Genomic DNA, 60,948 nt, shown 5'->3' with positions numbered 1-60,948 from the left:
CCAGCTACGGCAGTCTAGTGTCAGGCGACGGAGGCTGTCGTCTGGTGCTAATGTTCATCGATTGGCACTAAAAATTTTTTCATGACGCCGATATTTCGTCGATCTTCTGTTGAATTTTTTATTAGGTCTGGGATGCGAGATTTTAAAAGAATAAAGTGGCCGCACCCGTAAAGGGTTGCCTACGTATCCTTTCTTAAGGAATCAGGCCAAACGTAGCTCTCTTGAATATTCTACTCAAGTAATTATGGGTAGTATTTCTTAAGTTGGACAAGATTTGTCATGTTTGAAAACTCATTGCCATCCATGTCAGTTAATTTTGCTGCACCTCCTGACAGGATTGTTTTGACAATGTAGGGTCCAGACCAATTAGGTCTGAATTTTCCCCTTAGATCTAAAACATTTTTCCTTAATGCTTTTAACACCAAGTCTCCTACTTTGATGTTTCGTGTCTTGACCTTCTTATTAAAATGCCTAGCCATACGAGTTTGGTAACATTGAGTATGATGTAGAGCTTCTAGTCATTTTTCATCAAGTAGAATTAGCTCTTCATATCTTGCCCTAGTCCATTCAACTTCATCGAGTTTTCTTTCTAATGCGATGCGTAGAGATGGAATCTCTAGTTCAACAGGCTGTACGGCATCCATTCCATAAACCAAGGAAAATGGCGTATTTCCTGTTGATGTGCGAATTGACGTGCGATAACCGCACAATGCAAAGTGAAGTCTGTTAGGCCAATCCTTGTAATTTTCCGTCATTTTCTCGATGATAGTCTTTAGATTTTTATTAGCTGCTTCGACTGCTCCATTTGCCTGAGGTCTATAGGGGGAAGAATGATGATGTTGAATGCCATATTTTTATAGCAATTCTTCACATTCGGCTTGAAAGTGAGTTCCATTGTCACTTATCGCTTCATGTGGGACTCCGTATCGACAAATAATATTTCTTTCGATAAAGAGTGCTACATGTTTTACGGTGAGTTTAGCGTATGATTGTGCTTCGACCCACTTTTTGAAGTAATCGATTGCCACTAGGATATATTCGTGACCTCCTGTTCCTGGGGGAGTGATTTTGCTGATGATGTCAATTCCCCATGTAGAGAACGGCCATGGCGACGTGTAGGTGTAGAGTAAAGATGGAGGAACGTGTTTTAAATTAGCATAGATTTGGCACTTAGGGCATCTTTTTATGTATTGATGGCAATCCCTATTCATTGTAGTCCAATAGTATCCTTCTCGCATAATCTTTTGGACTAACATTTTGCCATTTACGTGAGTTCCACAAATTCCTTCGTGGACTATCCTCATTGCTCTTTGGGCATCTTTTTTTCCTACACATAAGAGAGCTCGACCCTTAGGTACCCTTTTATGCAGCTCGTTGTCTATGAATACATATTGGGAAGCCAAGAGTCTTAATGCTCTTTTTGCTCTTTTGTCATTATGGGGAGGGTATTCTCCTTTGGTGACATAATTGAGTAAATCTGTATACCACGGTTCTTCTTCTTCTTCTTCGTCCTGGATTACTTCATCATCTTCTATAGCTTGAATATATGCTGGTTTGTGCCTTTTTTCTATATTTAGAGGCATTTGCTCGATTTCCGTAGGAATCCTAACCATAAAGGCTAGTCTGGCCAAGGCATCAACAAATTGATTTTCTTCCATGGGTAGATATGTGTATTCAACCTTCTCTAATTGATTAGTAAAGTTTTCCAGATAGGTTTGGTAAGGAGCCAGACTTTCGCTTCTTACTTTCCACCTTTTGGAGATTTGATTGATGATTAATGAAGAGTCTCCGAATATCCGTAACTTTTTTACTCCCAATGCCAAAGCTATTTCAAGGCCTACCACGCATGCTTTATATTCAGCCGCGTTGTTGGTAACGTCGAAATCAAGCTTTATGGAGATTGGAACATGCTCTTCTTTAGGTGATACTAGTAATACTCCAACGCCACATCCCTTTTGGTTTGAGGCTCCGTCGAAGTACAAGGTCCAAGTATCATCTTCAGTGACCATTAAGTATTCATCTGGAAATTCATTGTCGTGTATTGGCGTCGAGTCTTCTATCGGAAAGTCTGCTAGAAAATATGACACCACAGATCCTTTGATAGCTTTTTGTTGCATGAACCTTACATCAAACTGGGCTAAATTGACTATCCATCTCGATATGCGCCCATTGAGTGTGGATTTCTCGAATAGATACTTGAGTGGATCTAATCGGGAGACTACGAAGACTGTATGCACGAGCATGTAATATCTTAACTTGGTTGTGGCCCACACCAAGGCGAGGCACAATTTCTCAAGTGGCGTATAGTGTGCTTCATATTCGAGCATTTTCTTGCTTAGATAGTAGATCGCATTTTCTTTGCCTTCTACTTCTTGTGCTAGCATAGCTCCCATTGTCTCTTTGGTAACTGTTAAGTACAGCCTGAGAGGTATTCCTGGAAGTGCTGGTGCCAATACGGGAGGATTTGCGAGATAGGCTTTGATCTTTTCAAAGGCTTTTTGACACTCATCATCCCATATTACTCGTACATTCTTCTTAAGCTTTTTAAAGATTGGTTCACATATTGTCATTGTAGGGAATATTTCAAGTGCTAACCCCCTAGCTTGAACCCCACTGTGATCATACACTAAAGTACGGTGGCATCTAAAAGGAAAGAAGATAGAGCAAAAGAGTCGCCAACAAGTTTTAGGAACTTGTAAACCGTTCACAGGGTGAAGGTTACACCCCTTAACGATCCAAGAGATCATCAACTCCATAAGGTCTTGAACCAAATAAGGGTTCGGGGATGAAGGTACAAATCCAACCTAAAAGAGATTGAACCTGCCCTAATAATAGGCCTCTACTTTATTCTGATCGTATCCATATGCGCTTTCTGACTAACATGCAATCAATAGGATTAACCCTAAACCTGTTTATCTATGTTGGTTGAATATTAATGCACAAATAAACTATTATTGGCGATCACTTGAATTATAATCATATTAACCCCAACAAGATTATTAATTATCTTATTAAGCGTGATTACAAGTACAAATTCCCTTTAAACATGCATAAAAGGGTGTGATCAAGCAATAACAATAAATATATATCAAGCAACATAATAATAATAATAATAATAATAATAATAATAATAATAATAATAATAATAAAAAATAATTATAATCATAAAATTATAATCATAATAAAAACAAATATAATTAAAATAATCATAATAATAATCAAAACAATAAACATCATAATACCAATTATAATAATCATAATCATAATAATCATGTTAAAGCATAGCAAGATCCTAGGCATGATACTAACAAGATTAATAACAAACCCTAGCATGTCACTAAGCAATAAAATTCAAATCTTTAACCCTAACATGATACTAACGGTCATAAATATTAGGAAGAACATAGAAGACATCGTACTTTTAATCATACTTGATATTAAAGTTACCCTAGACATGATACTAGGAATATCGTAATAACAACCTAAGCATGAACTCTATATCATAACATCAATGAAAACCATTAAAGTACTTACTTTGATGCCACGTACCTCTTTCTAATAACAAAATACACACGTTAATAACTTCAAGGAAAATAATAAACAAACAATTAAATTAAATAATAAAAAGAGAGATTTGGGACCAAACCCTCATAAATTAAACCTTTCACATCTAGGGCGAAGACAACTTCAAATATGGCTAGGTGTTTCTGGATCTAATGAATGCGGAATTTTGTATGAGAAAGCTAGTTTAGAAAAAGAGAGAAAGGGAGAGAGAGCAATCAAGAGAATATTGATGAGAGTTGGTAGATTGTAGATGAATATTGATGAAAACTGGTTATAGGTGAATATTGATGATTCAAGATGAAAACTGGTTATTGATGAAAACTGGTTATCGAAAACGGAGTTTTTAATACGTTATTTATAGAGAAAATCAGCCAAAAAGATAAAATATCCAAAACAGAGTCTGGCGCACGTAAAACAGAGTTGGCGCCAACGCTGGCTGTTGTCGCCAGGCCCCTACACTAGCGCCAAGCGCCAAAGATGGCGCCAGGCGCCAAGCGTAGCGCTAGGCGGCTTACAGCTGGCGTTTGGCGCTGATCTGGAAAATTACGTGTTTTTTTTAAAATCAGATAAAAATTGCCGTACAGGAGGATAAAATCGTATTTTTACTCAAAATGCTCTTTGATTTTAATTAAAACTCCGAAAAGTCAACAAAAGTCAATTTATCAATGCTAATTGAATTAGGAATGAAAAGAACCTTATAGAAGAATCTAGAAAACTAAAACCATTCCTAATTGTATTAGGAATGATAAATCTATATTAGGCCCTCCCCTAGATCATTGGGCCGCACATAAGGCTCAAACCGGGCCCAGTTTAGTAAATTGACCATAACTTCCTCAATATTCATCGGAATTGGGCTTATAATATATCGTTGGAAAGCTCTTGTCAAGCCCCATCCAAATACACTACTATTGGACCCATATCATGGAACAACCAAACTGTATTGGCTATTTTCTTAAAATAAGCTTTCAAAAATAGAGAGAAGAGAAAAGAAATTAAAACTATCCGCAACACTAGACTTTCCACACTTTCACTTCATTCGATTATGATTCGACGTGAAAGGTACTCATCACTGGGTTTGGTTTTGGGGAGACACAAATGGGTGCCTACAGCTGTACATTCCTTTTATTATTATTATGCGCAGGAATTCCGCCACTTACAAGTGGTTATTGATGCTGGCACGATTAGCTCCCGTGTCAGTAACTTCAATTTATTGGGGGAAGTTAGTGGGGAAACCCGTTCGATGCGTAGTCAATATTAAATAAATTATGTAGTGGTCTAGTGAGAAGTTTAATTGAATGTTGTATGCTTGAAAAACAGGAGTAACAAGGTAAGTTGTATGTTGATAGGAAGTTATATGTTAGTATGTTAATTACGCTTATGTACTCAGCTTTGCCGATTGTGTGTTTTGTGTGTTTATTGGTCTTGTCTTTATCTTGGCCCTATGATGACCCATTTTTAATGGAGAGCAGTAGAAACAAGTAGAGAGAAGTTTTTCAGGTGATGAAGCATATTCATGAATGGACATGAGTGAAGAGAGAATCATGCTAATTTCTATAAGTATATGATGTGGTTATCGCTTTAATTATTTATGATATCATTATTATGCATGACCAACGCAAAATGTTTTGAATTTGGTTTGGTTTTAATAAGGGCATATAATGGTTCCAAATTGTAGGTTGATTTTATTTTACTTCGTTTAACTTTGGTTTGACTTTACTTTCGTTGATTAACTTTTTAAGTTGACTTGTTTTGAATGGTTTTTAAATTAGTCTTCCGCTGTGTGTCTTTGATAGTTGCCTTAATTAGCCGTTTTCACGGTGGCGGTAATGTTTTAGATATTCCTATTTAAAGTTTTAAACAGGGCAAAACATGTATTTTAAAAAGGAAGGAATTTCTAGGGTGTTACAAAGTATGTCACGCGTAGAGTTGTGTTGATGCAGGTGCACAATACTAGTAGAAAAATACAAAAAGGCAACCCCCAAAAGGCACCAGTTCAGGCCAAACCGGTGCCAAAAACCTGCGTAAAAATGGGCGGAATTTCAGACCAAGAGCAATGGCACCGGTTCAGCTCAAATCGGTGCCAAAAATACAAAGGGCACCGGTTTGAACCGGTGCCACTAAACCGGTTCATCTATATAATTAAAAAAAAACCCGCCCCATATAAACCCAAATAAAACCCTAAATCTCCCTCACTTCCTCAGCCGCTCCTCCTCTCTTTCTCTATCCTCCTTCTCTTTCTCTCTCCTCCTTCTATCTCTCTTCTCTGTTCGCCTTCTTTCTCCTTCTTGGCCATCAGTTTCCTTCGATCTCATCTCCTTCTCTTTCTCTTTCGTTCTTCCCAGATTATCCTCCCCTTCTCACTCGTTTCCACCACCAAAGGCCACCATCGAAGAGGCGAAGACCACCACCAAGACCAACACCCAAGACCACCAAGAACACCGATTCTAGGTACATGCATGTGTTTTTTGGGTTTTTTTTTCTTTATTTTGAGATTTATAGGTTTAATTAATCGAGTTTTGGGTTTAATTGGATTTTTCTGGGTTTAATTAATCGATTATAAATCGATTTTTGGACTTTAATTCTATTGATCTGGGTTTCATTAATCGATTTAAATCTATTTTCGGATTTTATTTCGATTTTTCTTGGGTTAATTTTTTATTAAAATAATCGTTTTTTGGGCTAATTAATCGAGTTCTGGGTTAATTTTCGATTTTTGTTGGTTAATTAATCGAGTTGTGGGTTATGGCTAGCATTTCAATTTTTCTTGGTTAATTTTCGATTAAAATAATCGTTTTTTGGGTTCATGCATACGTTTTTGGGGTTGTTTTCTGGGTTTTGTTTTTAGATTTTGAATTTTTTTTCGATTTCAAGTTTTTTTTTTCTGTGTTTTTTTGATTTCAATTTTTTCTGGGTTTGAATTTTTTTTCAATTTTTGGGATTAAATTCTGGGTTTTTTGTTCAAAGCTTAATTATATTAATGGATTTTTTTAAATTGGTGCAGGTATGTTATTTAGATCTGAAATCGAAGAAGCAAGATACAAGAATGAATGGGGTTTTTGTTTTTGTTTTTTTTTTATTTATATTGTAATTTTTTTTTAAATTTATATTGTAATTTTTTTTGTATTTATATGTTGTAATCGAAGTATTTATATGTTGTAATTTTTTTTTGATTATGTATTGCAAATTTTCGATGATATTGATGTTGTTTTAATCGATATTCGCTTTATGTTATGTTTTGATGTTTTTATGTATTTTAGTCTATTTAATTTTTAAGTGGAAGAAACAAAAAAAAAATTATATATTGTTTGGCACTTTTGGCACCGGTTAACCGGTGCCAAAAAATGAATCATAAAATTTTTGGCACTTTTTGGCACCGGTTTGAACCGGTGCCTTTTTAAACCCCTTTTTGGCACCCCCCACATTGGAACCGGTTCAAACCGGTGCCTTAAGCCGGGTTTGAACCGGTGCCAAATTCGTTTTTTTCACGTAGTGCAAGTACCATTTTTTTTTTACAAAACTGTGACTACTACTCGAATTTTATTTACTTTATGTTTGATTATTACTGTATATAATTGGATTGGATTTTATTTTGGTTTTTCTCAAATTCAATTGTTTACCATAATTGTTTACTTTATTGTGTTTTTTTATGACCTATCGTATGTTTTTGTTTCGAACACTGCCCATTTATCAGGTCACCCACATCGCCACTAGTTGAATCGTGCATTTTATGCTATAGTATTTTGGATTATGAGTTTAGTACAAATACAATCATGAATCACTACTTTTGGGATGTTCTTAGCTTATTGTGTTATCGATCAAGAAATACAAGACTCTTTGTCTTAATCATTGCTTATGCTCCAAATTTGCCAAAATTGACTAAGGATCAATGTCATCAGTTAAGCCGTTAGAGCAAAGCGGCTCTACTATTTGTAATTTATTTCAGTTGCTAAATATATAGTATTTACTGATTCATTGCTCTAAAAAGTGTACACTGGATTCTTTTAGTTCAATCTCACCATCTCCTAGAAATGCAGGGGACTATTGTGCTAATTAAAAGAAAACACTTAACAACCATAACAACAATTCTGATTTTAGAACTTTTAATTGCCATTTTCACTAATAAGTACTACAGCAAAAAGATGATTCACAACCGGCTGTAAAGAGTCGGAATCTTAAACACAAAGGCAGTTAAATACAAGCAGAAATAAAAGTACAACTACTGAACTTTGATTTTAAAAGCACCAAGGTAGAGGAGAGGGTCAATTGTACAAAGCTTTACCCTTACGGCAGAGAAATTCTATTAAATTCTATAACTTCCATTCTTTAAATACAGCAGAAAGGGTCTTACAAAATAACTAAAAGCATCTAATCTTTGCAATGGCAACTAGACCACGGCTAATTCTGCCTCTTTTAGGAGAAGAGAAAACGAATAATCCAAATGGATCCAGCTCCTAATTTTGCTGATACTAGTAATTTCTTTCTTAGAAGCCTTTTGCAAGGAAAAAACAACAGGAGCCTTCTCCAAGCAATGAAGCTAAGAAGTGTTCCACAGAATAAAAGAAATCATTAGAATAGCTTATTCGTGCAAGCCGCAATGGGGTGAAAGGAAGGGGGTAGAAATATCAACGACAATTAATCACAAGAAGGCAAGGTAGTAAGCTGATAAGTGGTTTATTTGACCACTTATTATGGTGATTTTAACTTGGTTTTGCTATCCTTTCCCCTCTTTATAACCCGTTTTTAATTATAAAAGTTGTGTCTCGGCCTCGCGCCCTCTTTGTTTGTGTTTGTCCATGTTTTGCGGGTGCTATGACTCACTTTGACAAGAAATCAAAGCTCGGAATGGAGTTTAAGACATGATGGAAAAGAAAGGAGAGCCCGCTCCTAGTGAAGCGGGCGTACACCTCTCCAGGAGTGGGCGCTCCATTGTGATCAAGACATTCTGCCCAAATCCAAATCTGTGAGGAGCGAGCGTCCATCCTAGCTGGAGCGGGCGCTCCTAGCTGCTTCGCTATAATCTACCTTAAGGTGAAGCAGGGAGGAGCGGGCGTGCACCCTCCATGGAGCGGGCGCTCCTCCCCTTCAAGCTTGATTCTGCTATATGCTGAGGAACAGATGAGCGGGCGCACATCACTCAGGAGCGGGCGCTCCTCACTGGAAATCCGTTTTATTTTGACGGATTAACCTATGTAATTTGGGGAGTATAAATACTTCCCCTTTAGTTCATTTGTGAATTAGACAACAATAGCATAGTTTTTAGCAACTCCTCTTTGTTTGAAACAATCCACTTTGGTAATTTAGTTTAGTTTTCATCAAATTAATCATTGTAATAGTGAATTTCAAGAGATATTCTCAAGGTTTGGCACTTTGTTATCAACATTTGAAGCTTCACCTTCTTCTACTTAATTTCTGATTTTATTTGGTATTTTGCATGTTACTTGAATCCTTTTAGTTCTTGATGATTTGTTGTTGGATGATAGTTTATTCAATTGTTAACCAATTTCCCTAATTATTGAAGTAGTTAGAACCCTAATACTTGTTTGCATGTTGATTAATATGAGTTGTGAGCAGTCTTCTTGCTAGGGGTTGGGTGAAGCTCAACCTTTTGGGTTAGTTATGCAAATGTGGGAGAAGTATTGATGTTTGTATTGCAATTAAATTGATTGTATGAGATTGCTTGTTAGTTTTTCATGATAAGATTAGCTACTCTTGACTTGGGAGCTTGATAGCATGATATGCTTAGTTTGACATGGAAATGTGAATTGAGTATGTTATTACTTATTGCAATTTGATTATGTATCTTCTATTGCAAAACTGATGAAGAATCTAATTTTGGTAGTGTGAGTTGTTTTCTAATTGCATGAGGTTGATTTTACATATAGTCCTTGCTATACCTTGTCTATTTTACTCCTTGTTTGCCTAATTGTCTTGGTTGAGTGGATTCCATTCCCTAGTGTTTTTAATCCATTGAATTAGAACCATAATTTGTTTGTCTACTTGACGAACCCCAATTCACCATAGACTTCGAATTAGCTAAGTGTTAATATCTTTAGCAACCATATCCCGTTCCTTATGGACTGAACTCTTACTTATCATTGAGTGTGGAATGTGCGACCGTTCTAACGCCCATCATAAGCCTAAGTAATAAAATCATAAAATAACTGAATTACTATTAGACGACAAAATATTACTTAAGGTGACATTGTTAATGACCATGTCACATACTCTTATATTTTCAATTGTTATTAATTCCTCATCCCTAATTACCTTCAAATTTTAATTTATTATTGTTTTTTTTATTACGATGGATAGACACCATCGGTAATACTTTACCGATAGTTCAGCCATCGGTAAAACAAATAAGTTCCGACAGTTACTTTAGCCATCGGAAATTATCAATAATACCGATGAATTGTGGTGGCCGTCGGTGATTGCCATCGGTGAATAGCGTTTTTCTAGTAGTGAAACCACAAATTCAAACTACCACACCAAAACACCTACAGTGTCACCTCCAGGTTGACCACTAATACCCTGACCACCATCACCACCACCACTCTACCGCCACCACCACCGCCACGTTTTTTTATTCTAATCAATGTGCGACATAATGCATTTATTATGGAAGCATTGGGCAGTAAAAGAAGAAGCATTATTACAAATAGTTATATTAGTGTCGGAAATAGCTATTAGTAATTTATCACCAAAAAATTTTATAGACCATTTGTTGTAGATGTCTTTTCCATGGTACGAACATTTGTGAGAGATGTCCTATAGCCACCCAACCACCACCACCCCCCGCATCCCCACCCACACACTCAGCTTCAACATGCCGGCACCGTAACCCACCACCACCCCAAACCAGCCTCAACCCCGACCACCGGAACCCACCTTCCTCCCTAGCCCCAACCACCAGAACCCATCCCCCTCCCATTCTCGCACCCTTAAACTGTCCAAAAAAAACCCTAAATTCTAAAACGACCACAAAATTGGTCGCAATCGGCGGTTTTTGGGGTTGAGAGGCATAAACAAGCCGACTTCAACTATTAGAGGCTCAAATCATGCTCATTTTTTGGGGAAGGGGCTACAATTTGGCGCAGGTTGGTCGTTAAGGTTGCGGGAAAGGGAGAGGGTGGGTTTCAGTGGGGCTGGGTTAGGTTGGGGGAGGAGTACCGGCGATGGGGAGAAGGCCAGCGCTGCGCTAGGTGAGGACGCAGAGCAGGGAGGCGATGGTGGCGCTGGGTAGTTTTAGGTCTTTTTATTTAATTTTTGTTTTACCATACACAAAGCGACACGTGGCATGCATTGTGGACCCAATTAACAGATTCTTGGACGAAAATTGTTAAGTGGTGGTAAAATCAATTTTTTTTAAAAAAAAATTTGGTGTTATTTTATTATTTTTTTTTTTGGGGGGGGGGGGGTTAAGGTGTTAAAAACCATTTTCAAGTTTTTTGGGGCGTTAAACTACACAAAAGCCTATTTTCAACAATGATAATCTGCATGGAATTACAAGTGTGGAAGGATGGAACTACTCTTTTTTTTTTTTTGAACGGGAACTACTCATATTTATAGTTCTTGCTCACATCTTTTCTTTTTTAATTAGTTATTTGCATCACTTACCTTTTATGTGTTTTTTTTTATATATATTTTTATTTGCATCACTTATACGTAGTATATAGTAACTTTATAGTGTATTTTATCATGTCTCTTTCTTACTTTAAACGCCACTCAAATTAATTTATCATTTCTCTCACACATACTTTCACTTTTATGGTCCCTATATTACTTTTATTATGATAAATTATTCATCCACTCACGTCAATACATCAATATCAATATCAATCAATCAATATATATTATTAAAACTCATGGCAAGACATGCTGTTTTGCCACGTGTCACCAAGTTTTCCATTTGGCATATGACGTGTCGCCAACTCATACCATATCATTAATGATTGAAAAACGTCATGCATTAATTAACCTTCATGTATTTATGTTTAGTTTAATTGATAAACTCTTCATATGCATATAACAATTTCCCTTAACATGTAACTCCTTAATAATTACACAATAATAAAGTTTGTACAAAAATTAAACATTACACTATTTTTATTTTGTGCATTAATTCATAAAATTGTAATTATAGAGTAAAAGATTTTTGTGCATTATGGAGTAGTATATATTTTGACATCAAATTTATATAATGACGCGGGGCATCGCCCGGGCCAATAGCTAATTATTATAGTACTTCGCATAACAAGTTCACCCTCCTTAAAATCTGTGCATTCTTAATTGATGCAAAAAAAAGAAGAAAAAAAAACAGAGTAGTGATATATATATATTTTATATATTTTAGTGTTCCATCCAGTTCACTCTTTAGGCTAATTCGGATTCGGGGATCAATTATGGGTGGTTAGGTTCCACTCCCCTCCCAATTGTTATTGCGGGGGATCGAACACGTTCCAATTCTCTCCCAATTATTGTTACAGGGGATCAAACACGAGTTCTCCTTACCAAATGTAGTCTCATATATCACTACACCAGTAGCCTATTAGTACTAGTATTGATAATATGCATGGAAGTAAAAGCGTAGTATTGAGATTCCATTACTAAAAACATTTCCAAATGATCGGCTAATCGAGAACTTAAAACTTTACTCCGTAGATAAGTAACATTATAAAGTACTCGCCCTCCTTTCCGTAATAGTCAAAACTTTGGCGGGAGACCCTTACTTCTCAAAGTCCACAAACCCAGGAACCTGAATGCTCATCGCCGCCGTCTTCACCACCACCACCATATCCTTTCTCTCTCCTCGCCGTCTACTTCTCTCTCATCAACCTCTTCTCCTCCTCAATAACCCTACCTCTAAACTCTCCTTCCTCCACCTCCAAGCTCGGCCTCCAATGGCGTCCTCCTTCGTCGCCGAGTACGCTAAATCGAATCGCTCCGCTTGCAAAACATGCTCTGACAAAATTGCTGCTAATGCATTGAGGTTGGGTGTTGTCACCAAAGACAAACAAAGAGGGTTTGACGCCACTAAATGGCACCATTTCCACTGCTTCTCCTTTAAGTCTAACTCCGTTTCGTCTCTCTCGGCTATTCGAGGGTTTGATTCTCTTAAGGTGTTTTAATTACTCCCTCCGTCTCTAAAAGCTACATTATCGTTGGTCAATTTTATTTTAATGGTGTGTTAATTGATTGATTGTTTCTTGAGGAGAATTTCACCAATGTTGTTTTATATCTGTTGAATTTAGTACGTCATATACTCATATTTATAATGTTTTTCTTATGGTTTACTTGGTCTTGAATCAATTATTTAATTGCAATAAGTCAAATGTGGCCGGTCTCAAGAGAGACGGAGGTTAATAGTAATAATTTTGACATTTTGTTGTTTGTTTGAATTTAATGTAGAGTGACGATCAAGAGGCTATGAAGAAATTGGTGGAGGAACTTGGCAAGGTTTGAGTTTAATTGTTATTGTTGATTGTAAAATTTGTATTTTGGTTTCATTGGTTTGGATATAGTTAGCCGACGCCAAATCATTTTGGGACTAAGGCGTTGTTGTTGTTGTTGTTGTTGTTGTTGTTGTTGTTGTTGTTGTTGTTGTTGTGGTGGTGGTGGTGGTGGTGGTGGTCTTGATTTAGTTGGAGCCCTTGGAGGCTGATTATGATTATTTAACCACGAATTTATGAGTTCAAACTCGATATATTACTCATTTTAAATTTATGTTTGGGTTTGTTGACCAAAATTTGAATTTAATGGAACTTCGGGCTGGATGATGCTCGAAGTTCCTGCTCCTCTCCTGTTTCCATTTTGACTCGTTTAGTGGATGATGTTTGAGTTTTATGTGTTTGAGTTTCTTGGTTTCGTATACTAGGAGAATTTAGGTACACCAGTTACTCAATACTCATTACTGCTTCTGTAGGAGAAGGATATCGATGATGACGCAGCTGCTGGACAGGAACAAAACATTTCCAAGAAAAAGAAGGTAAAAAGATAGTTGTGTTATTTCCTTAATCCTGTTTAAGGGAGAGAATATTGTCAATGAAAATTGATGAGCAAAGTAGTCAGAATCTGAGATGGGGGAAAAAAAAAATCAGATTGAAAATTGGAACAAATTCAGTTTTGCATGCAATTAATGAAATGAATTCTTCTCCTATGAGTCTATGACATAAGTTAAGATGTCTCTCTGCTAATTTCTCCAAATCACTGTGCCTTGTTGATTTTGAGCAATTCATTGCAATGCCCACGGCACGCACACAGTTAAGTTTTGTCAGGTAGCAAATGTGTACAATTAGCTGTGAAGGCTTGTTTACACCAACACAAATATATGACCCCTTTTTAGGTTTTTAGAGTTATATGACTTAATAGCTAAGAAATCATTTCAAGCAACTCTTTGCAATCTCATGCTTTATTAATATTGAATTATATGTATATAACTGATAAGTGGTAACTAAAATGAGGGAATTCAAAAACAGAATGGTTGCTTACATAAATGCATAATTTTGGACACCTAAAAGCGCATTTCATATTTAGGTGTTCCCTTTAAGGCCATGCTTGGATTGAGGGTAATATGTTAAGGGGTTAATAAAAGTCAAACTTGAAAAGACATTAGTAATAAAAGGTGTTGTTGTAGGAGTATTAAGGGGTTAATAAAAGTCAAACTTGAAAAGACATTAGTAATAAGAGGTGTTGTTGTAGGAGGTAAGGTTTTTACAAATGAAATAAGGTAGTTATTCCATGAGAAAAAGAGGGAGATGGAGGAATATTACTCTCATTTTGAGGGTAATAGTTACACACCCTCTTCCTAGTGTAACTATTTTCCCCAAAATGGGTCTCTTTCTTCACCTCATACCTCACCATCACAACACAATTTTTCTTACAAGAACACCATCACTATCTCCTTCCCTATTTACTTTCATTTTGTTTAGTTTGACTTTTATTACCCTAATAATATATTTCCCTCAATCCAAGAATGTCCAAGATGTTTTATTGCATGTTATGTGTATTTAATGGCTAATCCATTCAATGTAGTACTGTAAACAAGTTTATGTTACAATGGTAGTACAATTTACATCACATTTGTTTTACTTTGTACAGCGCGGAGATAGTGATGATGCTGTAGAGAAGCAAGAAAGTTCGAAGAAATTGCAGGTAAGGAAAATGCCTTTTGTTTCCAAGGGTCTCACCGTTGCTTGGTGAACTTTCTAGGACGTGACTTAGGTAAGCATGTCTGGAAAGTTGTATGATATATAAGTGTTGATGTTTTGGGGATACAAAGGCAGCAAAGAGTCTAAGCATATTTCAATTGTCCATTTTTTTTCCTCTCTTTTTTGACACGACTACTTCTAGCTTTCTGTGAGCGAGGAGGCAAATGTCAAGATTACACTTGCAACATCTGATATAAAGGATATATACCAGGTACAAAATACTTTTAATTTTTAGTGTCCAATTTTTTTCATATTTTCTCATCTTCCCTCCTTTTTACATCTTCTAGCTGTACGTGACAGTATTATGTTTAGCTGTTAATCGTTTACTTCTTCACATATACTCCTTTGCTATAAAATGGCCTTCTCAAGCTGACTTTTTTGAGGCCTTTTGCAGTTTTGCCCATAATAAGTTGATCAATGCTTTCTAATTTTGATGGTTGAAATTTCGTTTGAGATGGTCAATTTTGCTTTGTTATTATTCTGATATCACATTTTCTGATCCAGGGAGCTACATTACTGCCAAATTGGAAAGCATTTCATAGCATCATATTTCTTGAGAAGGTGAGACATTTCTCAACTCAGAGGTTTAGGTCATGTTATGTTGTATGAGGAATATAAGCTTCAGATTCCAAACGTGATTAATGCTGTTTTTTTTTTGCTCAGAAATACACTTTTTTTTTGTCATTCTTATAATTTTCATAATTCAAGCAAATCATTTTTTTTCCTTTTAATTATAAATATGTTTGGACTCTTCAATCCTTGTATGGACTGAGGGAGGTATGTGTCCATATTCTTTGAAGGTACCCATGATTCAACATTTTTTAGATAGTAGCTTCTTTCATGGACTAAGGGAGGTAGCTGTCCATATTCTTTGCATATTTCCATGGTTCAGCATTATCTAAATACTCCCTCTGTCACTTTCGTATGGTTACATATTCTATTTTGGGTGTCTCCTTTCCGTGGTTGCATCTTACATTTCTAAACTTTCCTCAAATAGAATACTTTTTTATGCGTTTACTCTCATGTTTCACACTCCCAATACACTTACCCTTATATTACCTATTTCCAATACAATTATTCCCATTTTCCAAAATTATTTACACATTCACAAAGCAACTATTTCCATTTACCAAAATCTTTACCACTCCCAAAGAAAATCTTTTCATATACCTACATTTTTTTTTTGGACGCAATATACCTAGATATTTACCTATTCCCTGAACAAATATTCTCATTTTACATACTTACAATGCTTTTAATTAATACCCGGGTAAAAAACCAAACGTAACCATAGAAAAGTGACGAAGGGAGTAGTAGTTTCTTTGAAATATTTTGTGAGTATTTCTTACAAGATGCATTTTCACCTAATTTACTTTTGTTCTGCTTTTTTATCCCTGAGTAGGATGCTGGCCTACAAGATTCAAGTAAAATTGCCGCATTTGATTTTGATGGATGTCTTGCAAACACTGATGTGAAGAGGTATGTTCAACAGCACAGAAAGTTGCCTTACTACTTTAGTCTGTATGCAATTTTTTTTTAATTTTATTTTATTTAGTTGTTGGATGTTTCATGTGACTGGCAATTAAAACAACTGAAAGGATTAAGGGTTCAAACTAATTGCAATCAACCCACAACAATGAAGAACAAGCAAGCACAACAACTAAGAACAACCATGAAAGAAACATAAGCAAATAAAGGAGACAATGTTACCGTGGGAAAACCCGAGAACCGGGAGAAAAAACCCAACCTTGCACTATGGAGTAGTATTGATGATTAATGAATCAAGAATTACAAGCATGAATTGTATTGAATTCAAATGCACCTCACAAAACCTCCCATAAACCCTCTCTCTAAGTGTTTAATGTTTTGTGAATGACTTGGAGAAGAAGTTTATCAAAACTATATATAGTCTAGGTAATAAACGATGATCCAAGGGCTAGCAATTATTCAAGCAACACGGGCTGAAATCGCACCGTAAAACAGGGCAGCATAGAGGTTCGGCCGAACCAACCCAGGGTTCGGTCGAACGTAGGGTGGTTCGGCCGAACTTGATGTGGTTCGACCACTCCTCCACTTTTGCAAAAAACGCAAAAGTTTCTGCCAAGAGGTTTGACCGAACCTCGGTAACACCATAGAAAGGGTTTGGTCGAACTTCCTCCATCTAGCTTCCCTTTGATTCTTCCTTATGCCTCCATATATTGATGCATCTCCACACTAATCCTAACAATCTCTCACTTGGAGATAGGATCAATAATGCAATCACCATAGACATCCATATATACACTCCTTCCTCAAGTACACTCAACACATTCATCAAAGCAATTTTTTCACCATAGCACAACATTCCATCAAGTTAATGATGGAGTCCAATTGAGGTCCTACACAACCTCAATTTGTCACTAGAAACAACCTTAGTGAGCATATCCGCCGGATTCTTCGAACCGGCAATCTTCCTCAAACACATCGTGCCATCCTTCACCAAACTCCTAGTATAGTGATAACACCTCTTGATGTGTTTAGTGCGATAATGAAACATAGGATTCTTAGCCAATTGAACCGCACTTTGGCTATTACTATACAACTCACAAACATCTTGTTTCATGCCCATTTCTTCTAGAAAACCCTTCAACCATTCCATCTCTTTTCCCGCTTCCGACATAGCCACATACTCGGCTTCCGTCGTAGACATAGAGACACACTTTTGGAGCTTGCTCATCCAACTAATGGCCGTACCACCAATAGTGTACACATACCCCGAAGTGCTTTTGCTTGAATCATAACATCCACCAAAATCGGCATCAACAAAACCTTCCAAAACAACTCCATTTCTTCCAAAGCAAAGAGCCATACTTGAAGTACCCAACAAATACCTCAATAGACACTTCACGGCTTCCCAATGTCTCTCATCCGGATTTGACATGAACCTACTCACAACTCCCATTGCGTGAGCAAAGTGCAAATCATAGCATACATCATGCTACCAACGGCCGAAGCATAAGGAACAATGGCCATTTTGTTCTTCTCTTCCCTTGTCTTTAGGCAATCCTCCTTTGTCAACTTGAGTTCACTTGAAAGAGGAGAACTTCGAGGCTTTGCATCAATCATGTTAAATCTTTTTAGTACCTTCTTGACATACTCCTCTTGAGATAACTTCAACACACCCGTTGAGCTATCTCGAGAAATTCTCATGCCAAGTATTTGCTTGGCCTCACCCAAATCTTTCATCTCAAATCTTCTAGACAACTTCTTTTTCAAGCCATTGACAATTTTCATACTAGTTCCCGCAATCACCATATCATTAACATACAAAAGTAAATAGATATAGCCATTGTCATACCTTTGAAAGTAGCAACAATGATCACCTTCCGCTCTCACGAAACCATTGCTTAGCATGAAATTGTCAAACTTCTTGTACCATTGTCTCGGAGCTTGTTTCAACCCATATAGACTCCGTTTAAGCTTGCACACCAAGTGAACTTGAAACCCTTCCGGTTGCTTCATGTAGATTTTCTCATCCAAATCACCATGTAAAAACGCGGTTTTTACATCCATTTGCTCAAGAAATAAGTTCTCAGAAACCACTATAGCCAACAAGATTCTTATAGTGGTCAACTTCACAACCGGAGCAAATATCTCGTGATAATCAATGCCCTCCTTTTGTGAAAAACCTTTCACCACAAGTCTTGCCTTGTACCGAATTGTACCATCCGGTTCTTCTTTCTTTCGAAATATCCATTTGCACAAAAGTGCTCTCTTGCCCTTAGGCAAATCTACCAACACCCAAGTGTTGTTCTTCTCCAATGAAGACATCTCATCTTCCATTGCTTGCTCCCACTTCAACGAGTCACCCATGCCCATTGCCTCTTGATAACATTCCGGCTCACCGGAGTCCGTCAACAACAAATAATGCAAGGATGGAGAATATCGGTTTGGTGGCTTGATTGGTCTTGATGATCTCCTTACCGTTTGTGGTGTAGAAGGCTCTCCTTGAACCACAACGGGCTCACCCATAGCTACTCGCTCATCCGTCTCGAAATGATCATCATTCTATGTTACCAGGACTCGGGTATGGGTGTCGGACACGGACACGCGTCAAGGTGTCCAATTCGGCAAAGTCTAAAATTTTGGGACTCGGGGACTCACTCCGAAATTTGGACACGGGTGCGGGGACACGTGTATATATATATATATATATATATATATATATATATATATATATATATATATATTTTACGGAGTAAGCCATAAGGAAGCCTTTAATGAAAAAAATAGTAAAGGAAAAAAAGGATGTCTGATGTGGGCCAGTATAGAAAAAAAGAAACAACCTTTAATGAAAATAATAAAGAAAATACAGGCTGTTAAAGCATAAAGAGTAAGGGTCACGTGAAAACATTTTCTTTTCTTTTTCTTGTCTCTCTCTTCGTATTTCTTCTTCACCTTAAAAACTCCCTGCACTTCAATGGAGTCTCTTTTCTCCGTCACCATCGATGCAAAATCAGAATGGCGTTTGGCTTGCCAGAGGCCCACGAGTAAAAGCCCTATAGTTTTATTACTTTTTACTTCTTCATTTTTGTTTAATTTGGGAATTAGGGTTTCTGCCGAATCCGAGGAGAAGTTGACAAATTGGACACGAATTTCGTGTCCGAATCCCATACGCGTCGTATCGACTCGCGTTCGGCGGCCAAAATGCCGAGTCCGATTAACAAATTCATCATCATCTGAATCACTAGAATCCGAATCCAAAGGAACATGAGCACCATGTTGAGGAGATGCTTGTTGAATTTGCACTTCAACTCCTACTTTTCAACCTCCTTGCCACTTCTAACTTCACCATCTAGCTTAACAAATTTCCACTCATCTTCTATTGATTCTCTCTCCACGGATTTTCCTCCAAAATTGTCCTTATACAAAGAACTATCATCAAACGTAATGTCACAATGCCTAACAATCTTTCGATTCTTAGGATCCCACTATCTATAACCGTATTTCTCACATTCATACCCTATGAAGTAACATTTGATGGCCTTTGGGTCTAGCTTATCTCTCTTCTCGGATCGCAAATAGGCCACACAACCAAAGGTCTTCAAGTGAGTGTAGGACACCTCCTTTCCACTCCACTCCTCCTCCGGTATCTTGAAATCCAAGGGCACCGAAGGTCCACGGTTTATCAAGTAAGCCGTGGTACTAACGACATCCACCCAAAAACATTTTGGGAGGCCCGCAAACAACCTCATACACCTTGCCCTCTCAAGTAAAGTCCTATTCATCCGCTCCGCTACCCCGTTTTGGCGAGGTTTACCGGGAATGGTCCTCTCCAAAACAATGCCATGCTCCTTACAAATGTTCTTGTAAGCTTCCAACTCATACTCTCCTTCATTGTCGGACTTGATTGCCTTAATCTTCTTGCCCGAAACATTTTCAACCTCCGCCTTCCAAGTCTTGAACTTCTCATTCACTTCCGACTTGTGCTTCATGAAATATACCCATACTTACCGGGTTGAATCATCAATGAAAGTAACAAAGTAGTGAGAACCACCAAGGGACTTGATGGGGTATAGGCCCCAAACGTCCGTGTGCACAAATTCTAGCTTCTCCTCTTCAAGAACCGTTTGGTTTTTGTGAAAGACACCTTCTTTTGCTTGCCAAAAACACATGTCTCACAAAATTGCATGTCGATTGATTTTAAACCCGACAACTTACCCTTCGAAGCTAGCAATTTCATCCCTTTCTCACTCATGTGACCAAGCCGAATATGCCAAAGCTTAGTCTCATCATTTGCGGTTGTAGCAATCATGCATGTACACCCAAAGGTAGTGTGCAAAGTACCGGTCTTCATGCCCCGAGCCACCACCATAGCTCCTTTCGACACCTTCCAAGTACCCTCACCAAACATGGTTCTAAAACCGCTTGAGTCTAGTTGACCCACCGAAATCAAATTCTTCCTAAGCGTAGGTATGTACCTAACATCTTCAAGCTTCCATGAGCTCCCACTTGAAGTCTTGATCATAACATCTCCCTTCCCCAAAATATCCAACAGTTCATCATCCGCAAGGTACACCTTTCCAAACTTACCACTCTTGAAGTTTTGAAAAATCTCCTTACATGGAGAAGAATGAAATGAAGCTCCCGAATCAAGGATCCAAGACTCAATGGGACTATCAACGCTCAAGATCAATGCATCACCAAGTTCATCACTTGATGCCAAGTTACCGATGAACTAGCATCATCGTGGTTCTTGTGGTTTGAACCACCCTTCTTCTTGGGATTAGGACAATCCTTCTTAGTATGTCCTTTCACACCACAACCCCAACACACAATGTTCACCTTTCCTTTCGACTTACTCCTCCCTTTAGACTTCGATATTCCCTTTTGAGCACCTCTTTGTTGTCTTCCACGTCCCCTACCTTCACTAGAATATGCACCACCCGATGACTCACCCGAGTTCTTCCTTAAGCTCTCACTCAAGATTAAATCCCTCACATCATCACATTTCAACTTTAAATTCCCGGAGGAGTTGCTAATGGCGGCTACAACGGTATCCCAACTCCTAGGCAACGATGACAACAAAATCAAGGCCTTCACTTCATCATCAAATTTGATCTCAACCGAAGCTAGTTGAGAGATTATCGAATTGAATTCATTTATGTGTTCCGGGCGGAACCACTATCATTCATCTCAATTTCAAACAAACGACGCATCAAGAACACCTTGTTCATAGCCGATGGTTTCTCATACATATTGGTCAACGCTTTGATCACACCGATCGTCATTGTCACATCCTTGACATTGTAAGCAGCACAATTTGCCAATGTCAACCTAATAACTCCAAGAGCTTGTCTATCTAATATTTTCCACTCTTCTTCCTTCATACCTGATGGTTTACTGGAAAGAGGCAAAAATAGGTTCTTTTGATACAAATAGTCCTCTATTTGCATCTTCCAAAACCCAAAATCCTTCCCATCAAACTTCTCAATTCTTAACTTTCCTTCCTCCATTGCAAATCAAACACACAAAGTTCACAATAGGTTTTTAACAACAAAGAATGCATTGACACCCAAGATTCAATCTTTGAATACCTAAAGACCTAAACTTTGTAACTCAATCACAAATTCAAGTTTAACACAACCCAAAATCACTTAAACACCAAAGATTCAACCTTGGCTCTGATACCAATTGAAAGGATTAAGGGTTCAAACTAATTGCAATAAACCCACAACAATGAAGAACACGCAAGCACAACAACTAAGAACAACCATGAAAGAAACATAAGCAAATAAAGGAGACAATGTTACCTTGGGAAAACCCGAGAAACGGGAGAAAAACCCACCCTTGCACTATGGAGTAGTATTGATGATGAATGAATCAAGAATTACAAGCATGAATTGTATTGAATTCAAATGCACCTCACAAAACCTCCCATAAACCCTCTCTCTAAGTGTTTAATGTTTTGTGAATGACTTGGAGAAGAAGTTTATCAAAACTATATATAGTCTAGGTAATAAACGATGATCCAAGGGCTAGCAATTAATCAAGCAACACGGGCTGAAATCGCACCGTAAAACAGGGCAGCATAGAGGTTCGGCCGTACCAACCCAGGGTTCGGTCGAACTTAGGGTGGTTCGGCCGAACTTGATGTGGTTCGACCACTCCTCCACTTTTGCAAGGGTTCGGTCGAACTTCCTCCATCTAGCTTCCCTTTGATTCTTCCTTATGCCTCCATATATTGATGCATCTCCACACTAATCCTAACAGCAACTATCAGAGCCTTAATCCCAAAGATGGGGTCGGCTACATGGACTAAAATTTTATCATCAAACATATTGTACATGAGCTGACTATATTAGAACACCCCCCCTACCCTGATAGAGAGATTAAAAAAAGGGAGTGAAGCTCTGCAAACAGGATGTTGCGTAAGCACGGTAAAATATTTTACTTGCATAAGTATAGAGCTCATAATGTAAATGCACAGTATAAATTCAATATGCAATGATTGCAGACACTACCTCATTTATGCAAGCTTCTGTTTGGAGCCAGTACAATGCGTAATTTTTCCTCTTTCATTGTCGAAGAATATTTTAAAATTTTTTCCAGATTTTTCTGTACTAAAAACTTAAAAAGGCTATTTGGGTACCTGTTTCCTGTAAGGTCAATAGCTCTTTTCTTTCACTTCTATTATCATGATTACAACATCTCCCTTATTTAACTCGGCTATATGCTTGTATTAATGGGAGTGTTATTCTATGTATTAGAAAATCCTATATATTAGGTGTATAACTGTATCATCAATAAGCTCACAAATAGTCAGATAATTTGAAGCTTGGATGGATTTCTCCTTGCTCTGGTCAACTGAAATTTACTCCTTAGTTTCTATGATTTGACAGATGATCTTTTAACTTTCTATAGAATGATACTTTGATGTAATAAGTTGCAGACAATCTTATGTCAGCTCATTTTATTAGGACTGGTGCAGATGCCTGGTCCCTTATGTATCCATCAATACCTGACAAATTGCAGAAGCTGTACAATGATGGCTACAAGCTGGTTGCATCTCCTCTTCCACTTCTCCAGAATTTGACTCCCTTTTTCCCTTCCCCCAACTCCAAGTGAAAAAAAAGGCGACTTATCTATTTATTGGTGCTCTCTTTTCCTTAGAATGTCTTTAATAGGACTGCAACTATTTCAGGTCATATTTACTAATGAATCCAATATAGACCGCTGGAAGAATAAGAGACAGAAAGCTGTGGATTCAAAAGTTGGACGCCTGAACAACTTTATCAACCTTGTGAAAGTCCCGATTCAGGTATAAAAGCTGTAGATGTGTTCGTGTTGCTAATATTACTGGTCTAATGAGGTTATGGTGTAATGGTGTTGAGTTTTAGTAGTTTAGTACCTTTTTTACTTACCATTGACTGTATGTCAAAACCCTTCTTGTTATGATTTTGAACTCTTCCACTTACTAGATGTGATTGAACTTTGCCTATATTGAATATAATATGTTCTGTGCCAATCCATAAATCAAGGAAAAACTTATGTATGTCAATAACGAAGAAGCTTATTTCTCCTTGTCATAGATTAATATGATCGAAGATGAATAGGGGAAAGGAAAATAAAATTGACTTCTAGTTTGCTTTTCACCAGATGAACGGAGTGAGGTTTTAATGTATCTTCATCAAAGGCTACGACCAAGTGTATAGTAATTGTTAGTTCATGCATTAGAAGTTATAATGCATAGAAATTTGAATGACAAGTAATATGAAATGCAAGAAGTTAGTTAAGTGATCAGTTAACATCAAATGGAGTTTCTAGTTTTACTCCCCACCCAGCATTTTCATGAAAAAATGTAAAGAACGAAAAGACCTCTTTATGCAGAAAGTATAAGTAAAGTCCATATAATACAACTGAAAGTAGCTAAGCTGGATGATAGCCTGAGAGACAGAAAAATGTTGGTGAAGCTTGAACAGGTGACTACTGACTTTAGTAGTTAGATCGCCATTTTTCTTCTAAGGAGATACAGAGATATTTAATGAATGAAAACATGTTTATATGGAAAATTGAGGGATACATGGATGGCTCGAGCCATTGTTATAGATCAAAAGGTTATATAGCATGCCAATTTCATTTATTTTTTGAAGTTTTTGAGTTTTATTAAATAGTTGACATGTAATTGCTGTTAGCAATGTTTATATTGTTGTAGCTTTTGACTCATGTTATCCAGGCTCTTCATATCGTCTCATGTACCAATGTCGGATCCTTGACACCCCGACATGATTTTGGATACTATGCCACTTCATTTTGGGTTGAAATCACGATATAGCCGAGTTGGACACTTAAGCACATGTCCCAGACTGACACGAGCAATTAAGTCTGAGTAGCAAAGGCTTTTGATGTTTGATATAATATTGTTTGTTTATAAGATTGATTAGCTGTTTACCAGGCATTGGATAAAGTGGGAAGTTTTTTTTGCTTTATTTCTGAGACTTGAATTGTCATGTCATGCTTGCTAAGTCAATATATTAATGTGTTGCTTTGACTTGCAAGACCTAGTAGGTGATACAATAATTATTTATTAACAGGTATACATAGCATGCGGTTTTGGACTTACAGACCCATACCGTAAACCCAAAACTGGAATGTGGCATGTTATGGAACGGCACTTTAATTCTGGAATTCCAGTTGATATGGATCAGTAATTTCTCTCTCCACTTTGTGAATTTTTTTTTTTGTCTGATTAGGATAATGTAATACAAGTAAAACTACTAATATTTCCTGTCCCTGTCATTTATGAGATACTATAAGCTTTCCTGTGGGCAGGTCCTTTTATGTCGGGGATGCAGCTGGGAGGAAAAATGATCACAGTGATGCTGATATCAAATTTGCTCAGGTATTGCTGTAGCCTGTAGGTTTCTTTGTTGAACAACTTGATTGATGTCATCTTATCAATTTCTTACAAGGATGGAAACAATACTAAAATCACAATTTTGCCTTCGACAATATGGTGAAAAAATGAGGATCCAATTAGATTGGTTTGTAGCTTAAAGTAGCTTCTGTTATTCAAAGAAATATCATATTAAGGAGATTGAAAGAAAATATCTTTTTGTATTAGAGTAGGTTTTTTGCACAAAGTGTATTGTGCTGAGGAGTGAGGGCTGGGATTTCTTTTGAATCAATTAAAATAAACTGGCCTACAGTGTCGGTAAAATGCAAGCGGTTTATGCTTGCTTCTGAATGTCTATGATATATATTCAATTTTTAGTTATTCAACTTGAGCATTGCAACTCTCTTGAGTGACCAAGCCTCATGTATTATTACCGTGATGACTTTTAGGCTTTTATCTATTACATGCATTGCATTTGAAAAACCGCTAACTTTTGGCGTTGCTTATGTGACACTGTCAAAAAGTGGTTGATTGTATATTTGAAATTTGGTTAGCTAAATTTCATTGAACTCCCTTTAACACAACGCTAGTATAACCTTCCCAAAACCCTCTAACCCTTTTTGTTGCTCGAGGAGGTTTGTTCCCAACAGAGCTACCTCTATGGCTCTCTGGTTGAGGTTTTCTGCAATAGCTGGTTAAAATTCTCGACTTTTAGGATGCTGACAAGTATGGTTGATTGTGTAGATCATGTTTTTACTTGTTATGCAGGATGTTGGGTTGAAGTTCTATGTTCCAGAGGACTTCTTCACCGTATAGACATGCACTAATCATAGCAAGTATATGAACTGACATTCTTGGGCTGCTGCTGATAGTTGATTGCGCTTAATTTTTCGATGGTCATCCTGATTTTCCCTTGTACATAATAAACATGGTATATCATTGCTGAAAATTTTCTGATCTGCTGTATGCTTGATATGTACGTCAATTATGATATTTCTACATACTATTGAAGTTGAGATCTCTGTTTTAGCCTAGTAAAAATCTGTAATGCACCTTTGGTAGAACTGATCTACTATTGTATTGGTATTTAATTGTTTATATAAGATATCTGCTCTTATCAATCGCAATCATGAAATTTGTTGTTTTGTTTTGATCCCCCCCCCCAAGTGTGTTACTAATTCTCAATTATAAGCAAACATAACAATTGGTAATAAGAACCCCAAAAAAAATTGCTACTATTTCAGCCTGTTGGAATGTTGTCATTAGCTTCTTCAATCCCATATTTTACTCCTAAGTCCTACCACATTTCTTAGCTTAGCATATGGTAAAACTGTTTAGAATAGGGCGAGTCTTAAGCTCTTTAAAATCAGAACTCTTGAAAGTGTAAAGGTCTATATATTGATGGTGTAATATGGTACAACCGTACAAGCCGGCAAGCGAGGGAGCCCATGATAAACAAAAAATATTTCCACATAATAAAATTTGTTTAATTATTTACAAAAATGCTATTAGATAAACATTTTTTTTTATGTACCATGAAGATGGACTTGTATTTTCTCTTGTGGAACCTAGTTTATGACTTAGTAGCTGCTTAACAGTCCTCAAATATGAACACCTAACTTTACTTGATAGGTGGCTACAAAAAAAGAGATAATTTGATTGAAAAGAATATCTAGTTAAAAAGGAGATTAGAAACTTCGTAGGAATCTATCCCATGCATGTCAAACATAGATAAAAAAAAAAGCACATTCTATTAAGGGCATGTTCTCTTCGGCTTATTTCAGTTCAGTTCAGCTTAGCTCCAATCAGTTCAGTTTAGTTTAATTCCTAATTTCTATCTCTCATAAAATATTCAATTCAGCTCATCTCATTTCAGTAAATCAGAAGAGGACCTAAGTCTCATTCTCCCAATTTGGCATGGCTATGAAGTAGGACGGGGCTCATGAGCCTTGCAAACATTGGCAGAGCTATGTAGTCACAAGGGGTAGCACACTTGCTACCTCTGTTTTTTCTATATAACATCCCTTTGATGATGCCATAGCAAACTAATACTTACCTGTGTTGCTCCCTTTTAAACCAAAAGAGACCTGTTACTTATAATATCTTTTTAATTTTTTTACTTTTTCTTTTGACTTTTTTTTTTTTTTTTTTTTTTTTTTTTTTTTTTTTTTTTTAAAAAGTGTTTTTTCTTCTACTTGTATGTTTTGATGTGTGCATTATTAATTTGTATACATCCATTTAAAGACTCTTATTTAAGTAGTAGAATTTATGGGTTATGTTAAAGAAAATAATCTATGTTCTAAAAAAATAGTAGTGGAATCTATGGTTTAAAAATAATATACTCCATCAGTCCTTTTATTAGAGTCCCACTTCTCTTTATTATGTGAGTAACAAATGTTACAAATGAGACTCTAATAAAAAGTCGGAGGGAGTATAAATTTATATTCGAACTTTAATTATCTTCTAAATATCATACATTATACCAATTAAATATAAAGATAAAAATAGAAAATGAGTAATAAAACTTTTTATTTATTAATCTTTATATTAGATGAAAATTTTCCATTTTAATTGCACTTTTCAATGCACATGTTAGATAAGTAATATGTTTAATTTTTTTTTTGACAAATAATATATTAACTTTTTAATTTTATGAGTATAATACCTTTTATTTATAGTATACCTGTATAAATTACCATATGGTTTTCAACCTTATGAATAGTAGATGTGGAGTACATACAAAAGTAATAATTTATCGAATATATGGAGTACAATTTAATTTTATCATTATATTATATTGACAACTAGAATATAAATTATTCTATATTTGTAAAATAAATATCCATCCACCAAAATAAATGTTAAAAATTTAAAAGCTAATTATCAATTCGTTTCTACTTTTTTTTTTTTCTTATTTGTTCAATGCTACCTCTCATTGAAATTCCTTGATCCGTCACTGCTTGCAAACCTCACTTGAATTGAGGAAGTGTGTTTTTCATTCATCTAATCATCACCTCTGAACTCCTTGAACTCCTTCTCAACATTTGGGTATCAAGTTGCGTGTTGGAAGGAGAAAGGTTACGCTTGTAAGAGTTGATGACCACAAAGAATGTTACCACTTTAATCGCTCAATTCAAATCTCATAACCATGAGATTTTAACGTCTGTAAGACAAGAAGAAAAATCAAGTCAATCCTTTAATAGTATGGATACAAATTTATAGGTAGGTTGTATTCTACCTAATATATAATGATGAGTGTCGTCTCAAACATTTTTGGGGTCCGGAGCAAAAACTTAAATAGGGGCCCTGACCCTAAACTACAAAGTGTAATTTATAAGTAATTTAGCAACAAAATATTTTACCCCTATTATTGGATTATTAATTTGAATTATCTAATTATTATTTTTTACCACCACGTATTAATTAAAATTTTGACGGGCATCGCAAAAATTGAAGAGAGAGAGAGAATAGGGCAATAATACTCCTATTTCATAATAATCACAATACGAACACCTATGTCAATGTACAAATTTGAATTATCTAATTACTAATTATATATATATATATATATATATATATATATATATATATATATATATATATATATATATATATATATATATATATATATATACACACACACACACCCATGTCAATGTACAAATTTGAATTATCTAATTACTAATTATATATATATATATATATATATATATATATACGGGGAGGTTCCGCTAAAAACAGAGCTTATGGTGAATACTAAAAACAAGCAATCTTAGCCATTCATTACTAGCACAAAAGATCAGACGGTTCTAAAGCCCCAAGATCATTCCAACCTTACATATAATCAATTCAACCGTTGTTGAGCCTTTTGGTTTTGATGGACAAATTGACAAACTCGACTAATGAACGTTTTGAGTCTTTGGTGAATAAAAGGTTCAAGCAAAGTTCGTTCCGGAGTAGGAACTTGGATGCGGAGTAGCATTCTCTAAAAATCCTCATGCAAATCTCACGTTCTAGTTTTAATTGTGAGCACTCAATAATATAAAGTCGGAAAGGAACTCAATGACTTATGTTATTAAAAAGACTACTGGAATAAAAGTTAGTTTTAAAAGATAATTTCTTAAGGAAAAGATAATTTATAAAAGTTTTATCTAGTCATCTAATTTCGAATAAAGATAATTATCTAGTTGTTTTAATATAAATAATTAATTTATCTTTTCAAATAAAATCCTTTTTAAAATAAAATCTTTTTAAAACAAACTTTTGATAAAGTTAGCAAGCAGTTTTCTTTGTGAAAATCTCTGATTCTACGGTTTTATCAAAGCTAATGTTTATCAAGTTGTTGAGATAGTGGATTAGTGAGATAAGGCTAGGAAACCTCCTTCATGATCACCATCTGTCAAGATAACTCCACAAGTTGTTAGTGGGGTGTTGGCATGTGGACGTGATTATAGTGGAGGTTAATGACCAAGCCTTCTCTATAAATACTCATGCAAAATATCTCAGCAAAACACAACTCTTGAGCATAAAAATTCCAGTAGCCATCTAATAACATAAAGAGAGTTATTATCCTTTTTATATTCTTGAGTGCAATAGGTATTTGTAATCACAGATTGTATTCAAGTACTTTGGGGTTGGGATTGTGAGTTTGTAAAGTGAGGTCAAGGAAGCTTCGTTGCCGAATGCTTCTGTGAGAGTTGGGAACAAGTTCCTAATTTGTGGAACTTGTTAACGGGTTTGAATCTTCATTTGTAAAGAGTTTGATTACATAGTGGAAATTTAGAAAAGCCTATATCTTCTCTCGTCATTATTTCATTTAGTTAAATCCCGCAAAAGTTTTTAGATTTCACCTCAAATACAATTCACCCCCCTCTTGTATTAGCCAGTTAGACTTTCAACCGTTTTAAAGGTCTTTTTTTTTTTACAAACGCAACGTTTTAAAGGTCACTACATGCTAAAATAAGGTAACTTTATCTAAATTGACGATATTTACATAGAGTCACTATATATAAAAATAACGTAACTATATACAAAAATAGGGTAGCTATATCAATCTTTACCGTATTTACATTAAGGTCAGTATATACAAAAATAGGGTAACTATTTCAATTTTGACCATATTTACATAGAGGTCACTATATACAAAAATAGGGTAACTTTAACAATTTTTACAACATTTACATTAAGGTCACTATATACAAAAATAAAGTAACTATATCGACTGAGTTTTTGACACCATTTACATAAAGGTCACTATATACAAAAATAAAAGTCACTATATATAAAAATAAGGTGACTGAAACAAAATTTACAACATTTCCATAATTCTAAGGTCATTATATCGAAAATAAGGTAACTGTATATAAAATTCGGGTAATTATATCAATTTGACACCATTTACCCAGAGGTCAATAAATATAAAAATAAGTATTAAAAAAGTCTATGTAGGATTCGAACCTACATCCCGTGATTACACGGTGCTCGACCAATTGAGCTAATAGGCTTTTAACATGCCAAAAATCACGCCCACATAAAAAACTAAGATCAATAAAGGGTGAAATAAAATCATCATTCGTGAACATTTAATTTTGCTCAAGTTGACTAATCGAGGCCTTGTAAAATTAGATTCAGAGTGTTGTACTGCTATGCATGATGGATTGGAGTATATAATGCATCATTTTCCACTGGATTTAGATAGTGTACTCAAACAAAATACAAAGTATTAATACCATTCAAGTAATCAAGAGATATGAAAAATCTGATCAATAAAAGTAAAGCTAAAAACAAAGATGCAAAACAAAGTCCTAGCTCTATCTTAGTAAACACGCTGGCCAAAAAAAATAAAACAAAATTCAAACAGAACAACACATTACATAAACTTGGAAGTTGGACCTCTTAGACAATACAAGTATATGGAAATTCATACTCTAACTGAGAATTCATCATATGCAGACTCCTGAATATGAGAGTAACATACTTCCTGAATCCCGACTTAAGTTTATGTGGATCGAACATAACTGAAGAGGTATGAAGGCAAGGTAGAGCACCAAAACATAAATTCAGATCATAACATAGACCCAAAAGTTTAACAGGCCAAGATACTAATATAACAAGGACTGGTACAAAACTGAACATGTAAAAATTCATGAAAATCAAAGTCAAATTACCGTCTTGTCATTAATGTATCGAGCAGCATAACCAACACCAGGTTTTCTATGCTGACCAGTCCAGAAAATTTCACCACCTAGAGAGATCTTTGGGGTCACACTCTGCATCCCACCAGTCAAAGGAAAAGAAAATCACACCAGTAATCAAAGTTCAACATCAGCGAGTACAGCTGAATCAACCAAATCATACCTCCACTGACCAGCCTCTTAATTGTCCCTTATATACCAACATAAAATACTGGTTTTTGAGGTCTCACCTAGCTACATCCATTACAGAATACATACATTTAGATTAAGTACTTTGAAATGCAGACTTTCATCCAGATTTCATCCAGATAACCTCATATTACACTAGAACTCTAAGCTCACTCTAAGACAACTCTGCTCCTGAATCTCAATGTTGATCGTGTTCTAAGCAGAGGTTTTCCTTTTCTTAGTACTCATTCTCTGTGTACAAAGCAGAGCTAATTTATGTCTCCAAACTCTCACTAATTCACTCACAAATCCACTAAAAACACTTCATATTACTCAAAATTCGAATTAACTACTCCAAACTCTCACTAATTCACTCACAAATCCACTAAAAACATTTCAAATTACACAAAATTTGAATTAACTACTCCAAACTCTCCCGAATTCACTCACAAATCCACTAAAAACACTTCAATTACTCAAAATTCGAATTAGCTACTCCAAACTCTCCCGAATTCACTCACAAATCCACTAAAACACTTCAAATTACTCAAAATTCGAATTAACTACTCTAAACTCTCACTAATTCACTCACAAAACCACTAAAAACACTTCAAATTACTCAAAATTCGAATTAACTACTCCAAACTGTCACTAATTCACTCACAAATCCACTAAAAACACTTCAAATTACTCAAAATTCGACTACATTAAACGTAATTCCTTTTTTCGATTCTACCTCTCATTCAATGAGAAAATCAATTCAAAGTTCCAGCAAATTCCACAATATACATAACATAACAACAACACAGATCTGACATGCACCAAAAACCTAATTTTCCAGATATCAAAAAACCAAAATAATTAAAAATATCAGATCGAACTACAAAAATACCTTAGCCGCTTCTCCTGAAAGTCGAATCCACCAAAACTCGCCGCCTTCCTCCTTCCGCCGCATTTAGATAGAGAACGAAGAAAGAGAAACACGCAGTAGAGAGAGAAAACAAAGAAGCTGGTTGAAGAGAGAGAAAGTACGAAAGAAAAGAGAGAAGAGAGAGGAGAGAGAAAATAACCTGGAAATTAAAGAGGAGAGAGAAATTCAGAGATGTCTGAAAATAAGAGGAAAGAAATCTGAGCCATACAATTTGATGAACGGCTCAGATTAAACGTTTTCAGTTTTTACTTTAACACTTGTTTTTACATGATCCTATTCCTATATATATATACCTCCGTTTTTATTTACTTGACACGTTTTGACTTTAGCACTATTCACACACCTCCCTTTGACCGTTTTTTGTGCTTTATACGTAATGAAAAATATAGTCATGTGGGATATTGTTAGATTCGTTACGTTATATACTTTCAAAATATCAACTTTTCATAATTTTTGTTTATCAATAATTAAAGATTTTAATAATTGAATAAGTGCATTGTCAAACGTGACAACTAAAAGAAACGGATCGGAAGAAGTATATATAATCTATCCAAATTTTTTTACATGACAACATATTGTCAAAGTAATATAGGCATATGAATATTGAACAGCGTAAAAGTCAAGCTATATATTACAATTATCACTAAACGGACTTACAGACGTAGTAAAATATTATTAGCTAGCATTGTTATGGCCTTATGGTTATAATCGGCGATAATAAATAAACCAAATATTTTTCATATATATCTAGTACAAATATTTAAAAATCATTTTATTTTGTAAAAAAAAAAGTATTTTACAATGACGACCCATAAATAAGAGGACCCTGAGCCGTCGCTCAAGGTGCTCCCCTAATAAACGGCCTGATGAGAGGAATTGCGTGATTGTGACATGTGTTCATATAATAAATGGATCTTTGTTTAGCATATTGATTCTATTTTTTGACAAGAATTTTAAATAATAAATGAAATAACAAATCAAATTTTCCTCTTAACATAGTGCATATTTTTTTTACAGATCTTTATAATCAATATATGCTATACTAGTGAAAATCAATAATAAAATGTTAGATGTTGCTAAAATTAAATTATTTAAGAAAAGGGGAAAACAAACTTGGTGAATCACAAACGCAATGCTGGTGAAGTTGATGAATGATTTTTATTTTTTTTTTCTTCTAAACCAGTGCTCTTTGACCAAAGTGACCATTGAAAATGATATTGCGACTAAATTTGAACTTTTGAGAGAATTGGTTTGTTTTTTTGGATATTAGCTAGTATAAGGATGAATGATAATAGTTGTCTTTGGTCAAGACCTATTTATAAAACAAAACCTTTTTTGTGCCCCGGGTGTACAGTAATTTATTGTACATCAGCAATTCTCACACGTGTGCCACCAATAAATTCATTATCCCCAATACTCTGTATTATTCTCTCTCCTCTATCTCTTCCAACAAACTACCAAATTTACGACCACATTCAACCTCAAATTACAATAAGGTTGTTGTTAGGATGATCTCTCATAGAGTTTCGCTTCCTTTGATCTATATTTCTCAGTCTGCAATTGATTTTTCATTTTATCAAATTTCAAACCCTAACATTCTTAAATTGTTTTTTTTGGTGCTACATTCTTAAATTGTGATATTTCGCTCTCAATTTTTTCTAATTTAGGTTTCTAATTGATATTCCTATCAAATTTCCGAGCCTTCATAACTTTGGATTTAGAGAACGAGTGAAGTATCAGTCGAAAAATCAGGTATTTTTTTCCATTTTAAAATCAAATTTTCATTTTTATGTATAAAAATTACCCTTTTTACCCACAAAAGTTACCCTTTTTATCTATAAAAGTTACCCTTTTTACCCACAAAAGTTACCCTTTTTATGTATAAAAGTTACCCTTTTATCCACAAAAGTTACCCTTTTCGTGCATAAAAGTTACCTTTTCTACCCACAAAAGTTACCCTTTTTACCCACAAAAGTTACCCTTTTTATCTATAAAAGTTACCCTTTTTACCCACACAAGTTACCCTTTTTATGTATAAAAGTTACCCTTTTTATCTATAAAAGTTACCCTTTTTACCCACAAAAGTTACCCTTTTCGTGCATAAAAGTTACCTTTTCTACCCACAAAAGGTACCCTTTTTATACATAAAAGTTACCCTTTTACCCATGGAAGGTACCCTTTTTATGCATAAAAGTTACCCTTTTTTTCTTTTTCTGCTTCCTTTGCAACGTTTCTTCTTCCTTTGCAACGTTTCTTCTTTCCTCAGCATCTTTCTTTTTCTTCTTTTTCTTTGCAATTGCAGCCTTTTTTCAATTGCATTAACATAATCAACATTTTGAAAAAATCATGAAAAAATTAATAAAACACACCTTCATCTTCTGACGACTTCTTTGTACTCTTCTTCTTCACCATTGTAGAATCAAATAAAAAACAAAGAACAAAAAAAAAAAAAAAATAAAAAAACCTAAAAATCGAAGAATCAAAACAACTAAATTAAGACACATTTTCACTTTAACTTTTTTCTTCTTCAAATATTTTTTATCAACCAATTTAGTTGATTCTACTAAAAAAATTAACACGAGAAAGGAAAAACAAAAGGAGAAGAGGTAAGATGAAAATGCAATGAAGAGGAGAAAGAGAGAGGATAAGGAGATTATAATTGTATAAAGACCAAAATATAGAAAAGAAAAGAGGAGAGAGAAAAAAAAATCAGAGAGTGTTTCAGGAGGAGAGGACAAAATCAGAAAGAGGTAAATAAAAAAGTAAAAAAAAAAAAAAAAACCTGGCACGTGAGAAGATTAGAAAAGGGCAATAATTCCTCAAATTGGGCCGCGCGCCATACAATAAATATTGTACACCGGCCTTTTTAAAAAGTTTGTGTTTATAAAAAGCTTGAGATTACAGTTCAAGAAAAGTATTTTTGAGGTTTTGGTGGGTGAATCATGCGAGATATGATATGTTACCTTATATAAAGGTATTAAGATAGGATTTACAAGTAAGGGCTAACACTGTTAGATGTACCTGCCATGCATGCATGAAAATGTCTCATCGTAGGACCAAGATAAAGACAAGGCCAAAAACACACAACTCAGTGAAGCCAAACTGAGTACGGAAACGTAAAGGAAATCACACTAACATGATACACCCTAACAATAACAAACTTAATTTACGTGAAAATTCCCTAATTGGCTAGTTCAACATACAATCAACAATTTTCAACTTAACTAGTTAATTTATTAATTGAATTATGCATCGAATGGGTTTGTCCGTCTTAACTACTCCATAAAAGGGGACTACACAAAACCTAATCATACTATTACAAAAAACAAGTCACTCATAAAGTGAGGGACAAGCCTGCACATAGTAATAACAATAAAGGGAAAGTACAACATCCTTTATCCCCTGTAAAAGTTATGATCAAATATAAAGTCACATAGCTCCCCCATATATACGTGTTCATTCTCAAAGTATATACGATCCAAAATTTTTGGTGCGTATTCTCTTTAAGTTTACATGATTTACATTTTAACATGGTGGTGATTCATACGCAAAACAGTTCAATCAATCAAGAATCAATCATTTAACCAATCAATGTTCCTAAATTAGTTCTTGAACTAGTTTTTGGGCCGGGCGATGCCCCGGGTTATTACATGAAACTAACTGATTATTAATATACATTGTAATTTATGATTTATTTTCTTGTTATTAAATTTGTTACTCATATTGTCATTTGCTACATATTAATATTTTGTATTCAAAAGATTACATACAAAATCACATAGCCTGGTGGTAAGACATTTAGTTCTTGAATTAGAAGTTGCGAGTTCAAATCTTGTGGAGAACTTTTTTTTTTTATTATATTAATTAGTATGAGTGTATGACATGTAATAAAAATCGATGGAAGAGAGAGCCACGTGGCATTATGAGTACTTAAATGGATGACGTGGCGTAGTGAGGGGAGCTTACGTGACACATGGACGTTGTTAGAAACGCCTTTTAATAGATTAGTATAGATAATTATCGACCATCGATATTTAATGTTGAGTCCTTATTAAACTAATTTTGATGTGTAAATTGCATAAAGCACCCTAAAAATCCTAAGCCTCGTGTCCTAAACACACTTAATAAAATAGCTTAATAATTGTGCACACACATCCTCTTTAAATTACCTTAATTCCCCATGTATAAAAGTATCAATAAAAATTATATAAACCATGCCAAAATTCATTCTCAATATTCCAAACCAAATTAAAATAATAGTTTAATCAAACCTACTTAGTCTTGAGCCTTAAAATAAAACCATGGTCCATGTTAAGAAAGTATCAAACCTCATAACATATTCAAACTCAACCAATACACCACAATTCCAATCATAATTCCAGACAAATACAGACCAATCTTAGTAGATACTACACACTTTTTTTTTTTTATTTGAAAGGAAAATAAATTCATTAATAAGAAGCCATACGACATCTACAAAAGAGATTAGAAATGATAAATACAATGAACATTGGATCAAATAAAAATTCTAATTCTGTAGAATTACGATCGCGAGTAAGAATTGACATTGATGAATACATGCGTCTCTTGAATTGTTGTCCTCTGCAGCCTTCTTCTATAAGGGGGCCTTGCAATTTTTTATAGGTTTTGAATTGAACAAAACTTGATTCAATTAAGGAAAAATCGTCAAAAATAATACAAACTTTGAGAGATCTGCTAAAAACAAGTCAAACTTTTAATTATTTCTGAATAATACAAACTTTAAGGGATCTGCTTTAATTGAGTTATTTTACCTAAAACTTATTTAGCCATTTAATTTTTTTTTATTCATCTTATAAAGTTGTTTGCTAGTTCTTAAAAAATAATGCAATGTCACGTGTTCCATATAACCTATTCATGAGGTAATAATCGATTTTAACTTGTTTAAAGCGGATAACCCTCAAAGTTTGTATTATTAAAAAATAATTAAAAGTTTGACTTGTTTTTGGCGGATTGCTAAAAGTTTGTATTATTTTTGACAATTTTTCCTTCAATTAATTGTAGTCGTTGATCTGACAATTGTTTCAATGCCGCATGAACCACCACGAACAAATTAGAACTTTCAATGACAAAAGAGAAATCATATACACCGATCAAGACCAGCATAAGGATGAGATCTATTATTCTAAGCGATTATAAAGGGTTTTTGGGGCTTACCACCAATCAAGGAACCAGTGGTAGCCCCTACCAATAATCACAATGGAGATCAAGGAGAGAAGGATGAAGGAGGAATAAGGGAGAAGATCGCAGGAAAACCCTAAAAAATCGGAAAAAAACCTAGCAAAAACAAGGGAAAACACCCTCCCAAGGAGAAACCTAGAGTGAAAACCCTAGATATTACACACTTGATGCTAAGTAATTCATTTCTAATGTGATACTAAGTATATTAAATATTCCCTATACATGTACGTACCACGAATATGATCGCAAAATCGCCATTATTGCAAGAAGTCACTTCTCTTGTAGTCTCCTGCCACCAATAATTATCAATACACATTAATACATAATCTCTCACAATTTCTAGCAATATAAACTAATGGGTGCTGTAATTTAATTAGAAACCTCAATTTGATTCCCATTAACGGGTGCTTGAGATTCTTTCATAACATATAAATACTACCTATGCTAGCTTCAGATTACTCGCTAAAAAATTCCACTCGCGAACGTATTCCTAGGCAAAAGATCTTAATTATGATTATTGAAAAATAAGGGTATATACTTAAGTATTAATCCAACACCCCCCCCCAAAAAAAAAACACAACCAAAATTAAACTAAATAACCCACCATCACTAGCACCACCCACCACCACCACCACCCAACAGCACCATAACCAGCCAACACCATCACCTAGCACCTTAAAACAAAGAGCCCATCACCACCTAACACCTCAAAAACATTGAGCCACCACCACCCCGCTATAGCAACCCCCACAAACCCAGCCGCAGCTACCCCCAAAAACCCGCGAGCCTAAGAACCTAGGAGACACAGTAATCACCACAAATCCATGAGCCGCAGCACTAACACCAACCTCGAACCCACAAACCAACCACAAACCTTGAACCCACCAACCTACCACCCACGAACCAACCATAAAAACCATTTGAAAAATCAGAATGAGAGAGAGCAAAAACTTTATCAAGTGAAGAAGAAGACCTGATGCAAAGGTCTAATAAAAAGTTCAAAAGACCACAAGAAAATCAATCTCCTTCTGAGGTAGATATGCAGCATCAAGAGGATGTGAAAATGGAGCATATGGCTATGGAAAATGGAATTGAGGGGTATGACTCTCAATCCAAAGTTTCGTACAGTATTATGACAAAAGGGGCCAATATTGGTCAAGGGAATGCTCGACTGATCGGAGAGGATGTCGTAGACATTGAATCTGATAATGATGTTCCGTTAGCGTGTGATTTAGAGGATGAATCGTGCCCTAATTTTCTCTTAACCAAGGAGGAGAAAAAAAGGTTACGACAATCGTGGAAAAATGCCCTAATCATCAAACTATTTGATAAGAAATTAAGAAACGAGGTTTTGATTAAGAGATTGCGCTTGAAATGGAGCCTGAAAGGGGACATTACCCTAACGGATGTTGGTTATGCTTACTATGTTGTTCTCTTTACGAACATGGAGGACTACCACTTCGTTTTAACTCAAGGTCCGTGGATAATTGGGGAGAGTTACTTGACTATCCGTAAGTGGGTGCCGAATTTCATTGCCGATGAAGCTCCCATTAAGTTCCTTACGGCATGGGTCCGTATTCCTCAGCTATCAATTGAATACTTCAATAAGAAATTCTTGCATAGGATTGGGTCGAAGATTGGTAAAGTTGTCAGCATTGACAGGAACACTGAAGCAATGAGTTGAGGGCAATATATAAGATTCAGTATAGAGGTTGACTTGTCAAAGCCGCTGCTTTTGAAATTCAGACTGAATGGCAGACTGTGGAGAATTCAGTATGAAGGACTAAAACAAATTTGTTTTAGATGTGGTAAACTGGGACACAAGGAAAATAAGTGTGAGTTTGAGGAGGTCCTAGAGGATAGTGGGGAAAAAACTATTAGGAAAAAGGAGCCAGATAACAATGGTCAGGAAAATAGAGTCAGACCAGAGGAACAAAATCAGTTTATCTCTTGGATGTTGGTTAAGAGGAATTCAAGAAAGTATGTGCCAAAACCTAAAGTTCAAATTGCCAATAAGCCTATAGCAGGGAAGAGAGTGCAGTGTGGAAAGCCAAATGGGGATCAGAGTAGTAAGGATGCGGATAGAAAAAAACAAAGTACTAACCAGGCTTGGAAAAAGGTGGAACATGGAAAGAAAGGGTCGGGCATTGGATCGAGGTTCAAAATTTTGAACCTAAAACAAGACACGGATATGGCTGACATGGTCAAGGATCCACAAGTTGAAGAGAATTGCAATATGGAAACAAAAATATTTTCTGAGGATACTTCGAGTGTATTAAAGGGGGCTGTCAATCTTAGTGAGGAAAATAATGCAATCATGAAGGGCAATGATGTCTTGCAAATATCCCGTGATGAGATGATGGTGGATGAAATTGGCAAGTCGAATAATGATATAGTTAAATCTTTGAGTAAATCTCAACAGAATATTGGGGAAGATTCTCCAGTCATTAATTAGGAAAAAGATAACTTTGAGAATTCCTTATGTTATGGTAAAAAAGATATTGCTCTGGAATACCATGATAATAAGGAAAACATAGGGCCTAACTTCCTAAATCCAAAGCTTTCTGGAAAAAATAAAGTAGGGAAGGATATTCAGGAACAACGAAATCGTATCTCGAGTAAGTTTATTAGAGGAAGTGAGATTGTTGATATGTCCATTTTATATAGTATTTTACCCCCATCCCTTGGTCATAATTAGTAGTGTTTTTGGCTCTTTAGAGCCACTTTTATTAATAATTGGTGTTTTCTAGTGTTTTCGTAGTTTTGGTAGAGTTTTGTAGGGATTTGCACCTTTGGAGCATTTTCCCGGGATTTTTATGGAGCAACTTGATCTAAGGCGAGACTAGGTCGTTGAAAACTAATCTACCCTTGGTCAAAACAAAATTTGTAATCTCTCAACACACCCCTATGCAAAGCATAGAGTAAGTCGAGGGTCGAACCACTAGGAATGGGAGGTGAATGCTAAAGTCAAAACTAAGCTATTTCGAAGCAATAAAGTGAGGTGCGTATATTCAAAACAATAAAACAATCAAAATGAAATCAAATTTATCAAGCACTAGGGTTAGGATCCGCATATACTCGGAATGGATATAGCTAATTGGGATTGGAGATGACTAAGTCAAGTGTTGCGAGGGAAAATCAATTAAGCAATCAAGAGAGTAAGGTGAGCTAATCTCCTAGAGGTCAAGCTAGCGCCAACTACGAGAGACTCTAACTAGGAACCTTGCAAACCCACTCAATCGACAAAAGCAAGCCACAAATCAATTTTCCGTATCAATGCAATCATCATCATATCAATAGAACTAATTCAATCACAAATTCAATTCAAACTTGAATAATCAACAAAGCAATTGAAATGATAAGCTAAATATTGCATTAAAGTAAAAGAAATCCTTACAAACTTGCTTCAATTCAATGGAGAAAATGCTAGAATTACCAATCTTCAATCATCAATCAAGAACTTCTCTCTCTACAATCTAGAGTTTCTCTTTCTAAAACTCTAATTATAATTCTATTCTATTTTCTGAATTAATTCCCCTCTCTAAAAATAGAAAGAAAATCTATATATAGTAAAACTAACTAAGAGAAATTAGTTAGATCGTCCCCAAATAAACCCATACAGGCGCGGCTAACTATAAGGGAGAGCGCGGCCGCGCAAATCTGGGTACGGAACAGAGACCTAGACAGGCGCGCCCGCACCCGAGAAATGTGCGCGCGCACCACCATGCCGCGCGCCCGCACCACCAGGCCGCGTCGCTGCGGCCGTGCCTAGGAATAGGGCAACCTTCTTCCCTATCATGCCGATGCTCCTCGTGCGTTCCACTTAATGATCTTGATAAACACGGGACCTTGCAGTTTCTAAACTCCATGTTTGTGGGTTCAACACTAGAAATCATGCCCCCACGGCTTGAATGCACAGCTCAAGGACTTTAGGAACTTGCACTTCTCCATGCTTGAGCTTCAAATGGAGAACATTAGACATCCTAATCAATGCCAAACTTGGGAAGAGGCCTCGGGAAACTTGGATAACGACCTTAACCTGAAAATTAAAGGAAACAAGCAAATAAAAGAGAAAATAACAAAATAAACCAAGAAATGCATAAAGAAAGAAATCCAACTAAGAAAATGCAAGCTAAGAGAAATAAAGAGTAAAATTAAGGAAAAGCTAAGTAAAAGAGCTATAGAATAACATGAAATTCACCCTAAAAGGAACCAAATGAGTGCCATAAATGACACTCATCAAATTCCCCTAAGCTAAACTTTTGCTCGTCCTCGAGCAAAACCAAGCAAGAAAGAATAAGGATGAAAGACTTATTCAAAAAGAAAAAGAAAGACATAAGACAGGAATATACACTAAGACTCACTAATGTAGGAATCACAGTTGTTTTTAGCTACAACAAGCCCTTTAAACCCCAAAGTCGCCTATGAGGACGAGTGAGGTCTCGTAAAGGTTTCCTAAGAGCTTAACCTATAACTCTGCACTAACATACATGAGGCAAATCACAAAAAGGAAAGTAAAAGAAAGAAAAACAAAATCGAAACCTTTACGAATTGGACTTTACAAAATGACCACATTTCAAATGAATAAACATCTTTCTTTAGCAATAGGGGTATGCACGTTTCAAGATATCCGAGGTTGATTGAAACATAGAGTATGCTAAGCATAGAGAACTAGTTATCACAATTCACCTTCATCCCGAGTATCCCGTTCGATCTTACTGCGTTCTCCCTACAGTCTCAAATCTCCCTCTAATGAGCATCTCAATAGCTCATCGAAGGATCAGGAAAAGAAACACTTTTGGGCTACACTACGTCTTGACTATGCATCCCCTCTCTTTAAGCTTTAACTCATAATGCCCTCCCTCGAAATTTGACTCAACCTCTAGGTCGAAAGGTCTTTCCCAATGGTTGTAACGTAAGGGCAAAAAGGGTTAGGGGTAGGCTAAAATTTAAAAATTTGGTGGTATCCCTAATAGTGAAGCAAAGAACGGGCCCTTTCTTGGAATCACAATCAAGTAGTCACCAAACAAAAAAAAAACTAATGCCCCAAGCTTATTCAAGGCTATACTTACAAACATATATACAAAAAGCGTAAACTTTTCTCCCCCAAGCTTAAAGGAAGCATTGTCTTCAATACTTGAAAGGGGGAAAATAATCACATCAAAATATTTTTTATTTTTCTTATTTTCAATTTTTTCTTATTTTTTTTATGTTTTTATTCTTTCAAAGCAAATGTCCATGCCTCTTTAACTTTGGACGACTTTTACAATTTTGCATTTATTAAGTCCTTGCCTTTTTTACACTTAGGACGGCTTTTTCCTTCAATCATTTACCATTATTCACGAAATATTCATAAAACACAAGCTTGCTTACAAAAGGAACCAATATCCATACTTATAAACCACAAACTCGAGTAAAAACATGACATTTGCTTCACAAAAACCAAAAATGGAACAAAAAGAAACAAAAGGCTCAAAATGCTAAAGATTTGGCTTGAAAAGAAGGGAAAAGACTCAAATGGTTAGCAAGAAGGTAAATGTAAACCCAAAGAACTAAAATAAATAAGATTAAACCTAGAAAAAGAAAAAATTACCACCCCAAAAAGATGCCTTTGTCCTCCCTACATGGTTCGGTCTCGTGTTTAAGAATTATGAGTCAAGATTCAAGATTAGGTCCGCAATAGTCAAGGATCCATGCCACTCATGCAAAATATGTAGAAGGCTTGAAAAATGATGAACCTCACATGGATGTAGCAAAAACTCACTATAGGTGTCAAATCGACCATAGGAAGCAACTACCAACATGCCACAAACAAGTAGAATCCGATTTCATGATCCTTCTAGTTCTAGAACATGCTACCTTAGCATACACCTATCCTAGAGTCAACCATGCATACCCATACCATTTAGGAAGATATTCATTCAAAAGAAAAAATCGGTCGTATATAGTCCAATTCTAAAAGAAAAACAAAAAGTGACAAATAAAGCCTCAAAACATACCAAAAACCAAAAACAAGAAGAAAGAAAAATAAAAGATAAGAAAGGAGAAAAGAAAACATAGATAAAGGAAAAGAAGGAAAATAAAGAATGGAACGAATATGCAAGTAAAACATTTAATTCCCAATCGACAAACAAGTGATCAAATGACAACATCACCGATGATCCCAAACACTCTAGGTGTTAAAAGCATGCATCCATCCTCGAACCATTCAACTTTTCCTAAAACTAATCCTAAACTATGCATTCAAGAAAATAAAAGAGAATAAAGAAAAATAAGAAAGATATCACCGGCTTCCGAGCAATGCTAAAATAGTAAGGTGAAGAATCAACCACCTCATGAAGCTCCAAGAAACAAAGCATCATCATCAAAGCCATATGAGAACAAAAATGGAAAAGAGAACTATGGACAAAGAAAACGATTAGCAACTTCAAAACAAAAGAAAAGAAAAGAAAACGAAAAGGAAAGAAAATAAAAAGTTAAAATAAGCAAAACTAAACTATTAAGAAAGCAAAAATAAGAAAATAAGAACTAAAGAACCAACTAAACATCTAACTAATCAACAAAGTACTAAACTACAAAATTTGGATTCAAGGGTTTGGATTCATGAGATTTGGATATTAGGGGTTTGGATTCTAGGGAGAAAACACTGGATTCTAGGGAGCAAATCACGCATCATCATCACAACAACAAGAAGATCAAGAATGAGCAAACACCATCAAAGAAAAATCAAGATAGAGACCATCATACAAAGAAGCAAAAGAAACAAGGTGGGTTTCAACAACAAATTGGCCACCGAGACAAACCCCTAAGAAAAGGAAAAGTTCCCCCAAGCTAATCATAGATACATCTCAACATCCCAACAATACAAATCAAGCACACATAAGATAAGGGATGGAGGCACATGACACAAAAATGAGGGAACTAGATACCACTACCACTCGTCCTGGAGCCATCATTGTTATCCCCATCATAGGAAAACCCGGATGGGGGACCATAAGGATCCCATCCCCCGGTGTAATCGGGTGGCCAACCATAATGCCCCCTAAAGTTATCTTGTTGCCAAGGGGAAAGGGGAGTGAATTTCTTGGGCAAGGCGAGCGGTAGTGGGTGATCGAGGTGTACATAGGGGTAGTTAGGATCACCCCTATAGTCGCTCCCACCGAGAACACGGTAATCATAGTTACCATGCTCATCGAGGAATGAGCGAGTCTCGGTGTTGGACCTCGGGGGTCCTTGCCAATATGGGTACGTAGGTACCCCATCACCCCCAAAAGATGGTATAAGACCATATTGGGGTGGAAAGTAAGGGTAGTTAATTGGGGGAGTGATGTATCCCCGGTTAACACCCGCATCATACAAATGTTGTTGTTGGAGAAACATACCTTGTTGCATCTCCGAAATCCCTCTTGTTTTGGGTGTTTTTGTCCCTTGGGAGAGTTACAACACGAAGACTGATCCGCAGTGAGCTGTACCTGCAAAACAAACGGAGACACCGGTTGGGTGGTGCTCCGCCTCCGACGCACAAGTCAGTAACTTGAAACGGAATAGAGAAAACGGAAATTTAGGTGGGTATCTGCTCGGGTTCCAAGCTCAGGTCTTTCTCTGATGTAAGAGAATAAGGGTGTAATTAATGATTCAATCTGTCCCCCAAAGTGGGGAAATATCTCCCTATTTATAGGGTCGTTGGAAAATGCGCCCCTACCTTGGTCACTTGACCTAGATTTTAGTGGGCTGCGCTGTTTTACGGCGCGCTTAGGAATCTGGGCCTTTGAATGCCGCCATTTTGGAAACATATCTGAGGGCGCCAAGTGTCAAGAGGATGTTGAGACACATGGGCCATCCTAAGCTCGACACGTGGCGACCTCTCATTGGTCCACGTGTCTAGGGTAAAAATACCCTAAACATTTGCCCCTCACAGGTCGCACGTGCATGTCACATGGGGCCTGTGACACGTGTCCACCTCTCATAGGTGAACAGTAACGGGGTAAAATTTTGAATTTCAAATCAAAATTTTCCCCCCACTTTTACTTTCTATAAATAGAAAGTTACCTCCCTCCTTTTCACACTTTACATTTACATTGACTTTTTAGAGAGAGAAAAAGAGATATTCTAGAGAGATTTTTCTCTGCTCCCGCCTGCATAATCAGCGAGTTTCGAGCTTCCGAGTTCTTAGCAGTTCATCACCCGGCTCACCGGCTGTAACGATTTTCAGATTTTCCAGAGTTAAAGCAAGGTAACCGCATGTACCATTTTAGCTTTTCTCCCTTTCAATTTGCATACCATTTTTCGCCTGTATACCCGGCTTTCTTAATAGAACATAAATGAGTTCCCAATCCACCCACTGGGCACTGCCTAGGACACTCAGCCGATCCCCAGGAACGGCTGAGTCTAGAACAGGGGGTGCCTCTTCTGGACTGTCGGAACCAATATGCTCATCTCCGAATTCCTCCCTCTCTGTGTCTGTGCAGGACACAATGGCCAGAACGAAACAAACGGCCAGGCGGTCTAAGAGCCGGCGCACCATGTGAGTGCCTGCCGATGAGGTTTTTCCGGATGGGGATCCGAGGGATTTGGAGGAGAGTGGATCTGACGAAGAGGCTCCGTCTACATCTGGGAGCTCTGGGGTGAGAGAGGTGGACGGCGAGGGAGCCGCCTCCTCCAATGAAGCCAGCGATGCTGAGGCCGCCCAGGGATCAAGAGTAGAATCTTCCGGCTCTGACTAGGGGGATTTTGCGGCTGACTATCAGCAGCCACCAAAAGTAGCTGACAACCCCAACCCAAAGAGAACCCGGATGCTGCCGAGCAACATTGCCCTTCTTAACAGCGGGTTCAGGGCTTTTAAGGAGAAACATCCCTTTGGAAGGGGATGGGAAGTTATTGTCCCTCCGGCTGATGATGTAATGGCCTGGGGGGACGACATTGATCATGCAGATGACTACTTCATCTGCTATGAGGCGGTAATAGAAGCCGGCCTCCGGTTCCCCTTCCACCCCGGGATTAGGAAAATCCTAAAGGGGTACGATCTGGGGGTTTGGTAGCTCACCCCAAACTCGTGAGTTCCAAAACTTGAACCCTAGCTTCTCTTCCTTCGCTCACATGCACTATTTGAGCAAGGCTCCTGGCGGCCATGGGGCATGGTATACTCTGACTACCTTGCCCCAATACTTAATGACTTTGGATAAAGTGTCCAAATGGTCCGGGTGGAAGGACAAGTTTTATTTGATTTCCTCCCCCACCCTAAGACACAACCAGACACTGCGCCGGTACAAAACTGAGCCGGCTCTCCTTGGACGCAAATGCCCTCTCCCGGAACTATCTACTAAAGCCCGGGAGCAGATCATGGAGCCGGGATTTTTTAAAACTACAACTGAGCCCATGGGGGATGGGACTTACATTATTGTTCCTATGAACTGGATCCCCCACCCGAACTTCTTCAAAGATGAATGCTTTTTGTCCGCCTGCGGACTGAGCATAATGTTTCCCAGGGGTAGAATACTTCTCACCCGAAACAATTGTTATTTTCTTTTTATTACAAACTTTCTTTAATTCTTTCTAACTTGAAATTATTGTTATTGTAGAAGAAGCCCTGAAGATGGTTGACCAGGACAAGACTCCTGCTAAATTGGCTGCGCAATTGCGCAAGGAGGCGGCTCTTGCCAAAAAGGCAGCCGTCGAGGCGAAGGACAACAAGAAAGGCGGGGTAAGACCACCTGACTTAATGTTTGCATTTTTTTTTATATATATACCGGTTGGGTATACTCATATTTGCTTCTTTCTCAGGAGTCCGCCAAGAGAATCCCTCGGTCATTCTCCAAGCTTCTCAAAAGGCAAGGAGATGGTCTGGAAAAGACTCCGGCTGCCAAAGCCGCAAGAAAAGACCCCCCCAGAAACAAAACTCTGCCCAATCCGGTCGTCCAACGACTGGGGGCAAGTCCCCTGCTGTTCTGAAGAAACTGAGTGAAAGATCAGAACAGCAGAAAGCGCCGAAAGCCTCTACGGCCTCGAAGGGTGGCGAGACACCCAAGGTTGCAGGCGGTGCGGCAACCACTGGGGAGGAGAACAATCTGGAGACCCAACCGGAAATTCACGGTAAGGAACAAACTGAGATACCTTGGCCACTTGATTTTATGAGAGTCAAGACCAAGGTTGATTTTTCAAAAGGGTCAGTCAGCAGCCGGCAACGAATGAATGCCAGCTACGCTGCTTCTATCTCACAAAGAACTACTTTTGATGCAGATCTGCTTCCTAACCCGCCGAATCTCGTCGGCTTCGCGAAGCGGATGGTGAGGACCCTCACCCGGTCTGAGAAGGCTTCCATACCTGATCTGCAGGTCGTGGACTTCGACCGGATAATGGGCTCTCTGGCTGAGGTACATGATTCCTCTATCTTGATGTCTTTAATCTTTATCCTGACTTACTCATAAACCGGCTGTTATTGATTCAGGCCATGGTGAGAGTGGACAGTCTCCGGGGCCCCTTTAGGCGGAAACAGGAAGAGGTAAATGACGCCAAACGGAGGGCCCTAGAAAACCTCAACTTTGCTGAACATTCTGATTATATGTGTAATTTAAAGATTAAAGCAGTAGAGTTGAAACAGGAGGAGCTGATCCGGAGTTTAACGGCTGCAAACGATGAAGGTAACAGCCGGGCTGATGACCTTGACAAGCAGCTGAAGGATGCCAAGTCTGATCTCAAGGCATTAAAGGATGCTGACAGAGAGAATGCCCAACTCCGGACTGACAATGACCGCCTGAGGCTTGAGCTCATGACCCTGCGCAACAAGCAGGCGGATGAGCTGGCCAAGGAGAAAAACCGGCTGACCGAGGAGAATGAGCGGGACAACTTGGCCTGGCAGAAGATCACCTGGGGCCTCCTTCACCCCGAAATAGACTTTGAGGTCTATAAGCTGAGGTATGATTACGCCACTGAGGTGTATGATGCCCAGCAACTAGGTGATGCCCCACCGCCTCGCTTCAAAGACTGGGCTTCTGAGCAGGGATATGAAGTCTCTGATGATGATGAGGAGCAGGCAGATGATCAGCAAGAGGGCCAAGCCATCCAAGCTCAGCCGGAGAAGACCCTACCTAAGCCATAGGCGGTCCTCCCCCTTTTTACGGCAGAATGCCACCCATGCTTTTTACCGGCTTGCATGCCGTGTTTTGTTGTATCTTTTTACCAACCATGGGGTTGGATTATCATTTCCACTTTCTTACTTCACCGGATGTGTCCGGTTAACAATTATTCTGGCCTTTGTGCCATTTTATATGAATGAAGTATTCCGACTCAGTCGGATTTTATATGTCTTTTGAGTTTTTTCGATTTGAATTTTTATTCCTCTGTTTGCAATTCTATAGTATTTTGCCTAACTTAAAAAAGCATGCGGCAATTTGCAATCCGGGTGCTCTTGCCCCTGGGCGGCTGTGTGGTTGGTTTTATGTCAGGCTGATTGATTGGCTTGAAAACACTTGATACTTGGAGAAGTATGGAGTGTTTTTAGGCCAATCAATCACAATAGTGATTGCCCCAAACCAAGTGCACAGCCGGCCATAAAAGCGGGTTCTTTGAGCTTCTTACCCTGGCGGTTATATTCCGTCTGGGGTTAACGCGTAGCCATTACACAATCCTTTGCCCCAATAGGGGAAGTGAGTGCAACTTTGGAATAAATAACCTAAGAATCTCTATCAATGACCGACTGATGCCTATGGGCATCCGGTATCTGGAAACTTATTCGTTCCTCCTAGGTTATTTTGGTCAGACGGCTATGAGTTGACTAATTTGGTCGTTCAATTTTTGCCGTCTGCATGGGTAGAACCGACAAATAGTCTGTTCTCTGCGACGATTGCACCCGGAGGGGTGTCGCCGGACGCCTTTGTCCATGTTGGGACAGGCGATTTTATAAAATGAGCAACCATCCGGTCATTTTTGCCTCTGGCCTTGTTTGAGACCGGTTGTATAGCCACTAAACGTTTTTGCGCTTAGTTTTTAGTCTGAGTATTGAATTTACACTAAGTATTGAACTTAGTTTTTTAAGCAAACAAGTCTGTCTGGGTATTACCCAGACGGACAGGCAAATATTTGATCATATTAAGTATCAAACTTAGTTAGATAAATGGAGAATCCGTCTGAGTATTACCCAGGCGAATAGTTAAGCAGTTGAATAAACAAAGTATTAAACTTAAATAAACAAGAGATCCGAGTATTACCCAGGCGGATAAACAAATGTAACCTTCAGTAAGTGTCGAACTTAGTTAGGTAAATGGGGAATCCGCCTGGATATTACCCGGATGGATAATCAAACGATAACTCAATTTTGCAAACAAAGTCTGAATCTTCATTAATTGACTCAATGTTTACAAAAAGTTTACATTCTCAGAAGTAGTACTTTTTTAGATTGTCTACATTCCAAGTTCTAGGCAGGCGCCTGCCTTCTGGAGTTTTCAGGCGGTAGGTGCCATCCCTTACTTCTTCATAGATTCGGTAGGGGCCTTCCCAATTTGGAGTTAGCTTTCCCAGCTCATTGGCCCTACCGGTTGCCTCCATTTTCCGTAACACTAAGTCGTCAACTTTCAAAGGACGCTTGTGCACTCTCTTGTTATAGGCTCTGGTCATCCTCAGACGGTATATCTCATGGCGCAGGACAACATGGCCCTTACGCTCCGGGAGGGAGTCCAATGCCAGCCGCATGGCCTCCCAATTTGTCTCTTCATCATAGAGCAAAACTCTGAGAGTCGGCTCATAATGTTCAATTGGCAAAACGGCTTCAGCACCGTATACCATGAGAAATGGGGTTTCGCCGGTTGCCCCCTTCGCTGTTGTCCGGATGGCCCATAGGACATGGATTAATTCTTCTGCCCATAAGCCACCGGCTCTTTCTATTTTCTTTTTAATGCCGTCTGAGATGAGTTTGTTGAAGGCTTCAACTTGGCCGTTTGCTTGGGGCCGGCCAACAGATGTAAAATAGCTTGAGATCCCCTGATCTCCCAACCAAGTTTTTAGCTGAGGCGTCTCAAACTGAGGACCATTATCAAACACCATAGACATAGGTACCCCGTACCGGGTGATAATGTTCTTCCAAATGAAGGAAATTACGTCTGAGGTCTTGATGTTTTTGACCGCCTCAGCCTCCACCCACTTGGTGAAGTAATCCACAGCCACCAAGATGTAGCGCTTTCCGCCTGGAGCAGGCGTGTAAGGACCTAGAATGTCCATTCCCCATTTTGCAAACGGGATTGGGCTGTGGATAGCCGTCAGATCAGTAGCCGGTCGGTGAATGAGTTTGCCAAATTTTTGGCACTTGTCACATTTCTTCACCAACTCCTTGGCGTTTGCCTCAAGAGTGGGCCAAAAGTAATGTCGTCTGGCTCTAACGGCTAGGGACCTGCCGCCTATATGAGAGGCGCAGAATCCCGAGTGCAAGTCTTCGAGAACTTCCTTCCCCTTTTCTGGGGTGACACACTTCAACAGGGGTTTAAGAAATCCCGCTTTGAAGAGTTCTCCATTTTTCAACTCGAAGCTTGCGGCTCGCTTTTTCAGGACGGCTGCTTCCTGTGGTGAATCAAGGAGCGTGCCGTCTGAAAGATAAGCCTGGATGGCATCCATCTAAGTGGAGCTTCGGTCTAAGGTTCCAATGGGCTCTTCATGTATGCTTCTTTTTTCAAGAACTTCCCAAAAGACCGACTGAGGAGTATCACAGCAGGCGGATGAAGCCAATTTGGACAAGGCATCCGCCTGGTTGTTATCTAACCTGGGCACTTGATTCAGACGGAATTCCTCAAGTGCCCTAGTCTCTTCTTTGACTGCCTAAAGATATTTGATCATAGCCGGATGAGTTGCCTCATATGTTCCCTCATACTGGCTAACGACCAATGTGAATTAGAATAGGCGTCAATGTTCATTGCCCCTGCCGCCTTACACATGCGGATTCCAGCTAGCAGGGCTTCATATTCTGCCTCATTATTTGAGGCTTGAAACTTAAACCGCAGTGCATATTCAAATTCGCCCCCCTCTGGGGACTCATATATAATTCCTGCACCACAACCGTTCTTTGTTGAGCTTCCGTCTACATACACTTTCCAAACCTGGTCAAGATTTTCCGGTTGCACCGGTCGGGTCATTTCAACAATGAAGTCGGCAAACGCCTGACCTTTCACTGCTTTCCTAGGTTCAAAAGTGATTTCAAGACTTTGCATTTCAATAGCCCATTTCAACATTCTTCCGGATGACTCCAGGGTAGACATTGGCCGCTTGAGGGGCTGGTCGGTGTAGATTACCACCGAATGAGCCAGGAAGTATGGCTTCAATTTCTTGAAAGCCATATACAGGGCAAGGCCAAATTTTTCTACCATGGGGTACCGGAGCTCAGCATTTTTTAAGACATGGCTAATGAAATAGACCGGAAGCTGAACACCATCTCTCTCAGCAAGGAGAACGGCACTGAGGGCATGATCTGAGATAGCTAAGTACATGTATAACACCTCCCTAGGCAATGGACTAACAAGTCTTGGCAAAGAGTGGAGGTGTTCCTTCAGCCGTTGAAAGGCCGCCTCAGCCTCATCCCCCCATTCAAATCTGGTTTTCTTTCTGATTGCTTGGAAGAAGTAAAGGCGTTTGTCACCTGACCGGCTGAGGGAATCTCCCTAGAGCAGCCAGGCAACCGGTTATTCTGTGTGCTTCCTTGACAGTGCGGGGTGACTTCATGTCAATCACCGCCTGTATCTTCTCAGGGTTAGCCTCTATCCCCCTTTGATCAATCAGGAATCCGAGAAACTTCCCAAACTCAATACCAAAGACGCATTTCTTAAGATTTAACATGACCTTATGCCGCCTGAGTGTGGTGAAGGTTTCTCGGAGATCAGCAAGGTGATCCGTCTGCTGTTTGGATTTGACTATCATGTCATCAATGTATGCCTCTAAATTCCTCCCAATTTGATTAACAAAGACAGTGTTAATCATCCGTTGGAATGTAGCCGGCGCATTTTTCAAGCCAAACGGCATCACCGTGTAACAGAATAGCCCCTGATCAGTGACGAAGGCCGTCTTTTCTTGATCTTTCTTCCACAGGGGTATCTGATGGAAGCCGGAGTAGGCATCCATAAAACTCATCAAGGCGTGACCGGCTTTAGAGTCGACCAGACTATCGGTCTTTGGAAGCGGATAACTGTCCTTTGGACACGCCTTGTTGAGGTCTGTGTAATCAACACACATGCGCCAGGTGCCATTCGGTTTCTTAACAAGGACCACATTGGCCACCCAGTCGGGAAAATTACAAGGCCGAATGAACCTGGCGTCTAGCAGCTTTTTGACTTCGGCAGCTGCCGCCTGACTTCTTTCCTCGCCGTGGTTTCTTTTCTTTTGCCGGATGGGCTTCTTTTTGGGGTCCACGGCGAGTTTGTGGACAGCTAGATCCGGGCTGACGCCTGGCATCTCTTCCACTTCAAAGGCAAAGATGTCTTTGAATTCCTTCAGCAGGAGGTGCAAGTTTGCACCCAAAGTACCATGAGCAACCGTCCCAACCTTAACAGTACGTTCTGGACGGCTGTCATCCAGAACGAGATCAATGCTTTCGCCAGCCGGTTGGGGACGAAGCTCATCTGACCGCTCACCGGTAAGTGATTGCTATTTTTTCTCCTTCTTCACCTATACCAGCAGAGGTGCCTTTCTTTTCTTACCGGCTGCTGGTGGGGCGGGTGCTGGATCGGCATCCTTGACATTGTCAAGGTCTATTGGTTCCTGGACATCTGGGTTACAGTGTCCCTGAAGGCTGAGAGGTAGCACTCCCAAGCCGTCTTCTGAACCCCATTCAGGGAACCAACAGTGCCATCATCCTTCTCATACTTGATGATCATGAGAGATGGGATGATTACTGCCTTGGCTACGTTGAGGGTTGGCCGGCCTAAAATAATGTTGTAGGAAGTCAGCTCCTCAACGACCAAGAATCTGACGACAATATGTCGTCCCTGGCCTTTCTCCCCCAGCCGGATGGGTAAATCAATTCTTCCGGTTGTGTAGACCATCCTACCCCCAAAACCAACCAAGGGGTGGGTGACCGGATGCATGCTGCTGATATTGTATTTTAGCTTCTGCAAGCACCGGAGGCTGATGATGTCTGATGAGCTGCCGGTGTCAATAAGGATTCGTCCAACCAGCTGGTTGGCAACCTTTCATTCAATGACCACCGGGTCATCATGCGGGCGGCGGACGCTGCCCCTGTCCTTCTCAGTGATTAAGACGTCTGTAAAGGAGGAGCTGGCTTCTGCCTGCTCATCATCATCTTTGTCCATCTTTCGAAGATGGCTCTTGGTGCCCCTGATGGTAGGGCCACCACATGAAAACCCGCCTGCTATAGTGTAGACCGGCTCCTTGTCGGTATCCGAACTACTAGCAGGCTGGGGGGTAGTCTTGGAGGACTGAACCTTGTTTTTCTTTTTTGCCCCAGCTGAGGACTTAGAAATATAGGACTTCAGCATCCCTTTGTCAGCCAGACGGTCCAATGTCCGCTGTAGGCTGAAGCAGTCGTTGGTGTCATGGCCAACTTCCTCATGATATTGGCAAAATTTATTTTTGTTCCTGGATTGAACGAAACTTTTCATTGGATTCGGCTTCTTAAGGGACAACCGGTCCTTTACCTCCATGAGGATGGAGTTGCAGTCCTTGTTAAACTCGTACTTTGGGACGTACGATTTAAATTCTTTCTTCTTCTTCTGGGACGGCTAGTCAGAGTCACTAACCGCCCAGACCTCTTTTCTCTTCTTGCTCTCTTCTTTCTTTTTTGCCGGCTGAGCAGGCCGGTTGTCTCTCTGTTTGTCAGACTTCTTAGAGTCCGACTGACTTCCAGGCGAGCAGAGGTCGGTAGCTTGAATGTAGCTTTCCGCCTCCCTCAGGGCTGCCTGTAGGGTGAAAGCCCCTTTTCTGACTAGGTCGAACTTAAAGGTCGACCCGTCTCTCAGACCTTTAAAAAAGTCTGTAAAAGCTACCTCATCAGACAGTCCCTGAATCTGAATTCTGATCAGGTTGAACCGCCTGACATATGAGCGCAGCCCTTCTCTCTCTCCCTGCTTAACAGTGCTCAAATCAAGGCTTGTTTTCTTAGCAGGGATGTTCATTGAGAAGTTGGAAGCAAACAGGAAGGCAAGCTTCTGAAGCTATCTATAGACCCGGCTGGCAGGTTGCCAAACCATTGTTGGGCAATGCCCTTCAATGTAGGCGGGAAGCATCGACACCAAGTGGCATCATCCAACCCCTGCAGATACATGAGGTTGGTGTAAGCCATGAGGTGGTCTTCCGGATTGGTGGTACCATCATAGGTACCAACCAACACATTCTTAACCTTGGCCGGCTGAGCCGCCTCGGTTATCTCCCGAGTGAACGCAGAAGGTTGTTCACCCAGGCGCAGCAGGCGAAGCTGCCAGTCCAATGGCTGGACATTTGGATATGCCGCCTGACCCCCAAAGAAGGCCGGCTGCATAAAGTGAGGAGGATACTGCCCGTAAGCCTGAGTAGGCACATACGGGGCAGCTCCAATCATATGAGGGCCAGAATGGATGGTATGACCGCCTGTCTGACTCTCATGCAAGGAGGGTGCACTCCCTGCAGAAAAGTTGTTGAAGATGTCTGGAAAATTCGATGTTGAAGCCGACTCAGACAACGATTGGTATCTCTTCCGGTTGATGATCTCTCAGGCATCAACAGTTGATTTTGTACTTCTCACCGGTTGCTGAGTCCGGCGAGTGTTTTTAGTGTTCCTCCCAGGAAGGAGAATCTTTGACCAATCAATGGTCCCGGTTGCCTTCTCCTTTGGATGGGGAGTGGACAGCCGGTTTCTGACTGACTTCCCCTTCTCTAGAGGAGTCTTCTTCGCCGTCTGGCCTTTACTTGGGCCAGCCCGGCTCTTGGTGACCAGCTATGTGATTTAACCCTTGAAACTTGTCATGAATCTCATGAGTTCGTCTCGAGTGACAGGGGCTGATCCAGCTGCCGTTTGGGTTGCCCCTTCCGGCTGCCCAGGGGGTCTGCTCGGACCTGCCTGGGAGGCACCCCGCTCCAGAGTGTCTCTGGGCCGGATGCGTTTAGTTCTGAGAGAGCCGTCTTCGGCTGTAAAAGCTTCGACCTGAGGATCTTCATCCTCCTCATGGTCTATAAAAACTTCTGGGTATTCACCCAGACGGTTAGGGGGTGGTACAGACTCTTGAACCATCTTCGAGGTACTCTCCCCACTGACGGCGCCAAATGTTTTGGGTGTTTTTGTCCCTTGGGAGAGTTACAACACAAAGACTGATCCGCAGTGAGCTGTACCTGCAAAACAAACGAAGACACCGGTTGGGTGGTACTCCGCCTCCGACGCACAAGTCAGTAACTTGAAACGGAATAGAGAAAACGGAAATTTAGTTGGGTATCTGCTTGGGTTCCAAGCTCAGGTCTTTCTCTGATGTAAGAGAATAAGGGTGTAATTAATGATTCAATCTGTCCTCCAAAGAGGGGAAATATCTCCCTATTTATAGGGTCGTTGGAAAATGCGCCCCTTCCTAGGTCACTTGACCTAGATTTTAGTGGGCTGCGCCGTTTTACGGCGCGCTTAGGAATCTGGGCCTTTGAAGGCCGCCATTTTGGAAACATATCTGAGGGCGCCAAGTGTCAAGAGGATGTTGAGCCACATGGGCCATCCTAAGCTCGACACGTGGCGACCTCTCATTGGTCCACGTGTCTAGGGTAAAAATACCCTAAACACCTCTCCTATGAGAATAGAGGGCCTCAAAATCTTGATCATACATGCCCTCCAACCGAATTTTCATTCCCTTCATTTGAGCACTAAGGGCATCCAAGTTGGAGTTAGCAAATTGGTGATGTTGCTCTTGATATTGTTGTTGATGTTGTTGTTGTTGTTGTTGCGGCTCTACTTCATCTTCTTCACCATCTCCTCATCATCATCATAGTAGGGAGGGCGGTGACTTTTAGAGACATGCCAAATGTTTACCACATTCTCGCGGTGGAGAGAAGTCAAGGAGGGGTTAGGGAGATAGAACCAATGTTCATTGTCCCTTAGCCAATCAAACACCTCGTCGTCATCATTCTTTTCTAAGAATTGGATTTGCTTCAATTGCCAGAGGTCGAGGTAGAGAGAATCAACATCCCCCACCGGAGTGCAAGATGGCAAATAGTGCCCGAGCTCAAGGTTGGTCACTAGCCTTGTGACCATGCTCCTACAAGGGATCTCGCCGGAATCCCTATCTTGCAATCCTTAGCAATAGCTGTTAAAAGTGTACCCCAAATTTAGGCGACCCCGGTACTCCGCACGAGTAGCCACCCAAAGAATCCGACGCTCCAACTGGCTCATCTTTCCCAATTTCTGCTTCGGAAACACTAAATACCCCAAAAGGCTATGGATAACCCAGAGACATGGATGGTACACCTTACTAATATTGGCATACCGGGTCACAAAGTCACCACATCAAGAAATATCTTCCCACCATGAATGTTGATCATATTCATCTTTGAAGAAGAGCTCGGGATCCAAAATATCTGAGTTTGGATCGAAGTCTAGAGCCACATTGAACTCTTCTAGAGATTGGTCGAATTGAATGTTGAAGAGCTGAAAACGAACACGGTAGCGACCACCCTCGGCCACCACAAGATCAACCGTGGCCAAGAACTCCAAAGTTGGTTGAACATAGGTACGGAAGCTCCGGCTCACAAAAGATCCCATGCGAAGGTTGCTAAGCAATTCTCTTAAATCTTCATCAATTCCCAACTTATTCATGTCCGCTTGAAAGTAGTATCGGGAAGGTTTGAGGGAGCGGTTTTCTTTTAGTTTGGTGTATCTAGCTTTTTGAATGGGGTCGGTAATCCAAAGTTTGGGGATAGGAGTAGGTTGACGAGGTTGTGAGGTAGAGGGAGAAGGAGCGGGTTCTTCAATAGTGACATTGGTTTTTTGTTTCTTGAGGAGGTTTTTGATGTGTTTAGACATGATGAATTCTCAAAGATAGTAACTCAATACACCATAATCACAACAAGAAACTCTAACCAATAATCTAGAATGCCTCAACCAAACTCCTTTACCAATATCGACAAGCAACAACTCACTACCAAAATTGAGCAATCCCAAATGTACACAATCACCACCAATTCAAACCAACAAATGCATTCAAGCCAAACACCAAGCACAAAGGAACCAAGAACCAAAGGTCAACAATATCAATGTAGCACTACAAAAAATTCGACCTCAACAATTCTCAACAATTACGATCAATCTTGCTACACAAACAACAAACAATACAATGTAAGCAATAATCAATCATCATACATCACAAATAACCAACCAAAATCCAATTTCAACCATTAAAATCACCAAAATACATACTACTACTATTTATACCCATGAACTACCTAAAACATGCAATTATATAGTATAATAAAGCAATTAAGAGTAAGAGAAGATGATTATACCATACAAGAAGCAAGTTAGAGCTAGATTTGGCCACCAATTTCCACCCACACGAAAATCCCCAAATTAGCTTCAACAATGGAGGAGAGAGAATGATGGTTTTTATGGATGAAAGGTAGTATGAATTTTGTTAAATATGGAAGAAATGTAAAAGGATTTGATAAATTTTAGTGGAAATTTGGAGGAATTTGAGTGAAAATTGATGAAGGTGAGTAAGGAATGGTGCGGCCTAGATGAGGGTGAGAGGTTAAGAGTGCGTGAGAAATAAGGGTGAAGGGGAAATGAGGTAAAAGAATGAAGAGATAACGCACGACTTGGGGGGGAGGGGGGGCGCGCGGCCGCGCGATGATGTCTAATTTATATATTATTTTACCTCCGTCCCTTGGTCATAATTAGTAGTGTTTTTGGCTCTTTAGATCCACTTTGATTACTAATTGGTGTTTTCTAGTGTTTTTGTAGTTTTGCTTGAGTTTTGTAGGAAATTGCACTTTTGGAGCGTTTTCCCGGGTTTTCATGGAGCAACTACAGACATTAGAAGAACACGACCGTTTTTGAAGCCCAAGGCCGGCTAGAATTATCAAGCCAATGATTAAGGGTTCAGCATATGTGATACCGGGGCATTTGGACCAAGTATTGAAGACCCGAAGAGGAAATCCGGATTAGGCTGAAGAATCAAGCCCAATCGAAGACCAAGCCTCGAGGTGAAGCCGGGCCCGATCGGGCAAGCTTACGTCCAATCGGGCAAGCGCGCATTCAATTGTTGCTAGCAAGGCGCGCCCGATCGGGTGAGCATTGGCTCGATCGGGCGCAGCTGCTTAGAAGAAGATACGAAGAAAAAGGCGGGCCAGATCGGGCGGCCCTTCGCCCGATCAGGCGCGTGTTTCTGAGAGACCTGATTTACCGAATTCTTAGTTTCTAATTAGGATTGTTTTAGAGTTGGTTTAAATACGATTTTAGTATTTGATTTTTGTTTACCTCTTTACTTAGTCTTTCTCTCTCTACTTAGATTATTTCTCTCTCTAGAATTCTCTCAACTCTTGTTCTTGACTCAACTTTGTAGTTTCATTGATTTTGGGTAACGATTTCTTCTCTATTAAATTCAACAATTTTTTTCCTTTATTCTCTTATGGCTTATTTAATTGCTTTATTTAGTTTAGATTTAATTATGTGTGAGTAGTTTTATTTCTAGGGTTTATGGGGATCCAATAAATAATATAAAGGGGTAATTTATAATTATTGATTGTCAATGCTTAATTATTTTCCTATTGATTGATTTAATGCTATGCAATTAGATTAGGCCTGGTTTAATTATATGAGTTTAGCAATATTGATTCGAGATTCGAGAGATGAGAATTGATGTTTAGGCTTAGTTTCAATAGGCGGACTAATTTATAAATGTCGAGATTCGAGAGATGAGATTTAATACCGGTAAATTAACTCTGTGATTGTAATACGTAGCGAAACCCCTTTATGATATGATTAATTGATGCATTGATGATTTATTGTTATGTTTTACCCTGGAATATTGTTTATTGGTGAACCTATGCCCTAGGCTTTTATTTCATTAAATTCCCTTTTATTTTTATTTCTTTCTGCTCTTACTCTTAGTAGTTTAGTTACCCTTATAATAATAATTTGGTTACTTGATAATTTAGATTATTTATATTATTTAGGAATAAATTAACTTGTTTCCCTGTGGTTCGACCCTTCTTCCCTATCTACATAGTTAGTGGATTTAGATATTATTTTTGATTGGGTGATTACGACTTGAGCCTGTCAAATTTTGGCGCCGTTGCCAGGGAAACGGTTTTATTTTTATTTTCTAATTATTTTTGTAGTCTAGATTATCCCCTCTTGTCTCAGAGAACGTTAGTTCTTTGAGGCAATTCTCATATTTGTCTTTTAGTTCTTTGTTTATGCCTAGGTGTTCCAGATCAGGTGACATTGCATTCGATCCTGAGATCGAGCGCTCGTTCCATAGACAAAAGAATCTCTATAGACAAATCTTGGCGGGTTTTGAGGAAGACAATAATCAAAGAGACCCTCCAACCGATTCCAGTGACTCAGAAATTCCTTCTGATCCAGAATCAGAGATGGTGGTACCTAAGAAGCTTAGTGATTACTCGCAGCCAAAGCTCACAGATTTTTAACACCTTACTCCCACTCCGGCCCTTGATGGAGTGCAATTTGAAATCAAACCCCAATTTATCACAATGATAGAGAGGAAGCAATTCAGTGGGGCTAAGGGTGAAGATCCTAATCTTCACATTGCAGATTTTTGCCTGTATTGCAACACCATTAGACAAGCCGGGTCACGCAGGACCAAATCAGGGAGATTCTTTTTCCCTTTTCATTATGTGGAAAAGATAAATTATGGTTTAATGGTTTGAATAGAACTGCACTTGGTATTACTGACTGGGAAACTCTTGCCTTGAATTTTTATAACAAATATTACCCTGCAAAGAGAACAGCTGTACTAAGGAGTGCTATTTAGAACTTTGCCTAAGAGGCCGATGAAACTCTATATGAGGCTTGGGAGAGGTTCAAGGTTCTACAGAGAGAATGCCCCCACCATAATCTGGCACAATGGCAATTAATCCAAGCCTTTTACAATGGACTTGGAAATTCATCTAGATAAGTTCTAGATTCTGCAGCTAGTGGGAGATTCATGAATCTTAATGTGGAAGATGCAGGACAGGTTATCGAAGATATGGCAATACACAATTCCCAATACGGGAATCCGGGAGGGTTTGCTAACAAAGGAAAGCATAATGTTGATATTGTATCCTTTTTGCAAGCTCAGTTAACATCTATTTGTTAGAAACTTGATATTCTTACTATTGATCCTAACT

General features: G+C 38.5%; 1 protein-coding gene and 1 long non-coding RNA gene across 2 annotated transcripts; both read left to right on the top strand.

Moving 5' to 3' along the window:
- The first annotated feature begins 5,782 nt into the window (after window positions 1-5,782).
- LOC110690235 lies at window positions 5,783-6,795 on the top strand. The gene is made up of 2 exons (XR_002505044.1): window positions 5,783-6,012; window positions 6,566-6,795. It is a non-coding gene; the product is annotated as an uncharacterized LOC110690235 (long non-coding RNA).
- A 5,443-nt stretch (window positions 6,796-12,238) lies between these two features.
- On the top strand, window positions 12,239-26,271 carry LOC110690229 (polynucleotide 3'-phosphatase ZDP-like). Its single transcript, XM_021867061.1, has 12 exons — window positions 12,239-12,683; window positions 12,973-13,020; window positions 13,487-13,549; window positions 14,662-14,715; window positions 14,914-14,982; window positions 15,276-15,332; window positions 16,174-16,250; window positions 23,231-23,312; window positions 23,455-23,571; window positions 24,845-24,957; window positions 25,083-25,152; window positions 25,915-26,271. Exons 1-12 carry the CDS (start codon window positions 12,324-12,326, stop codon window positions 25,960-25,962), a joined length of 1,158 nt encoding a protein of 385 aa, XP_021722753.1. The 5' UTR covers window positions 12,239-12,323; the 3' UTR covers window positions 25,963-26,271.
- Window positions 26,272-60,948: the final 34,677 nt, after the last annotated feature.

This window comes from Chenopodium quinoa, unplaced genomic scaffold, assembly GCF_001683475.1.
Source record: "Chenopodium quinoa cultivar QQ74 unplaced genomic scaffold, ASM168347v1, whole genome shotgun sequence".
NCBI lineage: Eukaryota > Viridiplantae > Streptophyta > Magnoliopsida > Caryophyllales > Amaranthaceae > Chenopodium > Chenopodium quinoa.
This window is presented reverse-complemented; position numbering and strand designations above follow the sequence as displayed.

Coding starts and splice junctions, on each gene's coding strand:
- LOC110690229 (XM_021867061.1), top strand. CDS start 12,324: ATGCTCATCGCCGCCGTCTTCACCACCACCACCATATCCTTTCTCTCT. Junction 13,021..13,486: donor TGGTGGAGGAACTTGGCAAG/GTTTGAGTTTAA, acceptor CTGCTTCTGTAG/GAGAAGGATATCGATGATGA. Junction 23,572..24,844: donor TTGTGAAAGTCCCGATTCAG/GTATAAAAGCTG, acceptor ATTTATTAACAG/GTATACATAGCATGCGGTTT.